Consider the following 71,204-nt stretch of genomic DNA (forward strand, 5'->3'; position numbering starts at 1 on the left):
CTCGCTCTCCCCCCTTCGCGCTCGCCCACGCGCTCGACCCATCTGGGCTGGGGCACGCGGCACACTCACTCGTCGGCTTAGGGACCCCCCGGTCTCGAAACACCGACAGTTGGCGCGCCAGGTAGGGGCCTGCTGCGTGCTGACGAACAGCTTCCCGTCAAGCTCCAGATGGGCAGTCTCCAGCAACCTCTCCGGCCCGGGACGGTGCTCCGTTTCGGGAGTCTTGAGTTCATGTCCTTCGACGGCAGCTACGACATGATACTCCTTCCACCGCCGCGCGACAACGACAATGGCGGCCGACAACCCGCCCGCCGGCGGCGGAATCGACGACATCTTCCCCGCGTGGTGGAAGAACAACATTCGAGCTCGCCCCGTCCTCTCCCCCGCCAACGGAGGAGGAGGCGGGGCAACCAAGGCCAAGCGGGAGGTCGCGCTTCGTCGGCTGTCGAGCGAATCGACGTCCCCAGCGCCCCAACGGGGGGCGCGTCGGGCGTCGACCCCGCGTTTGAGACGAAGGCGAGCGCCGTCCCCCCGCGACACACCAATCCCGAGCAAGTGGACGACGCCAGCGCGCTCGCGGAGGGCTTGCAGGACGTCGCCCTCGTACCTAAGACGGAGGTGCAATCAGTCCCCGATGCGACTATGTCGCTCCTCGTCGACCAAAAGGTACTGACTGATTCCCATCCTACGTCATTTCGACTCGGCCTCAACCCGTCTAGCGACCTCGCTTTGGCGGGCGCTCTCGTTGAGGCGAGTGCAACCCCTCTGGGGTTTCGTATGCGGTCGCCTTGGGACCGATTGACGGACGTCTCGACCTACGGGCCCTCTGGGTTCGAGGAAGATGACGATCCCAGCATCTGTTGGGATTTCTCTGGATTTGGCAACCCCAGTGCCATGCGGGACTTCATGACCGCATGTGACTACTGCCTCTCCGACTGTTCCGACGGTAGCCGCAGCCTTGACGACGAGGACTGCGGCCCAAGCCGCGAATGTTTCCACGTCGAGCTAGGGGATCCCTCCGAAGGCAACCATCTCGGCATGCCGGAGGACGGTGATCTCCCTAGGCCGGTGCCTCGCGCTGACATCCCGCGGGAGCTAGCTGTGGTCCCCGTTCCGGCGGGGGGTCATGACCCACAGCTCGAGCAAGTCCGCGGGGCGCAGGCCAGGCTCGACGAGGGAGCAGGAGCGCTTGAGTCGATCCGCCGGGACGCCGGGCAGGTATGGGCGGGCCAACCCCCGGCCAGAGAAATACGTCACCTGCCCCAGGGTTTCCAGCACCGCGTCGCCAACGACGTCAGGGTCAGGCCGCCACCCGCATCCAGTGGGGTCGGTCAGAACCTGGCAGCCGCAACGATGCTCCTCCGCGCGATGCCGGAGCCATCAACCACCGAGGGTCGGCGAATCCAGGGAGAGCTCAAGAATCTCCTGGAAGGCGCTGCGGTCCGACGGGCCGAGAGCTCTGCCTCCCGAAGGCAGGGATACCCCTCGGAACCTCATGCCGCGACTCCCCGATTCATGCGGGAAGCCTCGGTCTACACCGGGCGCACGCGCAACACCGCGCCTGCGGCCCCGGGCCACCCCGGCAACGAGCACCATCGTAGCGACCGTCGGGCCCACCTCGACGAAAGGGTGCGCCGAGGCTACCACCCCAGGCGTGGGGGACGCTACGACAGCGGGGAGGATCGAAGTCCCTCGCCCGAACCACCCGGTCCGCTGGCCTTCAGTCGGGCCATCCGACGGGCGCCGTTCCCGACCCGGTTCCGACCCCCGACTACTATCACAAAGTATTCGGGGGAAACGAGACCGGAACTGTGGCTCGCAGACTACCGCCTGGCCTGCCAACTGGGTGGAACGGACGACAACAACCTCGTCATCCGCAACCTCCCCCTGTTCCTCTCCGACACTGCTCGCGCCTGGTTGGAGCACCTGCCTCTGGGGCAGATCTCCAACTGGGATGACTTGGTCCAAGCCTTCGCCGGCAATTTCCAGGGCACGTACGTGCGCCCCGGGAATTCCTGGGACCTCCGAAGCTGCCGGCAACAGCCGGGAGAGTCTCTTCGGGACTACATCCGGCGATTCTCGAAGCAGCGCATCGAGCTGCCCAACATTACCGACTCGGATGTCATCGGCGCGTTCCTTGCCGGCACCACCTGCCGCGACCTGGTGAGTAAGTTGGGTCGCAAGACCCCCACCAGGGCGAGCGAGCTGATGGACATCGCCACCAAGTTAGCCTCTGGCCAGGAGGCGGTCGAGGCTATCTTCCGAAAGGACAAGCAGCCCCAGGGCCGCCCATCGGAAGAGGCTCCCGAGGCGTCTACTCCGCGCGGCGCCAAGAAGAAAGGCAAGAAGAAGTCGCAAGCGAAACGTGACGCCGCCGACGCGGACCTTGTCGCCGCCGCCGAGTACAAGAACCCTCGGAAGCCCCCCGGAGGTGCTAACCTCTTCGACAAGATGCTCAAGGAGCCGTGCCCCTACCATCAGGGGCCCGTCAAGCACACCCTTGAGGAGTGCGTCATGCTTCGGCGCCACTTCCACAGGGCCGGGCCACCCGCGGAGGGTGGCAGGGCCCACGACGACGACAAAAAGGAAGATCACCAAGCAGGAGAATTCCCCGAGGTCCGCGACTGCTTCATGATCTACGGTGGGCATGCGGCGAATGCCTCGGCTCGGCGTCGCAAGCAAGAGCGCCGGGAGGTCTGCTCGGTGAAGGTGGCGGCGCCAGTCTACCTAGACTGGTCTGACAAGCCCATCACCTTCGACCAAGCTGACCACCCTGACCACGTGCCGAGCCCGGGGAAATACCCGCTCGTCGTCGACCCCAATGTCGGCGACGTCAGGCTCACCAAGGTCCTGATGGACGGGGGCAGCTGCCTCAACATCATCTACGCCGAGACCCTCAGGCTCCTGCGCGTCGATCTGTCCTCCGTCCGAGCAGGCGCTGCGCCCTTCCACGGGATCATTCCTGGGAAGCGCGTCCAGCCCCTCGGACGACTCGACCTTCCCGTCTGCTTCGGAACGCCCTCCAACTTCCGAAGGGAGACTTTGACGTTCGAGGTGGTCGGGTTCCGAGGAACCTACCACGCGGTACTGGGGAGGCCATGCTACGCGAAGTTCATGGCCGTCCCCAACTACACCTACCTGAAGCTCAAGATGCCGGCCCCAACGGGGTCATCACCGTCGGCCCCACGTACAAACACGCGTTCAAATGCGACGTGGAGTGCGTGGAGTACGCCGAGGCCCTCGCCGAGTCCGAGGCCCTCATCGCCGACCTGGAGAACCTCTCCAAAGAGGTGCCAGACGTGAAGCTTCATGCCGGCAACTTCGAGCCAGCGGAGACGGTTAAGGCCGTCCCTCTCGACCCCAGTGGCGACACCTCCAAGCAGATCCGGATCGGTTCCGGGCTCGACCCCAAATAGGAAGCAGTGCTCGTCGACTTTCTCCGCGCAAATGCCGACGTCTTTGCGTGGAGTCCCTCGGACATGCCCGGCATACCGAGGGATGTCGCCGAGCACTCGCTGGATATTCAGGCCGGAGCCCGACCCGTCAGGCAGCCTCTGCGCCGATTCGACGAGGAGAAGCGCAGAGTGATAGGCGAGGAGATCCACAAGCTAACGGCAGCAGGGTTCATCAAAGAGGTATTCCATCCTGAATGGCTTGCCAACCCTGTGCTTGTGAGAAAGAAAAGGGGGGAAATGGCGGATGTGCGTAGACTACACTGGTCTCAACAAAGCATGTCCGAAGGTTCCCTACCCTCTGCCTCGCATCGATCAAATCGTGGATTCCACTGCTGGGTGCGAAACCCTGTCCTTCCTCGATGCCTACTTAGGGTATCACCAAATCCGGATGAAAGAGTCCGACCAGCTCGCGACTTCTTTCATCACGCCCTTCGGCATGTACTGCTATGTCACCATGCCGTTCGGTTTGAGGAATGCGGGCGCGACGTACCAGCGGTGCATGAACCATGTGTTTGGCGAACACATCGGTCGCACAGTCGAGGCCTACGTCGATGACATCGTAGTCAAGACAAGGAAGGCTTCCGACCTCCTCTCCGACCTTGAAGTGACATTCCGATGTCTCAAGGCGAAAGGCATCAAGCTCAATCCCGAGAAGTGTGTCTTCGGGGTGCCCCGGGGCATGCTCTTGGGGTTCATCGTCTCCGAGCGAGGCATCGAAGCCAACCGGAGAAGATCGCAGCTATCACCAGCATGGGGCCCATCAAGGACTTAAAAGGCATACAGAGAGTCATGGGATGTCTCGCGGCCCTGAGCCGCTTCATCTCACGCCTCGGCGAAAGGGGTCTGCCTCTGTACCGCCTCTTAAGGAAGGCCGAGTGTTTCGCTTGGACCCCTGAGGCCGAGGAAGCTCTCGGGAACCTGAAGGCGCTCCTTACAAAGGCGCCTATCTTGGTGCCCCCAGCTGATGGAGAAGCCCTCTTGGTCTACGTCGCCGCGACCACTCAGGTGGTTAGCGCCGCGATTGTGGTCGAGAGGCAAGAAGAGGGGCATGCATTGCCCGTTCAGAGGTCAGTTTACTTCGTCAGCGAGGTACTGTCCGAAACCAAGATCCGCTACCCACAAGTTCAGAAGCTGCTGTATGCAGTGATCCTGACGAGGCAAAAGTTGTGACATTACTTCGAGTCTCATCCGGTAACTGTGGTGTCATCCTTCCCCCTGGGGGAGATCATCCAGTGCCGAGAGGCCTCGGGCAGGATCGCAAAGTGGGCGGTGGAAATCATGGGCGAGACAATCTCGTTCGCCCCTCGGAAGGCCATCAAGTCCCAGGTATTGGCGGACTTCGTGGCCAAATGGGTCGACACCCAGCTGCCGACGGCTCCGATCCAACCGGAGCTCTGGACCATGTTTTTCAACGGGTCGCTGATGAAGACGGGAGCCGGCGCGGGCCTGCTCTTCATCTCGCCCCTCGGGAAACACCTACGCTACGTGCTACACCTCCATTTCCCGGCGTCCAACAATGTGGCTGAGTACGAGGCTCTGGTCAACGGGTTGCGGATCGCCATTGAGCTAGGGGTCAGACGCCTCGACGCCCGCGGTGACTCGCAGCTCGTCATCGACCAAGTCATGAAGAACTCCCACTGCCACGACCCGAAGATGGAGGCCTACTGCGATGAGGTTCGGCGCCTGGAAGACAAGTTCTACGGGCTCGAGCTTAACCACATCGCTCGGCGCTACAATGAGACTGCGGACGAGCTGGCAAAAATAGCCTCGGGGCGAACGACGGTTCCCCCGGACGTCTTCTCCCGGGATCTGCATCAGCCCTCCGTCAAGATCAACGACACGCCCGAGCCCGAGGCACCCTCGGTCCAGCCCGAGGTACCCTCGGCTCAGCCCGAGGCGTCCTCGGTTCAGCCCGAGGTACCCTCGGCCCCCGAGGGCGAGGCACTGCACGTCGAGGAGGAGCAGAACGGGGCCACGCCTGATCGAAATTGGCAGACCCCGTACCTGCAATATCTCCGCCAAGGAGAGCTACCCCTCGACCAAGCCGAGGCTCGGCGGGTAGCGCGATGCGCCAAGTCGTTCGTCTTGCTGGGCGATGAGGAGGAGCTCTACCACCGCAGCCCCTCGGGCATCCTCCAGCGATGCATCTCCATCGCCGAAGGTCAGGAACTCCTGCAAGAAATACACTCGGGGGCTTGCGGCCATCATGCAGCGCCTCGAGCCCTTGTCGGGAATGCTTTCCGGCAAGGCTTCTACTGGCCAACGGCGGTGGCTGACGCCACTAGAATTGTCCGCACCTGCGAAGGGTGCCAATTCTATGCGAAGCAGACCCACCTGCCCGCTCAGGCTCTACAGACGATACCCATCATCTGGCCCTTTGCTGTATGGGGTCTAGACCTCGTCGGTCCCTTGCAGAAGGCGCCCGGGGGCTACACGCACCTGCTGGTCGCCATCGACAAATTCTCCAAGTGGATCGAGGTCCGACCCCTGAACAGCATCAGATCCGAGCAGGCGGTGGCGTTCTTCACCAACATCATCCATCGCTTCGGGGTCCCAAACTCCATCATCACCGACAACGGTACCCAGTTCACCGGCAGAAAATTCTTGGATTTTTTGCGAGGATCACCACATCCGGGTGGACTGGGCCGCCGTGGCTCATCCCATGTCGAATGGGCAAGTAGAGCGTGCCAACGGCATGATTCTACAAGGGCTCAAGCCCCGGATTTACAACGACCTCAACAAGTTCGGCAAGCGATGGATGAAGGAACTCCCCTCGGTGGTCTGGAGCCTGAGGACAACGCCGAGCCGAGCCACGGGTTTCACGCCGTTCTTCCTGGTCTACGGGGCCGAGGCCATCTTGCCCACTGACCTGGAATACGGCTCCCCGAGGACGAGGGCCTACAACGATCAAAGCAACCAAGCTAGCCGAGAAGAATCGCTGGACCAGCTGGAAGAGGCTCGGGACAAGGCCTTACTACACTCGGCGCGGTACCAGCAGTCCCTGCGACGCTACCACGCCCGAGGGGTCCGGCCCCGAGACCTCCAGGTGGGCGACCTGGTGCTTCGGCTGTGGCAAGACGCCCGAGGGAGGCACAAGCTCACGCCCCCGTGGGAGGGGCCATTCGTCATCGCCAAAGTTCTGAAGCCCGGAACGTACAAGCTGGCCAACAATCAAGGCGAGATCTATGACAACGCTTGGAACATCCAACAGCTACGTCGCTTCTACCCTTAAGATGTTTTCAAGTTGTTCATATACCTCGCACCCGCGCAAAGTTTAGTCATCAAGGAAGGGTCGGCCTCGCCTCGGCAAAGCCCGACCCTCCCTCGGGGGCTAAAAGGGGGGGACCCCTCTACGTCGAAATTTTCCTCGAAAAAAGATCTCTTTTAGCAGAATATCTTTCGTGCTTTTTGACTACTTCGAAAAGCGGATCCTGAAAACGACGGAGTACACGTAAGCAGCCAAGGCTGACCGAGCCGAGGGACTCCTACGCCTCCGGGATACGGATACCTCACTCATCACCTTCTGCGATAAGTAACTCGCGTTCGGATAAAGTGATTCCGCGGACCGAACAAGTCTTTACGTTCGGAAGCTCTTCTGCCGAAGCGGTCCTTCAAGCCTTCTCGACTGAATCGGTGACAGGGCCTCATGGACGGGTGAAAGTACGCGTAAGCGGCAAGGCCGACCGAGCCGAGGGACTTCCACGCCTCCGGGATACGGATACCTCACTCATCACCTTCCGCGAGAAACAACTCTCGCTCGCACAAACATCCCTGTTACCGATAAAAAGTCCAGATGCTCGAAATAAGAGGAAAGGAGACGCAGCTTTACAACGCAGCGAGGGTGTGTTTTCTGGCCTCAGCGGCCGCAGAAGGCACACGCTACAAGACAATCTGATCCTGCAGGCTCGGGTCTTCACGCTGGAAGGGGGCTGTAGCACCCTCGGCATCGACGACACCTTCAGCGAGATCCGACCCAGCCTCGGACGGCGACGCGGTCCAGGAACTTCTCCGGGAATCCGGCCCGAGCAGGCGGCTCGGCCGGTTACCCCAGGGGCCTCGGCCAACCATCTTCCAAGGGCGCCAGCCCGGTCCGAGGCCTCGGCTGATCAACTTCGGCATCGGTCCCGCTGACGGACAACCCGGCTAGGCTCCGGCCAACCAGGTTTTCATTTTCGAGCCAACTCCGCCTCTGTTCGTGCTGATATCGCTACCCCTGGCCTCGGCTCGTCGAAGAGCGGCCAAGGGGTCTCTTTAACTAAGCTAGAGGAGCCTCAGACAACAAGGCCGATCGAGCCGAGGGACTCCTACGCCTCCGGGATATGGATACCTCACTCGTCACCTTGACACGGGGCGACTCATGCTTGGTGAAGCGGTTCAGATAATCAACAGGCGAGACTTAGTGCTCGAAAATGAGGAAAAGACACGGCTCCGTGCCAAAATTACATACATGTTCAGGCCTCGACAGCCACAATGAACAAAAACACTGGCATTCAAAGTGCCATTACAAACGGAACTCCGGTTCCCCCTCCGCAGGTACGAACTACCCCACTCCATGGGGGTGGGCCTGCGGAGCAACAGAAGACCGACGAACGGCGCGCCGTCACCTGCTTCAGCAGCGGCGACGACGACGACTTCTGCTCCGGGGGGGGCGAACAGCGGCAGCACTGACCTCAGGGCGGGCGCTGCTGCTAGGAGGCCCCCGCCCATGCCCAAACTTGTGAGGCAAGGACGGGCAGAAGGCCGTAGAGTTGGAGGTCGGTCCGTGGGCGACCCTGGCTATCTCGCCGGCGGAAGAACCTCTTCAAGCTGTCGTGGCAGACGCCGGCGTCGCGAGCGGCTCCGAAGCCACTCGCGTCCGAGAGCCAGGCACAGTGCAGCTGCCAGCGCCACGGACGACAACCGCCCTTCCCTCCGATCACTGAGTGAAGGAGCGGGTCACCGCCCACGCGGGGGCCGACCCCAACTCGGCACTCTCTCCTCCCCAGCCCTGGTGATGAAAATCCTTGAGGCTGAGGGAGGGGTAGAGGCCGCAGCCCGGCTCGCTTTCCCCCATCATCAAGCCGGAGGTCACCATCTTGGGTGACCGCCGGTGGAGGGGTGCAGCCGGGCTGCATGATGAAAATCCTTGAAGCCGAACGATGGCTGAAAGGTACCAACTCCCACGGAGTTGCGTTCCTCCAACGATGAGGCGAAAAGACGGCGGGTACCCCCCATCCGAGGGCTTGGAAGGTGGAAAGACGCGACGCATAAGGGAGCGAGAAGACATGGTCGCCTTCCGAAAGGGGTCGTCCTCCTTTTAAAGGCAACTCTCCCTGCGTGCGCCCCCAAATGTCGCGGACTGAGTCTTCTCCAACACGCTCCAAGGCCCTCCTTTGCGGCACGGGGGCTGGGTCCCGCATGTCATGCAAACCGACTCGGGGTAGAAGAAGCCAAACCGCCGCGCGTGGCGCACACAACCGCCCAGCGGTTACAAGCGACCCCCCACTTTTGCCCAGACCAACGGGCGGAAGGGGCGGACAGCCATGCAGGCGGCATGCAATCGCGCCAGGTGGACGCGCTTCTCCGACTCCCAACACGCCAGCATGGAGGCCCAGGCCCACGCGTCACGCAACCGGCGCGCCAGATGCTGCATGCAAGCAACTGCACCGCCACTTGCGCCACCACCGCGCCTCTTCGGTTGCGGAACCAATACCGCGACTCGAGGCGGCCCAGCGCGCGACCCAGCAGCGCCAGCCTGGCGCGACGGTCAATACGGCCGAAAGTGGGCCGGCAGTAATGACGGTGGCAGGCGGGCGGGAGCAGCGGTCACGTCGTCAGCCAGGCTCACGTCCCGTCCGGGGGCAGCAAGAGAACCCCCTCTCACGGCGTGAAGACAGGGCGCCCGTGATCCGTTCCTCGAACGGCTCGCGCACGCGCAACGGCCGCCCTGCCAACAACTCACCCCGTCGCATTAACTCCGCGGCGGGACAGGCGGCGCTTCTGGCAGGAGAAGCGGGCGACGCTTCGCCTTCGCCGTAATAACCGCGCCAAAAAAGGTACGCCACGTCGTTCGATTTCATATCCTTTTCCTTTTTTCCTCTTTCTCTATCTCTTGCAACAGGGACCGGGAAAGGGGGATGCCCCGAAAAGGATCCTTCCCTGTGAAGGAACCGGGCTCCGAGCCCCCCTACTGATCAGAGGTTCGAAGGCTGGCCCCCCGAGGGGTTCAACAGTCGCCTCAGATCGCATGGGCCCTACACCCACTACTGGTCAGAGGTTCGAAGGCCAGCCCCCCGAAGGGCTCCACGGCCGCCTCAGGCTACTCGGGCTCCGCGCCCATTACTGATCAGGGGTTCGAAGGCTGGCCCCCGAAGGGTTCACAGTCGCCTCAGACGCCGAGCGAGGGATGACCAGGGGTACGTTCGATACATAACCAAGGCTCGGGCTGCGCTCCCGAGGTACCCTAGGACATTTCCGAGACCAGCGGGAGCGATCTTGTAACGGAATCCCATCGGAGGGAGGCATCGAGCCCTCGGACCCCGTCGCCAGGGGACCGGGTCCGGCAGATCACCCGCAGGTACTTTTGGGCATGCCTCTGGGCCCCTAGCCGACCCCCAACGAACGGGGCATGGACGTCCACTCGGATTACCTGCTTGCAGCTCACCGGAGACACCATGTTCGGTGCCCATCGAGGGTAACATGGCGCTCTCCCCCCTCCTCCTTGTGGAAAGGCGACGTAGGGGCGTATGTAAAAAAGCCGAGTCTGTCCCTGATCGCCCTCTCGCCCTGTGCGGAGGCTCGGGGGCTGCTCTCGCAAACCCGGCTCCGGCCGAACCGTTGACAGCGTCAACATACCAGCCCGAGAACTTGGACCCCGACCGTGCACCCGGGCTACGGCCAGTTCGCATGAGGGAACAACCAGACCAGCCGAAGCATTACGCAAGGCATTAAGACCTCGGGGGAGTGAAACCACTCCTCCGAGGCCTCGGGGGCTACACCCGGCGGGTGCGCTCGCGCGCACCCACCGGAACAAAATGCAACCGAGAAAGGCTGGTCCCCTTGCAAAAAAGTGCGACGAAAGCCTCCAAGCGAGTGCTAACACTCCCTTCGAGGCTCGGGGGCTACTGTCGGGGACCATAATTAGGGGTACCCTCAAGACGCCTAATTCTCAGCTGGTAACCCCCATCAGCATAAAGCTGCAGAGGCCTGATGGGTGCGATTAAGTCAGGGATCAGTCCATACGAGCGACTCGATCACGCCTCGCCCGAGCCTAGCCTCGGGCAAGGGCAGCCGACCCCGAGGGATTTCCGTCTCGCCCGAGGCCCCCCTTTAACGGCGGACGCATCTCCGGCTCGCCCGAGGCCTTGCCTTCGCTAAGAAGCAACCCTGACTAAATCGCCGCGCCGACCGACCGAGTCGCAGGAGCATTTAACGCAAAGGTAGCCTGGCACCTTTATCCTGACGCGCGCCCCCCTGCAGAGCCGAAGTGACCGCCGTCACTTCGCCGCTCCACTGACCGGTCTGACAGAAGGACAGCGCCGCCTGCGCCACTCCGACTGCAGTGCCACTTGACAGAGTGAGACTGACAGGCAGTCAGGCCCTGCCAAAGGCGCCATAGGAAACTCCGCTCCGCCTGACCCAGGGCTCGGACTCGGGCTAAGCCCCGGAAGACGGCGAACTCCGCTCCGCCCAACCCAGGGCTCGGACTCGGGCTAAGCCCCGGAAGACGGCGAACTCCGCTCCGCCCGACCCAGGGCTCGGACTCGGGCTAAGCCCCGGAAGACGGCAAACTCCGCTCCGCCTGACCCAGGGCTCGGACTCGGGCTAAGCCCCGGAAGACGGCGAACTCCGCTCCGCCCGACCCAGGGCTCGGACTCGGGCTAAGCCCCGGAAGACGACGAACTCCGCTCCGCCCGACCCAGGGCTCGGACTCGGGCTCAGCCCCAGAAGACGACGAACTCCGCTTCGCCCGACCCCAGGGCTCGGACTCCGCCCTGGCCTCTGCCGAACAACCTCCGTCTCGCCCGACCCAGGGGCTCGGGCTCGGCCTCGGCCATGGAAGACAGACTCAACCTCGGCTTCGGAGGAGCCTCCACGTCGCCCGACCTAGGGCACAGGCCAGCCACGTCAACAGGAAGCGCCATCATCACCTTACCCCGAACCGACTCGGGCCGCAGAGAACAAGACCGGCGTCCCATCTGGCTAGCTCCGCCAGATAGGCAATGATGGCGCCCCGCTAGCCCTGTGACGACGGCGTCTCTCAGCTCCCTTACGGAAGCAGGGGGGACGTCAGCAAGGACTCGACCGCTCCGACAGCTGTCCCTCCGCCAGGCTCCGTTGCTCCTCCGACAGCCACGACATCACACCAGCAGGGTGCCAAGATCTCTCCGGCTGCCACATTGGCATGTACTTAGGGCGCTAGCTCTCCCCCCGCTAGACACGTAGCACTCTGCTACACCCCCATTGTACACCTGGATCCTCTCCTTACGCCTATAAAAGGAAGGACCAGGGCCTTCTTAGAGAAGGTTGGCCGCGCGGGGACGAGGACGGGACAGGCGCTCTCTTGGGGCCGCTCGCTTCCCTCACCCGCGTGGACGCTTGTAACCCCCTACTGCAAGCGCACCCGACCTGGGCGCGGGACGAACACGAAGGCCGCGGGATTTCCACCTCTCTCACGCCCGTCTCCGGCCACCTCGCTCTCCCCCCTTCGCGCTCGCCCACGCGCTCGACCCATCTGGGCTGGGGCACGCGGCACACTCACTCGTCGGCTTAGGGACCCCCCGGTCTCGAAACGCCGACACCGGGGTTAGCGTTAGAATGAATATTAAGTCCGAAAGAGAGAGGAAAACAAATCAACCAAGAAATAAAGCGGATGACACGGTGATTTGTTTTACCGAGGTTTGGTTCTAAACAACCTAGTCCCCGTTGAGGTGATCACAAAGACCGGGTCTCTTTCAACCCTTTCCCTCTCTCAAACGGTCACTTAGACCGAGTGAGGCTTCTTCCTTAATCTCACGGGTCACTTAAACCCCGCAAGGATCACCACACAATTGGTGTCTCTTGCCTCACTTACAAAGCACTTGAGAGTAAGAAGTGAGAAAGAAAAGAAAGCCAAGCCAAGCAAACAAGAGCAACAAGAAACACAAGTGATACTCTCACAAGTCCTAATGCACTAGGATTTAATTAGGGACTTTAATCAGATCGGTGGCTTTGATTTGTGTTTTGGAGTGTTGCACTTTGCTCTTGTATTGAATAGAGAGTGATGAATGCTTGGATGGTTGGAGTGGAGGTGGTTAGGGGGTATTTATAGCCCCCAACCACCAAAACAACCGTTGGGGGTGGCTGTTGTCGATGGGCGCACCGGACAGTCCGATGCGCCACCGGACACTGTGGGCGCACCGGACAGTCCGGTGGCGCACCAAAACAACCATCAAAATCTTATTTTTATTATTTAGGAAAATTCTCTAAAGATTTAAAATTTAAAAAATCTTTATAATAAAACTGTAAATTAAAACTACTTTCCTAAAAGTTAAATAAATGTTAAATATAATAATTTGACTAAGTGTTTGAATTATTCTCTTGAATAATTATTGTGGTAAACATCTTATATGAATTATTCCTACTAAGTTATATGTATTGTTTAAAGCATTTGCTTAAATGGATAAATTAATTAATAAAAAATGCTTTACATTCATGTTGAGTTTTTGCTTATTGCAATTTATGCTTGAAATAGAATATTTAACTTAGCTCTAAATTAGACTTGAATTTTAAATTTAAAATAGAAACCAGAAATTAGAAAAAGAAAAAGGTAGTGGTAGAGCTAGGGGTGGTAATGAATCACGATCCAAATGCCCCTTCACAAAAAGTTAGGGCTCTTAAATTATTTTAGTTCAAAAATGAATAGGAATAGGGCTCGATCCTAATCCGATTTGATCCTTAAAATTTGTAGTGTAAAATCTAGAGCCCATTACCACCCCTAGGTAGAGCATAGAAGCCCTTGCATAATCATAAATGTGTTATTATTATAAGTTTCTTGACTATGTTGTAAAATTCATATTTATTTAGTGCATAAGTTTTGACATATCCAAATAATGGATTTCTGTCTCTTGGGATCACAAGTCTTCATCTTTATATAAGTACTATCACCCAGAAGCAAGAATGGTTGGCTTTGTCACCTATAATTAAAAATAAAATATAAGCTAATTAAATATATCGATGTATGTTTGGTTGATTTGTCTTGTTTGTTTGTACATGACGTCCTTTAGATTGAGTAGATACAAATTAGGATATTGCAATAAGATATTTAAGAAAATCCTTGTTTCACCTCACGCGTAATACCCAAAAAATTAATTTAAACTTTAAATAAAAATATATTCTAAGATTTATTTAAATTGGAGGTCTAATATGATTAGGACTCTACAGTATAAATAGAACAACAATATTATTGGAATAAAAGAGATAAGTTAAAGTCCTAAACAGATACGATAGGATTCTAATAAAGAAGTAGACTTGAATTATCATAGGACTAGGCTACCAGATTAGATCTGTCATGTAACCGCCCACCTCCTTGCCTATATAAATATGTCTCTATAACACCTCAAGTCATCAACCATAAACTCATCTCCTCTATAGCTTCGCAGCAGCGCTGCCACGATCCAAGCCATAGCGGCTCGCCGCCAGCTAAGCTCGCAGCCATAAGCCGCCATGACCATCTCGTCAAGGTTCGACTCCCTCACCAACTCTAGCAACAACTCCAGTGATGAATTTCTCACCGTTTGTTCATATTTCGGGGCAACTCAGAACATCGTCGTGACCGTCTCGGTAAGAGCTTCGTCACCACGCTTCCGGTTTGTCATCTAGTTCATCGTCAATCTGCGAAAAAACAGAGATGTCCAGTAGCAGCGCAAAATCGAATGGATTGTTGAGAGGTAAGTGGGTGGTATGCTAAGGGTCTTTACCACGTGATAGCCTTGGTGCTTCCCACCTGTAGATAACCACCACAATATACCCTTTTACATGCAATATTGTCATGCATCACGAATTTAATAGTAGCTACAATCATGATAAGTTAGGAACAGTTGGTTCATGCCTTGGTAAAAAAATATTTTCACCTTTAACAAACCGATCAACCAATCAGATCGCGTCATGTCAGCTATTTTTATGTAGCCCTTCTAATTTATTAAAAATATGATATCTTCTAAGTCAAATAATTTGTTTTAATTTATTCAAATTGCGTTAGGTACATATTAATTTTGCTTACGAAGTAATAATATTGTTTAAATTATGACACATGTTTTAATTAATTAATTATTGAACCAATGATTATTAAAATGGATATTTAATTAAAACTTTTTTATAATTTTTAATCTACGCTTTTTATAAATAATTGTTAAAGTGATTAATATCAACTTAAATGTTTCGATTTAATACTTTCTTAGTTTAATCATCTATTAGATTTATTAAGCCTAAAAATATTGTTTTACCCATAACTTCTTTGTTTTAACTCTGATTTATTGGTTCTCAAACCTACAATCTTGTAGCGACGCGTAGAATATTATCACGCAATTTGTTTTCATGTTTTGGTGTAATGTTATTTTATCCATTATTTGCTTATTTATATGTATTGCTATGAGTAAAAGTGAGGTCACAGGGAACCTGAAGCCCAACTTAGGGAAGTACCTAGATTCGCAAGTAAAATGCAAGTTGTGTCTTTGATCATATTATTTGACCTAATAATATTCATGACTCTGTCAATCACCATAGCATGCTTAGGTTAAAATAATGGGACCTAATAGATTACCTAGTTTGTTCATCCTACACCTTGCATACAAATGAATTATTGGGTAGTTTTGCTATTTCTCTATCAGGTTTTAGGATTAATGCTTTATATGGTTTATGACCATGTTCTAATATAATGTATTGTTGCTGGTTTACTCTCATGCATGATAAGATAACTTTGGTTAAGTGGAATATGGAGCGACCACCCAAGAAAACATTGCTACCACAAGGGTAGAATGGGACACCCTTAGCAAATTAATTAGGGAAGCTAGTGTGAGTTAATCCTTTCCCGAACGGGGCAAGCGGGGTATGAGGAGTTGCCGGTATAGGAAGGTTCTCAGGTCGATCATATTGTGATGGCTTTTCGGACGAGTGATTCCTATATCGCCCCTACTGCCTGAAACCATAGCGGTTCTCTCATGCTAGTAAAGCTTTGTAAAGGCCTCACATTGGATCCCTAGTCATTCACCTCTAAAGTTTCCAAGGGCCTTGCAAACCCTGGCTAAATGGGAAACACATCTTGTGGTAAAGATGTGCAACCTCTGAAGAGTGTAAAACTGGTATATCAGTTATGCTCACGGTTAAGAGTGGCTCGGACCCTCATATGAGTAATTTATGGAATTAAATTTAATTTATCATGCATTGCATTGCATTGTAGGATTTATTATTCATTATGGTCAATTATTTAATTGGGATGATACCTACTTACACTTAGTAATTGCTAATAAAATGTTGACCAACAAAGTTAAAAGCTATGCTTAGTCTTAATCGTTTTCCTTGCTAAGCCTTACACTACACATGAGCCCCATCGTAAGTAAGCTCATACACACTTTTCCCTGCACTTGTTGAGCGATGACCATATGAGAGCTCATCCTTGCTGTTGGGGCGAAGGCAAAGACGTCACCCTTCGCTCGAAGCCTTCGCGGCAGCCGCTGCTCTGACAGAGACAAAACAGGCAGGGACACACTTCGCTTGATCGGCACCAGACGAAGACCGGCGACGAAGTCATCCCACAGTGCGGCCTCGTCCAGCTCAGAGGCCCACGTGCGATCCGGCCCATTGTAACGGGCCCTGCGTGGCCGCCGCGTGTTACGGGCCTAATTTGTAAAGGCATCCCTGTAATTACAGTCTGTAACCCCGCTTTATGGAAATATTCTAGGGATAACCTAGGTAGCTGAGGGCACATGCGTCCTTAGCACAAGGCGCTGGGCGCCCAGGTACCTATAAATACCCCTGTACAGTGCCCGTGGGAGGCCAGATTAACAGAGCTATTGCCTTCTTGCACGTAACCCTGTTGTCATCACTGTTCACCCTTGTTGGCCTCCTTGCGACTGAGAGCAAGTTCCAACATTTGGCGCCCACCGTTCGTGCTACGAGAAAACCACCCGCGATGGCACCCAAGAGAGCTAACCCGAAGGCTGACGAGGCTGCGAAGGCAGCACTGCTCGCCGCAAGAAAGGGCAAGGCCCTCGCCCTCACCCAATCCACCCACCAAGAGGCCACTGAAGACAATGTTCCCCGCACCTGCGAAGACGACACCCTCCGCACCTGCGGCCCTGAAGGACAATCGCAGCCGCCCCCAGGCTTCGCCCCACTGGAAGGCGCGGACCTCACCGAGGACGGTGAAGTCCTCGGCGTCTCAACGGAAGAACAGCTACAGCTGCGCGCCCTGCGCCTCAAGAACCGCAATCTCCAGAGGCAGAAAGAGATACTGGAGGCCAAGCGCCAGCGTGTGTCCGCACTAGCCAAAGTGCGGCAAATGATACGCGACGAAGAGCAGAAGGCCCAAGACCTCGAGCGCGAGATCGCGCTGATGCAGCGCGAAGGCGACCTTGGCCCGCAGCAAGGGCCACCCCTCCAGCAGCGCGCACAACTGGAAGACACGCGCGAAGGCCACCTCGGCCTGTAGCATGGGCCACCTCTGCAACACCGAGCACAACCGGAGGACCCATGTTTCCCCCAGCGCGATTACACCTTCCAGCACGCCGCGCCATTCCAAGGGGTCAACTATCTCGACGAGCGAAGTCCCCTAGCGCCACACCTGCAAGTGACACCTTGGCTAGCTAACTTCCGAGCAGGGACCTATCCCAAGTACAACGGCAGCACCGACCCGGCGTAATACATAATGAGTTATCAGGTCGCCGTTGCATCCGCCGGAGGGGACGACGCCACAATGGCGAAGTCTTTCATCATCGCCCTCGAGGGCCCAGCTCTCACCTGGTTCACCAGATTACCTCCGCTGTCCATTGATTCCTGGAGAAATCTTAGGGACAAGTTCCTGCTCAACTTCCAAGGGTACCGCCCAGACACCGACGCCTTGGCCGAGCTCTCGCTCTGCAAGCAGCTGGAAAAGGAGACTCTGCGGGAGTATTACCGCAAATTTTTAACACTCAAGTCACAGCTGCCCTCTGTTGATGATCAGATTGCTATCCACTACGCCATCAGTGGCCTTCGTGCCGGCGTCCTCTACAGCCACTGTATCAGAGATCCGCCCAAGAACCTCCAGGAGCTATATCAGCTCTTTGAAAAATATTCCAAATCCGAAGAGCTCCACCAGCGCAAGGTTGAGTCACAGCGGAAACCCAAAGATGCCCCGCAGTCCAGCCGCACGTGGACGAGGACTCCGCAGCCAGACTCCGGTCGAGACGGCCGCAGTCAGCAGCAAGTGCACAACATCGCCAACCAGCATCCCGCTGCTGACCCCCCTCGTCGCCAGGAATATCCCCCCAGGGCCGCGGAAATGGAACCCGTGGCAGGGGCCGAGGGCGTGCGCAGCCGCCGCGCCGATTCTACTGCCTTTTCCATGGCGAAGACTGCGCCCACCAAACCAAAGACTGCCCCGAAACGAAGGCCACCAGAGACAGAATGGCACGGGCGCAGCCAGCCGACAACCCCAGAATTGTCGCGCACAATTACCAGCAACCCCCTCCGCCATATATCCACGCTCCCGCCCCGCATCCACCGCACCACGCTTACCAACACCATCAGGAAGTACAAATCGTACCTCCTCCACCCCCACCACCACACCAGCAACATCAAAACATCCCCCATGCCCCAAAGCAGGAAGACTTCGCCGATCAACCATATCGTGGAGTCATTCACATGATAACTGGGGGGTCCAGCACTGACTTCGACACCAAGCGGCAGAAGCGGGACCACTACCGCAGCATCAACCATGTCGCCGTCACTGGCCCAGTCGTGCAGACAAAGTGGTCCCACATACCGCTAACCTTCGACGCACGAGACGTTGACCTGCGCAGCGCCCCCCACATCGACGCTATGGTTATCAATTGCAGCGTGGCAGGCTAGGACCTACACAAAGTCCTAGTCGACAACGGCAGTCAGGCGGACATCATCTTCCTCCACGCCTTCGACCGCATGGGTATAAGCCATAGCCTGCTCAAGCCTTCGGACAACCCGTTGTATGGCTTCGGCGGCAAGGGCACCTTTCCCGTCGGCAAAATAGAGTTGCCCCTCTCCTTCGGTGTAGCACCCAATGCCCGAAGTGAGCAGGTGACTTTTGATATCGTGGATATGGTATATCCATACAACGCCATCATGGGCCGGGGCTCCATCAATAAGTTCGAAGCCGCCATCCACGGACTGTACCTATGTATGAAGATACCAGGTCCGCTAGGCGCCATTACGGTCTACGGCAACCAGCAGACGACGCGCAACATAGAGCGGGACTTCGTGCCCGGTCAGAGGAATGTGCACTACCTCACGGCATAGCGCGAGGTCCCTACGCCCGCCAGCCCAACCGATAAACAACACGACAAGGTACAGCTGCAGAGCCAAGACGGGACCAAGACTGTCCCCCTCGATCAGGCCACGCCCAAGCAGACAGTCACTATCAGCGAAGACCTCACCTCGAATGAAGAAGAGAAACTCCTCTGCTGCCTGTCCAAGAATAAAGACGTCTTCGCCTGGTCCGCCCTCGACCTGGTCGGAGTCAGCCGATCCATAATTGAGCACAGCTTGGGAATTGACCCTTCGGTGCGACCAAAAAAGCAGAGGCTTCGCAAAATGTCCGACGAAAAGACAGAGGCTGCCAAGGCGGAGGTGCACCGCCTCCTAGAGGCTAAATTCATCGAGCCAATAGCTTACCCCACCTGGCTCTCCCATGTTGTAATGGTCCAGAAAAAAAGCGGGAAATGGCGAATGTGCATAGACTTCACCAGTCTCAATAAGGCCTGCCCAAAGGACAATTTCCCGTTGCCGCGGATCGACAAAATAGTCGATAGCGCGGCCGGATGCGAGGTCATGTCACTCCTCGACTTCTTCTCCAGTTACCACCAGATATACATGAAGGAGGAAGACAAGGCTAGCACCAGCTTTATAACACCCTTCGACACATACTGCTTCATCAGAATGCCGGAGGGACTCAAGAACGCCGGGTCCACATTCTCCAGACTCACCAAAATAGTACTCGAAGGGCAGGTTGGCAGAAATATATTTACATATGTGGACGACATCATCGTCGCCAGCAAGAACAAGGAGGACCACCTCGCCGACCTCGCTGAGACATTCGCAAACATGCGAGACGCACGACTCCGCCTAAACCCGGAAAAGTGCGTCTTCGGCGTTCGCCAGGGCAAAATATTGGGCTACCTGGTATCACGCCGCGGCATCGAGGCCAACCCAACCAAGATCCAAGCCATCGTAGACATGTCGCCTCTGCAATCCGTCAGGGACGTCCAGCGTCTGACAGGTAGATTGGCCGCTCTCAACAGATTCATCTCCAGGTCCGCCGAGCGAAGTCTCCCCTTCCTCAAAACACTCCGCGGTGCAAAGGACTTCGCCTGGGGACCAGAGCAGGCAGCAGCAGCCTTCGCCTCACTAAAACAGTACCTGTCGGAGCTGGCCATCCTCACAAGCCTCGACTCCTCGCTCCCCCTACTGCTCTATGTCGCGGCTTCGCCGCACGCTGTCAGCGCGGCACTAGTGCAGGAGCAGACGGTTGAGGGCGTGGTCAGGCAGTGCCCTGTTTACTATGTCTCCGAGGTACTGACACCGTCCAAGTGCAACATGACAGAGCTGGAGAAGATTGCTTACGCAGTCGTTATGTCTTCGCGCAAACTGCGCCATTACTTCGAAGCATTCAAGGTCCGAGTCACCTCAGACAGGGGACTCGGCGAATTATTCAGAAACCCGGAGGCATCAGTGAGGATCGCCAAGTGGGCAGCCGAACTCTCCGGCTACCACATCAGCTTCGAGCCCAGGACAGCCATCAAGTCACAAGTCCTGGCAGACTTCGTCGTCGACTGGACTGGGCCAATAACACAACCAGACCAGTCCGCAGAGAAGGTTTGGACGATCCACTGCGACGGCGCATGGTGCCATGCGGGGGCAGGCGCCGCCGCAGTCATCACCTCACCAGCCGGGGTCAAGCACAGATATGCAGCATGCCTCAGCTTCGCTCTGGAATCCGACAGATGCACAAATAATATAGCAGAATATGAAGCAGTCATCCTCGGCCTCCGCAAGCTAAGGGCCCTCGGAGTCACCACTTGCATCATCAAGACAGACTCCAAGGTAGTTGCCGGCCAGGTCGAGAAAGACTACGCAGCAAAGGACCCCGCACTCATGCAATACCTCGCGGCCATCCGAAGTCTCGAGAGGCAATTCAAGGGATTTACCTTGCAGCATGTGGATAGGGCCAAGAATGAGGAGGCCGACGCATTGGCCAAGGCCGCTGCTAGGGGCGAGTCCTTGCCCTCCGACGTGTTCTTTCATATCATCGGCACGCCAGCCGTCCGGAGCCCCGAAGGGCTCCAAATAACTAATGACAGCGAAGGCCACCGCATAGTCAATCTAATCATGACCGAAGACTGGCGGGCACCAATAACCCTGTTCCTGCAGGGGTACTATCATCCAACCGACGTCAGCGAGGCCAAGCGCCTCAGACATCGAAGCCGGGACTTCACACTGATTGAAGGCCAACTCTACAAGAAAGGGGTCAGTCAGCCAATGCTTAAGTGCGTCACCGAAACCGAAGGCATGCAGATCCTACGTGAAGTCCACAGTGGCACGTGCGGCTCGCACGCAGGGCCAAGGGCCCTAGCTGCCAAAGTGATCCGCCAGGGTTTTTACTGGCCCGCAATAATCTGCGCCGCAAATCGGGTCTCAAGGTCCTGCGAAGCCTGCCAGAAATTTTCCCCTCGGTCAGGCAGCCCCTCGCAGTATACAAAGCTGATCGCCCATACATGGCCTCTCCAGCGCTGGGGCCTGGACATTGTCGGGCCCCTGCCCACCGCTCAGGGGAACCTTAAGTTCGTCTTCGTCGTCGTCGAATACTTCACCAAATGGATCGAGGCGAGGGCTGTTTCTACAATAACGTCAAAGACTGCCCAAAAATTCTTCTGGCAAAACATTGTTTGTCGTTTCGGAGTGCCGTCCAAGCTAACAGTTGACAACGGCAAGCAGTTTGACAACCAAGACTTCAAGGATTTTTGTTTCTCCATCGGCACCAAGCTTGCCTTCGCTTCTGTTTATCATCCGCAGTCCAACGGGGTCGTGGAACGCGCCAATGGGAAAATCTTCACAGCTGTCAAGAAGATGCTCCTTGATGAAAAAAGGGCAAATGGACCGATTTGTTACCTGAGGCAGTCTGGGCACTAAACACAACTGAGTGCAGAGCGACTGGGTTTACTCCCTTCCGCCTTCTATACGGATCGGAGGCCATGACCTCGCAAGAAATAAAGCATGGGTCCCCGCGAACAGTTCCGTCAGCCGTCCCCGACGTGGACGAGCCAACTTCAAAGGACCTCATTGACGGAGACCGAGTCTTCGCCCTATAGGCCCTAAACAAATACCAAGCCCAGACCAAAGCATGGCGCGACCACACAGTCATCCCGAGAGAGTTCAGCGAAGGGGACCTCGTACTTGTCCGAACAGCTCGGACGGAGTCCAAGGGCAAGCTGGAGCCCAAGTGGGAGGGCCCCTTTATAGTCAGGGCAAAAGCTTCCCCCAGTGCTTACAGGCTCACAACGCCAAACGACGAGGACCTGGAGCACTCCTGGAACATCGACAACCTCCGCAAATTTTTTGTTTGACTCATCAGGGCTGATTCCGCCCTTGTAATTCACCAAAAACAATCTTGTACCGGACCACACTCTTTTCCTCCCGGGGGGTGAGGTTTTTAACGAGGCGGAGCCATGTAATATATGTGTGAAAAATCCCCCGCAAAAACATGTGTCGAAAAAAGACCGCGACGACGGTCTTCGACATTCGACCAATTCGAGGTCACCGCGAGGCTAAGCGCTAGCCACCCTCGCGTGCGACAAATCCGCGCAGAAGTCGCCTAAGGGTGCAGCCGGACCAGCACAACAAGTGCGAAAAAACCGAAGTCCACCGCGAGGACTATCCGCGCAGAAGTCGCCCAAGGGTGCAGCCGGACCAGCACAACAAGTGCGAAAAAACCGAAGTCCACCGCGAGGACTATCCGCGCAGAAGTCGCCTAAGGGTGCAGCCGGACTAGCACAACAAGTGCGAAAAAAACCGAAGTCCACCGCGAGGACTATCCGCGCAGAAGTCGCCTAAGGGTGCAGCCGGACTAGCACAACAAGTGCGAAAAAACCGAAGTCCACCGCGTGGACTATCCGCGCAGAAGTCGCCTAAGGGTGCAGCCGGATTAAGCACAACAAATGCGGAAAAGCCGAAGTCTACCGCGAAGACTGTCGCACCAGCACAGCATAACAAAACACACCAGACAAAGTACACAACGCCTTCGCAGGCACAGACAAGCGAGGGCACACAACTTCATCACACAAGCCTTTACATATATACAAGCGAGGGCGCCACACTCTACATCGGCTCAACCTTAGGAATAATTCCCATCTCCCTATAATTAAATAACATTATCCTAAGCTCCTCACCCGCAAAAAGACTTCGCAGTTCCCCTTCACTTGTACTCGCGACGGCCGGCAAAGACAACAGTTCCCGCCGACCAGCCCTACTCACACGAAGCCGAGCCCCCTCCTCCCCACTAACCCTACGCTTCGCAACCGCCCTTCGAAGTCGGCGTCCGGTGCTAGGACCCGGCACATCTTGTGCGTCCGCAGCGTGTGGCGAAGCCTCCGCCGCAGCCACATCCAAGGCCGCAAAGTAGTCCAAGTCCTCTTCCGACGACTCCTCAGTCCACTCAACCGAGCTCCCAGAATCAGCAAAATCAAAAAACTCAGATGCAGATCCACCACATTCATTACCACCTTCCGCAGTCGAAGCCGCCAAAAATTTAGTAGTCGCGGTTGCGTGCGCAGGCCCAAAATCTTGAACCTGCGCAGCAACCAAAATTCAGCAACTTATCCAAAATTCCCCAACCCTCTACACCCTCTACGCCACCTGCGAAGGCCCTGACGTTGCGGGAGCCTCCGCCGTTGGCTCCGCCGTCGCCTCCGCTGTTGTTTCCGCCACCACCGCCGTGGGATCTTCAGCACTCGGCGCAGCAGCTGCGGGGGCATCAGGCGCGCCTTCGGCCACCTTTGGGCGCGGGTCCTCGCCGGCCGCAGCGGATGCAGGGGCATCCGGTGCGTCTTCCGCAGTCTCCGGGGTTGGCTCCAGGGCGACCCCAGACACGGCCTCCGCCGGGGTCGGCTCCGGGTCAGGCAGTGCGCTGTTCAACGCCCCGAAGTCGTCCACCCGCTCTCCACGCGCCGCCTAAGACAAAACACACAAAATTCAACAAACACACGCACAGCCCACATCCAACAAACGCCAAACAAGCGAAAACGTTACCTGAGCCCTCGCCGTCTCGGCCCGCTCTCTGACCACCTGGCGACCGTGCGGACCCCACATCCGGTCGTAGATGGCCCCGGCGGAGTCCTTCACTACGGGGTCTTCAACCTTATAGATATCTCGTTCAAAATCTTCATCGGCCTAGTCGAAGACCTCGAAGTGCCGGCACCCTTCGCGGGAGAGCGCGTTCATCGCCCCCTCGCAGGTGACCAGGGAGGCGTACGACATAAACCCCTCCACGACAGTGGGGAGTGCCTACAGCTCCTCCTGCACCCATTCCAGACAGCGAAGTCCGGGCTCTCGGTCCGGCACTTCGAAGTCACCGGTCTGCGCACCCAGCTCACGATATGTATCCATAAGCTGAGTGCGCGTCCGTTCGGCTTCCGCGCGCGCCGCGGCCTCGGCCCGCTCCACGCGGCTCTCTAGGGCGATGAGCCGCTCCTGCAGCTGCTCGGCGCGCTCCCTGGCAAGATTGCCCTCCGCCCGTGCTAGGTTGGCCTCCGCCTGCGCAGCCTGCGCCTTGGCGAGGGCCTCATTGGTCTCCCTCCTCTCCCCCACCAATTGGCGCCGGAGGTCAGCCTTCTCTCCCTCCAGCGCGGCCACCTTGTCCGCCAGCTTGCGGCACTTGCTGTCGGCGGCCGATTTCTCTCGGACGGCGTCAGCATGTTGTGTCCGAAGTCTCTCGACTTCGGCAGACACAACTGCCGTGAGGGCCCCCGACGCCGTGTGGTTGGCGAAGTCAGCCACCTGCACAACATACATAAGACCGCGGGCAAAAAAAAGTGAAGTAGATATAAAAAAGGCATCCTTCAGCGGACCTGACTTAGCGACTCCACCACCTCCTTCAGCCGGCGGGACGCAGCGCCCGCCTCATCCCTGACGGCCGCGAGGGCCGCCACCTCACCTCCGGCGCTAAGAGCCCCGCCCCTCGCCTTCGGCGCGACGGCAGCCGTCGTTGTCGCCGCGACAGGCGCAACTATAGCAAGTTGGCCTTCGTCCGACCCTGCGACGTATCGACGAATAAATAATCATAATAATAAAAAAAAGAAAAGAGGAGCCAACGACTTACCACCAAGATAGTCCTCCACACTAATATCGGTGGCGAAGTCGGCGATACGCTTGCTTGTCGACGGCAGCGCTCGGGCCGCCTTCGCGACCTCCGGCACTGCCTTCGTCGATTTTAAGACCCCGACGCCTGCCGTCGCCTCCGGCGCTTTGCTAGACGTAGGGGCGCCCGACTTCACCGCCAGCGGCGGCTTGCCTCCACCGGGGGCCGCAGCCTTCGCAGACCCCCGCTGTCTCTTCGGCCTAGCTTCAACGAGCCTGACAACCGCCTGGCGCTTTTGTGCTGCTCCCTGGCGGTCCTTGTCCATCACTGCCGACACAACAACAGCAATATTCCGCCCGTAAGGAAAAACTCTTCATTCACGAACCATGCGAGATGTAAAAAGGTCCTCGCCAGCCGCGCGGGGGATAGGAACATTCCTAGGCCAGCAACCCCCGGTAACCCTCAGCATCCGAGCCGAAGACTCCTGGAGCTCGGGCGAAGACATCCTTCCCCCCGGGGCCGCGCACGTCCTCATCAACTCTCTAGCAAAACTATCAGAAACCCCAAGTCCTCCCATAGCAGTACCTAATTTTCTCTTTTTAGAGGATGGGGCGGCCGCCGGCGCAGGGTCGTCTCCAGCCTCCACCACCGGTTTCTTCCCACGGCGGTCCACGTCGTCTTGACCAGGATAGCCGTCATACGGCAATTGATTTAATTCAAAAACCCTGTTCAAACGGTCATTCGACCCGCGGATATCAAAGCTGCGCTGGCCCTCTGTCCTCGGCACGTAACGTCCAACGAGCCGCACCGCCCCATCCTCCGCCTCACGCACAAAGGCAGCCGGGTCGCGGTTTCGCAGATTCAGTGCGAAGGCAGGATTTCGCACCACCCTTCCACCGTGAAAAGGCATCTGGCGAGGGCATACTTCGCCCAACGCCCAGCCATGCGCCAAGGGCTATACCCCGTACGCGACAAACTCTTCAACCAAATCACGCCCACTGCTCAGGCTGGCAGCGCACCGAAGGGCCCCTTCGTCCACGTCCTCCTCTGCCACTTCAAAGGGCGGGTACGCTGAGTAATAATGAGAACACATCTCGGACACGGGGAGTCCCTCATGGCCTTCGACGGTACCCTCAGCAACGTAAAACCAAAATTCATTCCAGTTGCCCCACTTGTTGCGGGCGCAAGGAACCAACTCGACTACCTGCATCGTGGTCTTGCCGGTCTTCGGCGTGAATGTGCAGGACCCAAACTGAGCGACTTCGTCCCCAATCATCCTCTTCTGCCAGTGCAAACAATAATACTTCGCAAAAACTTCAACCGATGGCTGTCCGCCGTACGAAGTCGTCGCCCAGACATACTTCGACAGAGCCACCACGGCATTTGGTGTCAGCTGATGTATTTGAACGTTGAACCTGCGCAGGACTTCGCCAACAAACCGGTGCGCAGGCAAGCGGAGACCGGCGGCAAAGAACGCCTCGAAAACAACCAACTCACCCTCCGGCTCGGGGACTTCCTCCGTCCCCGGGGCACGAGCGACTCCGCCGCCGAAGTAACCCAACCGCTGCATATCTTGCACGCGGACCGACGACATCCGCGACACGCCAAAATCAACAGAATCGCCGGCGCGCAACTCCTCCGCCATCAAACTACTCAGCGTCTCCTCCGACGAGGCGGCGGCCGGCGGCCGGCGGCGAGGAATCGGCCGACGGCGTAGCGGCAGCGGAAGAAGAAGAGGACGGCATCGCTACGTACCGTCGGCGGCGGCGGGCGGTCTGCTTCACTCGAGCCAGATCTCCGGCGAACGAGAGCACAGCGGGCAGACGAGCAGCAAGGCGGCGGGCGGCTAGGGTTTTCACGGAGCGCGGAAAGTGAAGTTCAAAAAGCAACGACCCCCGCCCCATTTTATAGGCAGGGCGCGCCGCTTCGGGAAACCCGCAATCCAACAGTACGCCGTCAATCAACGGTCACATCAAAAACCCCCGCGGAACCACTTCGAGCGAGGGCAGCGTCTCCGCCATCTAGCGACGTCTTCGGTACCAGGTGACTTTGTCGAACTGGTCCCTCGGAGGGCAAATGTTGGGGCAAAGGCAAAGACGTCACCCTTCGCTCGAAGCCTTCGCGGCAGCTGCTGCTCTGACAGAGACAAAACAGGCAGGGACACACTTCGCTTGATCGGCACCAGACGAAGACCGGCGACGAAGTCATCCCACAGTGCGGCCTCGTCCAGCTCAGAGGCCCACGTGCGATCCGGCCCATTGTAACGGGCCCTGCGTGGCCGCCGCGTGTTACGGGCCTAATTTGTAAAGGCATCCCTGTAATTACAGTCTGTAACCCCGCTTTATGGGAATATTTGGGGATAACCTAGGTAGCTGAGGGCACATGCGTCCTTAACACAAGGCGCTGGGCGCCCAGGTACCTATAAATACCCCTGTACAGTGCCCGTGGGAGGCCAGATTAACAGAGCTATTGCCTTCTTGCACGTAACCCTGTTGTCATCACTGTTCACCCTTGTTGGCCTCCTTGCGACTGAGAGCAAGTTCCAACACTTGCTATAATCACACCAGGTCAAGAACAGGTACCATTGAAGGAGCATGAAGGATGCTACGATGAGTTTAGAGAGGTCTAGTGTAACACCTCAAATCTCCATTTTGGGATTTAAGACAATTCTCCAAAAGTATTGAATTAAAGAGATCCTGAATAAGAAATTTTTCATCTACTCTTGGAGTTGATTCCCCCAAAATGAATATGTTTCTAAATAAAAGTGTTTTCTAATAAAAGATACTTGTATAAAATCACCCTTTGTTAAACTAATAGTTTGTATATAATCTATAAAATAATTAGTTAAGCTACCTTTTAGAAAAAATTAAGAAAAATAAATTAATTATGTAATAGGAATTATTTCCTTAACACATATATTTTGGGTATATGAATTACATATTAGGAAGCATTTGTGCAATGAACAAAATAAAATGATAATTAAATAAACAAAATAATGATTTCGTTTTGCATCATGTTGGGTCTTTCTTGATTGTGCATTCTAAATGAATTGAAATTCAAAACCTCATTTGAATTTGAAAATTGAAAATTATAATAGAAAAAGAATAAGGAAACGAGAAAAACACAACCCAACCCAGTTTTCTTTTCTTTCCCCTCGGCCCAGCCGGCCTAATAACTCCTCTGCAGCTTAGCTCAGTCATGTGTGCGCCGACACCTGGGCCCCGCTATGCAGCTACACACTCACGCCTCCGTGAATGACTGGTGGGGTCGCCTCGTCAGCATCTACCTCACACCAAAACAAACTCATCCCTGAATCCCGCAAACACCATAGCAGATCTCCGTGTTGCTCGCGTCCATTGGATGCGCTCGGGTTGCTGGGGTTCGACCTCCCTATAAAGCAAGGCACCGTGATTTCCCCTAGCATCCCACCTAGCCGGGACCTGAGAACGAAGAGAGAGCGAGGAGGATCCGCCGCGAGCTCCTCTGCATCTCACCGGTAATCAGCCAATCATTGAGGCCAAGAAGGGGGGTTCGCTAGGGAGTGCACGGACACTGGATCAAGGAAGACAAACAGAAGATTCAATAATTTCTAGCCGAACTTGGGTTTCGTCACCGGTCCGTCCCGCGGCATGGCGAAATCGCCGCCGCGGCCATCTCATGTGCACACCGCTGCGCCACCCATGGAGAGCTACTAGGGATCTTTGCCATTGGTTCTGGGTCCTGCGGCTACCTTTCTGGGGTCGAATGGGACCTCGAGTGGTGGATGATTGCTCGCCGGAATCCTAGGGGTATCACCGGCCGCACCACGCCGTTGCCAGGCTTCCCCACGTCTACGCCACAGGTGAGTTTTCCGTCAAGCAATTTGCCTCAGTTCTTAGGACCTGTAGCATAGTTCGGATTGTCGTTTGGGGCTTGGGGCATCTAGACGCGTAAGTCCGGTGAGGTGCGCCACCGTAGAGGTCGGCGACGCCGCCTCAGGCCATCGGGGTCGAGGGGGATGGCTCCTGGTCGTCGACCCATAAATGGAGGGCTCGGATTAGAGCATCGCATACCCTTTCATTTAATTTAGTCGGAGCCATTGAGATCGGAATGAATGTATACGATTTGGTTAAGGCGTGAGCAACTACCAGACGTGGATCGCGGATCAGTCGGCTAGTAGTGTGCACTGGTTCAATAGATAGGCTTTTAATCTCGGTCGCAGATCATGATCCAACAACTGAGATAAATCCGTACCCCTTTACGTGGCAAACTTCATAAAAAAGCTCTTGGAAAATTCCTATATAATGGAGCGTGACGCAAAGCGGCATGACCAGGTGATCCACGTCACCTGAATTTCTATCGCCCGTCCGATTTGAAACACACGACCACATATCCTCCGTACGCAGCCACACTCCAGCCAAAACGATGGGAACTTTCCAGAAACAGATCGAAGTACTACAAGCCTGTTTGGTTTCCTACCTAAGGCGCCACAATCTGTCTAACCTTAGTCGCTCGAATTGAAGAACTAAGGTTAGGCAGAAAAGGTTAGGCATGCTGTGGCGTCTTAGGTAGCAAACCAAACAACCCCTACATCTTCCTCTTCATTTGTTGGCATCTCACTTCACGTGCACTTCCCCGCCTCCCCTACGCCATCTTCGCACCATGCCTCCTGCCTCTCGCGCCCGCACAACGAGCCTCGAGGTCTCTCCGTCGCCATCCCCGTCCTAGGCCCCACTTTCTCGGCGGCGTTGCGATTCCACCAGACGTTAGGGCGAGGTGGCGCGGTTCGTGTGACAACGGGGCTCACCGCTTGCGGCCTCGTGGGTGCTCGGCGATGCGCCAATGTGCCATGACGACCGGTCGGCTGGAGCACGGGGCCGTGGGACGCTGGGCGGCTGCCGTATGAGTGCTAGGGTGTCGGCTGGGTCTAGGAGCTGGCCGGTGGGCGGCTGCGGCTCAGCCATTGAGGTGAAGATATTGTCTTCCATATTAAATTCAAATCCGATTTCGCAAGCAACCATCCCTATACCTCATCATGTTAAACTTCGATTCCACATCAGATTCAATTATCCCTACGGCCTACATGGGGCTATATCCATTCAGAATGTCTGTCGCAACCGTCCCTACACCTCTTTATTATTTACTTTAGGGATGAGTTTGCTAGCCGCATAGACTTTCCATATTGAATATGCCTATTTTTCTTTTGCTTCTTATTAGTTCGGAGACTACAGTCCTGTTGATCCTCTTGCTAAAAAAAATAGCTCATCTTAGGCTATGCGTAATAAGGATTAATGGGTTATAACGACTAATTAACCGCTATTAGCTCTTAGAGCAGCTCCAACAGACAGGTTAAAAATCATTCGCTCGGCAAAAAAAACATAAATCCCGTGGAAACCGAATCCAACAGCTCTTCTTCAACCTCGCTTTCGCCATCTCGCTCGGCATCGCCCTCCGTCGCTAGCCAATATTGCCGAGCTGCTGTGTCTCGCCAAATCGCAATATCCCGCCCCCGCGCTCTCCCAGCGATTCCGTTCCCGCGCCCTCTCGCACGATCTCCCGCCCTCCCGCCCTCTCTGTACCGCCCCCGCGCTCTCCCAGACTGGCCAGCCATCCCGTTCTCGCGCCCTCCCGCCCTCCCTGTACCGCCGCCGCGCTTTCCCGCCCATGCGCACTGCAGCTGTCCGCGACCTGTAGCTCCCCCGCGCTTTGCCGCCCATGCGCGCTGCACCCATCCGCGATAGTGCAGGTCGCGCCGCCGCTATCTTCAATTGACCAGTCGATGCCATGTTCCGGCCACCGCGGCCTCGTGCAATGGAGACAACACAAACTGGGATGTGCACCGGATCTGTAGACAACGTCCATGTTTCCCAGTTTCTCCAACAAAGGCTGGAACAAGAGACAAGTCACCTAGAGGGAGAATTTGATGAATCCACTGTCGGATCGTTGCATCATCGGGTGGTTCCTGTAACAATTGAGGATCAGCTGGCAGAGGATGTGCCAAATGGTACTCAATTTGATGGTACGAGGCCTTCACTGCTATGTTGGTCCAACTAATCAATTTTATCTTGTGTGTTCATTTTGCAGAAACATATGTATTAGATGAAGTTGAGATACCTCCATTTGCGTTATGTTGACATGGTACTTAATCCAATTATGTATGCTGAAACTGACATTTTAAGAATTGTGATAGCTTCATATGGTAACTACAATGAATTAAATAACATTAGTACATGCTTGCAACTTATTTCAGAACTTGTTCTCTTGAGTCCCCTGCTGTAAACAATGGTATTATTGAGATTGTCATGAACTCGGATGAATGCTTGCGACATTAATTGTTCAGTCATGAGTACCAGTATTGCTTTATTTACAGTAAATTGATAATAAGTCACTTATGCCTTATGAGTGAAAGGAAGTAGCGTATAAACAGCAAAGCACTTCGTATCTTTACTTATGTTTAGTATATACAAAAATATAGGTCATTGTTCTTGTGTTCATTAGCCTTGAAGTGTATGGTATATAATGTTGTCCCTTTAGAAGCGTCACATATAATTATGTTTTGCACAGGTACCATGGATTCTGGGTATTACACAAATCTCCTAGTTAATGGTATTGAAGAATCTCAAGCAACTCGTGGTGATGTAAGAATACAGCATGGTCGTGCAACAGCCAAGAGTTCTCAGGGTAGAAGCAAAAATTTTAGAGATGAGGAGGACATTCTTCTTGTGTCAGCTTGGCTGAATGTGGGCATGGATCCTATTCAAGGAGTTGATCAAACACATGGCACACTATGGAGAAGGATACATGAATATTTCAATGCAAACAAGAAGTTTGACTCAAATCGTTCTGAAGTATCTTTAATGAATCGTTGGTCCGGTATACAACATGATGTGAATCTGTTTTGTGGATGTCTGTCTAGGGTTGAGGCTAGGAATCATAGTGGTTGGTCAATTGATGACAAGGTTTTTATTTCATTGTCAGCAAACTAATTTTGTGTTAGGTATGATTATTTGAGAAAACTCTATTTCATGTTTTTTTGGTTTGACATGTGCAGATCGCAAATGCATGTGTAATGTTCAAGGCCGAAGACCCCAAGGATAAGAAGTTTTCATACCTGCATTGCTGGAAAATCTTGAAGGACAAGCCCAAGTGGATGGATAGGCGGAAGGAAATTGGAAGTGCAAAAAAATCAGCCACTAAGAAACAGAAGACAACGACAAATTCTTCTCCAGCATCAATTGCAAATGCAATTGTCGTAGATGCCCCTCTTGGGGGTGCTGATCATGATGAACCATCATGCAGACCCGACGGTAAGAAGAAGGAGAAACAAAAGCTACGACAACGTACGTCCATGGAAGTTGTAGACTATCTAATTGCAAAGAAGAAAGATTCTGACCTTGAAAAGGACTTGAAGAAAGAGGAGAGGTGCAATAAAGCCTTTGCTCTACAAGAAGAAAGGATGAAATTGGACAAAGAAAAGTTTGCGTTCCAAAGACAGCTCGAAGAAGACAGAATAATTGGTTTGGACCTTAGCACCATGAACTATAAACAACGGCAGTATTATGAAGATCGTCAGAACGAGATTCTTGCAAGACGTTTCAATATCTAGAATTTTCTAGTTTTAGTTAAGTATGCTTTGTCAACAAACTTGTTTTAGTTCAACATTTCATCTAAGTACCATCTTGTTCAAGTTTCAGTTTGTAATGGTTTAAAGGTCATGAATCAACTTCCATAAGCATGTAATAAATTAATGGCTTCATAGTCCAAGATGATTTTTGCTGCTAGATTTTTCTATTCGCAGAATTTCCTTTCCCTTTTGCTTGACAGGGGACATCGCATGGTACTCAAAAAGGGACTGAATTTTTTCAAGTTTCGTGTAGTGGACTGAATAAAAGTTTGGCTAAATCTGCTCCATGTCCTAGAATGTTGCAAGAGCAGCATGAGTTAATTGATCAGAATGACAGTGGCCCAATTTCCATGTGTACTCTTATCTCAGTTTTCAAAAACTGGTTTATAAAAAAAAATTGGAGTGGCTGTTTGGAAGCCAGTTTCCTTTCCCTTTTGCTTGACAGGGGACATCGCATGGTACTCAAAAAGGGACTGAATTTTTTCAAGTTTCGTGTAGTGGACTGAATAAAAGTTTGGCTAAATCTGCTCCATGTCCTAGAATGTTGCAAGAGCAGCATGAGTTAATCGATCAGAATGACAGTGGCCCAATTTCCATGTGTACTCTTATCTCAGTTTTCAAAAACCGGTTTATAAAAAAAATTGGAGTGGCTGTTTGGAAGCGAGTTTCTAGAAACTGGTTTGTAACTTCTTAAAATTGAAAATGACAAGCTCATGTGTGACGATTCAGATCAGATGCAAATGCTTGTCTGAATTCTGAAAAAGGCTCTGCATTACTATTGAAAAGTCATTCTTAAGAACATTGCCAGTCATGAATATATTCCTATGAGTGTGGTGATCTATTTGTCTTGATTCTGAAAAAAAGGCTCTCCAAACAGGTGAACTCACTGCCATCACTATGATTATCCTGGTAAGAGCTGTAATCATCAATATCACTGTCATCATCTAGTCCACTGAAGTGGTAGTCGATGTGCTGCTTCTCAGCAGCAGCTGCTTTGACACAAGGCTCTCCACACAGGTGAACTCACTGCCATCACTATGATTATCCTGGTAAGATAGTTGTAGTCGGTACCAATTTTATATCACTCAGAATGGTTCATCTAGTCAAACAATGCTTTGACATAAAGTAGATAAAAATAAATAAAGAGCACATTAAACTCAACTGAAACTCCAAACAATGCTTCATCTAGTCAAACAATGCTTTGACATAAAGTAGATAAAAATAAATAAAGAGCACATTAATCAATTTTATATAACTCAGAATGGTTTTGCCACAAGTGCTCGATCAGGTCTGCCTTAAGCTGATAGTGGGTTTCCTTGTTCTTGATATTTTTGTATTTTTGAATGAATGCATCGAGTTCAGGTGAAGAATTGTGCGACACTGTCACCCTTTGTCCCATGTCGTCGTAGTTGCAAAGATATTGTCCCATATCGTCGAAGTTGTAAACTTGTTCTCCTCCATACTCATCACGTTCGTCTTCAACAATCATATTATGCAGTATGATGCAAGCCATCATAATATCATGGAGTGTGTCTTCATCCCACAAACGAGCCGGCCCACGAACTATAGCAAAGCGAGATTGTAGAACCCCAAATGCCCTTTCAACATCCTTTCGACAGGCTTCTTGTGCCTTTGCAAAATATTTTTTCTTATTACCTTGTGGCTCTGGAATGGTCTTAACAAAAGTTGCCCACGATGGATATATGCCATCTGCTAGATAATATCCCATTGAATAATCATGCCCATTGATGTTGTACTTAACTTGTGGACCTTCCCCCTCAGCAAGCCTTGCAAATATAGGAGACCTATGAAGCACATTAATATCATTGTGTGAACCAGGCATGCCAAAGAATGCATGCCATATCCATAGATCTTTAGATGCAACTGCTTCGAGTATAATTGTGGGCTCCTTTTTATGTCCCCTGTACATCCCGTGCCATGCGGTAGGACAATTTTTCCAGCTCCAATGCATACAATCTATGGATCCGAGCATACCTGGAAATCCTCTGCTTGCTCCAATTGCAAGCAACCTAGCTGTATCCTGTTCGTTAGGCAATCTCATGTACTCTGGTCCGAATACCTCAACAACAGCTACTACAAACTTTCGCAAAGCTTCCAGAGCGGTACTCTCACCAATACGAATGTATTCGTCCAAAGCGTCAGCCGGAACTCCATAAGCTAACATACGGAAAGCCGCAACAACCTTTTGAAGAGAAGATAGACCTAGCACACCAGCAGCATTCCTCTTCTGCACAAAATAGTTGTCATGTTCCTCAACAGCATTCATTATGCGAAGAAATACAGGTCGCCTCATCCGAAACCTATATCACGATGCAGTTAAAAATTAGCAATACTAAAATGATGTAAAAAGAAATAGGAAAAAATATAAATCATTGCGAACCTCCGTCTAAAAGTCTTTGAATTGAACGTAGGATTATCTGAGAAATAGTCTTTGTAAAGAAGAGCATGGTGTAACAGTCTGTCACGATGCACTACCGCGTGCCCCTCAACAGAACCAATTCGTCCCGGATGATTAACTAAACCATCAACGATCACGTGGGCGGCATCAAAAAACATATCATTCTCATCATCCGAAGATGACGGATCAATCAGGTCGTTCATTACAAACTGATTGAATTCATCATCTGACTCCATACCGTCGAAGTGGTCCCGTACAAGACGTCGAAGTCGCGGCAGCAGCTTTCAGCTTCTAGACATCCGATTATCGACAGCACCGTACACCACCTGGCTGTCGCAGTAGTGTGACAATCTTCAGGTTGCGGGCGTTGACTCCTACCCACTATTCACCGTTGATGTTGAGTTCAGTTGGCAGGCGTCGAGCGCTCTCCAATGTTCACCGCAGGTGTCTATTTAAGGTTGTAGGTTGCCGCATCTAAATCTGAAGGTTTCCGGCGTCCGATTCTTCAGGTTGGAGAAGTCAAATACTTCATCGCACACTAAGTCCTGGCCCGTGGATTGGCACACCAGAACGTCATGCAGATCAGATTGCACATGCAGAACTATTCAAATCGGATCCAAAAGCCGAGCGTTGAGAGCGGTCTGCAGGTTGGCGACGTCCGATTCTTCAGAGCGTTCTGCAGGTCTGCAGGTTGGAAAAATTCAAACATGCAAAAAAGCCAAGAAAAAGTCAAACATGCAAAAAAAGCCAAGTTTACCGTTTCCTTTAGATAGTTTGTTGGAACCTATGCTTTGTAGATAGCTTCCTTTAGCGAAGTGTGCTCTGTAAACTTGAGATTTAGCTAGGATTTTTATATAAGCTCTTGGAGATGCTCTTACTAAACTAAAATTAACTTATATTTAGAGCATCTCCAAGAGACTAGCTAAATGGCTCGTCAAGCCAAATTATAGCTATTCAACAACAAAATAACTCTCCAACAGACTAGCTATCTGACTCGCCAAGCTATCCGACTCTCCAAATTGGCTCCCTCACTAGCTAAATTTAGCTAGTCACCTGAGTAGCCAAACTTAGCTAGTCACCTGAGTAGCCAAACTAGATAGATAATCTGTTGGGATGTAGATGCTACATATAGAGTATAATTATTATGAAAAGTTAAATAGAGAGTCAAATAGCGAGGCAAAAATGAAATGTCTCTTGGAGATACTCTTAGTCCTTTTATTCATACAACCTCTAAAATCGAACAACCCCAATGATTACCTTCTTTTTTTTCTAGAGAAAGTATGGATACAAAACATCAGGCCCACACAGGAACTATACATATAAAATTAGAAGTATGGACATCTTATACTGCACGTGCCGCCTTGAGAGCTAGATTGGAATGGTAAATACTGAGATTTTTTAATGAGTAAAGAGACCTCTTTACTGCCTAGAAATAGGTGGAGCCCAATTTGTTTGGAATGAAGTCGAGTATGCGCTACCTAAAGCGGCTACTTCTTGCTACCCTACATCAATGAGCTGCCTCTCCATTAGTAGTTATGCCTTTTTTTGCTTTAGCAAACATAAAACCAAGGGTCTCTTTGGTTTATTTAGACCAGGGACTAAAGTTTAGTCACTACCCTGTTTTGATTGCGGTAACTAAAAGTATACAGAACACATTAAATGACTCATAAGAAGACTAAAATGTCCCTTAACATTATTCTACCATTAGTGCAACTGAAATATATGAGAGACAAAAGGTGAAATTAATATAGTTTAGTCCCTTTTAGTCACCTATTGAGGGACTAGAGACTAAAGCATTTTAGTCCCTGTTTTAGTCTCATCGTTTGGTTATTTAGGGAATAAATGAGACTAAAATAGAAGGACTAATCTTTAGTCCCTCAAACCAAACATGGCCAAGTAAAGGAGTGACCAGTTGGCCACACCCTAGCACAGTCCGATTCCGGTGTGTTAGAGAAATGCCACTAATAACAACTAACTCAGTAGATTTCTCTTTATATGCACCAAATCAAGTTCAACTCGAATTCTGCAAGCTACCATCAGGTTTAATTACCACGTCTACCCTATCCCTATTTTATTTGCATTTCATTGATTCATATGTACAACAGTTCATTTCCTTGATACATTTCAACACATACATTTTCCTTTGCAGAATTATTTACAGACATTGCTGACCGCTTACTAACCTATTTTCCAATGGACTTTGTAGGTTGGCCCCTCGCGTGGAAATACTTAAATACAAAGCTCATGAGACAGGTCGTCTAGCTAATTAATTCATGAGTAAAATATATATAATAGCTCACTGTTTTTCATAACTGACCAATAGGTTCAAGGAAGAACCCTTGCACATCCAAGAAGAACCTACCCAGAAATATTCCCAAAACTGAATGTCGACTTCTAACATCAACACTCTTTGAAGTTTTGGGTGTTTATTTTGTAAGCTCTGTGTAATTATGTATGGTGTATGGATGCATCAACCTTTTTGTCGGGGACCATAATTAGGGGTACCCTCAAGGCTCCTAAATCTCAGCTGGTAACCCCCATCAGCACGAAGCTGCAAAGGCCTGATGGGTGCGATTAAGTCAAGGATCGGTCCATTCAAGGGGCGAGATCGCGCCTCGCCCGAGCCCAGCCTCGGGCAAGGGCAGCCGACCCCGAAGGGTTTACGTCTCGCCCGAGGACCCCCTACGGCGACGAACGCACCTTCGGCTCACCCGAGGCCCAGTCTTCACCAAGAAGCAACCTTGGCCAAATCGCCACGCCAACCGACCAAATCGTAGGAGCATTTAATGCAAAGGTGGCCTGACACCTTTATCCTGACGCGCGTTCTCCAGTTGACAGAGCCGAAGTGACCGTAGTCACTTCGCCGCTCCACTGACCAGTCTGACAAGAGGACAGCGCCGCCTGCGCCGCTCCGACTACTGTGCCACACGACAGAGTGAGGCTGACGGCAGCCAAGCCCGGCCCCAGGCGCTATGGGAAACTCCGCTTCGCCCGACCCCAAGGCTCGGACTCGGGCTCAGCCCCGGAAGACGACGAACTCCGCTTCGCCCAACCCAGGGCTCGGACTCGGGCTCAGCCCCGGAAGACGGCGAACTCCGCTTCGCCCGACCCCAGGGCTCGGACTCGGGCTCAGCCCCGGAAGACGATGAACTCCGCTTCGCCCGACCCCAGGGCTCGGACTCGGGCTCAGCCCCGGGAGACGACGAACTCCGCTTCGCCCGACCCCAGGGCTCGGACTCGGGCTCAGCCCCGGAAGACGACGAACTCCGCTTCGCCCGACCCCAAGGCTCGGACTCGGGCTCAGCCCCGGAAGACGACGAACTCCGCTTCGCCCGACCCCAGGGCTCGCACTCGGGCTCAGCCCCGAAGGACGACGAACTCCTCTTCGCCCGACCCCAGGGCTCGGACTCAGCCCTGGCATCAGCCGACGGTCTCCGCCTCGCCCAACCCAGGGGCTCGGACTCGACCTCGGCCTTGGAAGACAGACTCGACCTCGACCTCGACCTCGAAGGAGCCTCCACCTCGCTCAACCCAGGGCACGGACCGACCACGTCAACAGGAGGCACCATCATTACCCTGCCCCAAGCTGAGTCAGGCTACGGAACAAGACCGGCGTCCCATCTGGCTCGCTCCACTATACGAGTAATGATGGCGCCCCGCACACTCTATGACGACGGCGGCTCTCAGCCCCCTTACGGCAGCAAGAGGACGTCAGCAAGGACTCGACAGCCCCGACAGCTGTCCTTCCGCCAGGCTCCGGCGCTCCTCCGACGGCCACGACATCACACGAACCGGGTGCCAAAACCTCTCCGGCTGCCACGATGGCATGTACTTAGGGCGCTAGCTCTCCTCCGCTAGACACGTTAGCACACTGCTACACCCCCATTGTACACTTGGATCCTTTCCTTACGCCTATAAAAGGAAGATCCAGGGCCCTCTTACGAGGGTTGGCCGCGTGGAGAAGGACGGGACGATGTTCACGTGAGGCCGCTCGCTCCCTCCCGCGTGGACGCTTGTAACCCCCTACTGCAAGCGCACCCGACCTGGGCGCGGGACAAACACGAAGGCCGCGGGATTTCACCTCTCACGCTCGTCTCCCTCCGGCTTCTTCCCCCCTTCGCGCTCCGTCTCGCGCCGACCCATCTAGGCTGGGGCACGCGGCGATAATTTACTCGTCGGTCCAGGGACCCCCGGGTTCGAAACGCCGACAGTTGGCGCGCCAGGTAGGGGCCTGCTGCGTGTTGATGAACAGCTTCCCGTCAAGCTCCAGATGGGCAGCCTCCAGCAACCTTTCCAGCCCGGGACGGTGCTCCGTTTCGGGAGTCTTGAGTTCATGTCGCTCGACGGCAGCTATGACATGATACTCCTTCCCCCGCCGCGCGACAGCGACAATGGCGGCCGACAGCCCGCCCGCCGGCGGCGGAATCGACGATGTCTTCCCCGTGTGGTGGAAGAACAACATTCGAGCTCGCCCCGTCCCCTCCCCCGCCGACGGAGGAGGAGGCGGGGCAACCAAGGCCAAGCGGGAGGCGGCACCTCGTCGGCTGTCGAGCGAGTTGACGGCGCCGGTGCCCCAGCGGGGGGCACGTCGGGCATCGACCTCACGTCTGAGACGAAGACGAGCGTCGTCTCCCCGCAACACGCCAACCCCAAGCAAACGGACGACGCCAGCACGCTCGCGAAGGACTTGCTGGGCGTCACCCTCGTACCTGAGACGACGGTGCAGTCAGCTCCTGACATGACTTCGTCACCGCCTGTCGACCAAGAGGTACCAACCGATTCCCATTTCACGCCTTTTGGATTCAGCCTCGACCCACCAAGCGACTTCGCTTTGGTGGACGCTCTCGTAGAGGTGAGTCCAAACCCTCTGAGGTATCGTATGCGGTCACCCTGGGACCGGCTGACGGCCGCCTCGACCTACGGGCCCTCGGGGTCCGAGGAAGAAGACGAGCCCGACTTCTGTTGGGATTTCTCCAGACTTGGTAACCCCAGTGCCATGCGGGACTTTATGACCGCATGCGACTACTGCCTTTCCGACTGTTCCGACGGTAGCCGCAGCCTCGGCGACGAGGACTGCGGCCCAAGTCGTGAATGTTTCCACGTCGATCTAGGGGGTCCCAACGAAGGCAACCATCTTGGTATGCCGGAGAACGGAGATCTCCCTAGGCCTGTGCCTCGCGTTGACATCCTTCGGGAGCTAGCTGTGGTCCCCGTCCCGGCGGGGGGTCATGACCCACAGCTCGAGCAAATCCGCGAGATGCAGGCCAGGCTCGACGAGGGAGCAGGAACACTTGAGACAATCCGCCGGGACATCGGGCAGGAATGGGCGGGCCAACCTCCAGCCGGAGAAGTGCGTCATCTACCCTAGGGTATCCAGCACCGCATCGCCGACGATGTCAGGGTAAGGCCGCCACCGGTTTCCAGTGGGGTCGGCCAGAACCTGGCTGCAGCGGCAATGCTTCTCCGCGCGATGCCGAAGCCATCAACCACCGAGGGGCGGCGAATCCAGGGAGAGCTCAAGAATCTCCTGGAGGACGCCGCGGTCCGACGGGCCGAAAGCTCCGCCTCCCGAAGGCAGGGGTACCCCTCGGAACATCGCGCTGCGACTTCTCGATTCATGCGGGAAGCCTCGGTCCACACCGGGCGCACGCGCAACACAGCGCCTGCGGCCCCGAGTCGCCTCGGCAACAAGCACCATCGCCGCAACCGTCGGGCCCACCTCGTCGAGAGGGTGCGCCGAGGCTACCACCCCAGACGTGGGGGACGCTATGACAGCGGGGAGGATCGGAGCCCCTCGCCCGAACCACCCGGTTCGCAGGCTTTCAACCGTGCCATACGACGGGCGCCGTTCCCGACCCGGTTCCGAACTCCGACTACTATCACAAAGTATTCGGGGGAGACGAGACCGGAACTGTGGATCGCGGACTACCGGCTGGCCTGCCAACTGGGTGGAACGGACGATGACAACCTCATCATCCATAACCTCCCCCTGTTCCTCTCCGATACCGCTCGGGCTTGGTTGGAGCACCTGCCTCTGGGGCAGATCTCCAACTGGGACGACCTGGTCCAAGCTTTCGCCGGCAATTTCTAGGGCACGTATGTGCGCCCCGGAAACTCCTGGGATCTCCGAAGCTGCCGCTAGCAGCCGGGAGAGTCTCTCCGGGACTACATCCGACGATTCTCGAAGCAGCGCACCGAGCTGCCCAACATCACCGATTCGGATGTCATCGGCGCGTTCCTCGCCGGCACCACCTGCCGCGACCTGGTGAGCAAGCTAGGTCGCAAGACCCCCACTAGGGCGAGCGAGCTGATGGACATCGCCACCAAGTTCGCCTCTGGCCAGGAGGCGGTTGAGGCTATCTTTCGGAAGGACAAGCAGCCCCAGGGCCGCCCACCGGAAGATGCCCCCGAGGCGTCAACTCAGCGCGGCGCCAAGAAGAAAGGCAAGAAGAAGTCGCAAGCGAAACGCGACGCTGCTGACGCGGACCTTGTCGCCGCCGCCGAGTACAAGAACCCTCGGAAACCTCCCGGAGGTGCCAACCTCTTCGACAAGATGCTCAAGGAGCCGTGCCCCTATCATCAGGGGCCCGTCAAGCACACCCTTGAGGAGTGCGCCATGCTTCGGCGCCACTTTCACAAGGCCGGGCCGCCCGCGGAGGGTGGCAGGGCTCACGACGACGATAAGAAGGAAGATCACCAGGCAGGAGAGTTCCCCGAGGTCCGCGACTGCTTCATGATCTACGGCGGGCAAGTGGCGAACGCCTCGGCTCGGCACCGCAAGCAAGAGCGTTGGGAGGCCTGTTCGGTAAAGGTGGCGGCGCCAGTCTACCTAGACTGGTCCAACAAGCCCATCACCTTCGACCAAGTCGACCACCCCGACCACGTGCCGAGCCCGGGAAAATACCCGCTCGTTGTCGACCTCGTCATCGGCGACGTCAGGCTCACCAAGGTCCTCATGGACGGAGGCAGCAGCCTCAACATCATTTACGCCGAGACCCTCGGGCTCCTGCGTGTTGATCTGTCCTCGGTCCGGGCAGGCGCTGCGCCTTTCCACGGGATCATTCCCGGGAAGCGCGTCCAGCCCCTCGGACAACTCGATCTTCCCATCTGCTTTGGGACGCCCTCCAACTTCTGAAGGGAGACCCTCACGTTCGAGGTGGTCGGGTTCCGAGGAACCTACCACGCAGTACTGGGGAGGCCATGCTACGCAAAGTTCATGGCCGTCCCCAACTACACCTACCTCAAGCTCAAGATGTCGGGCCCCAACGGGGTCATCACCGTCGGCCCCACGTACCGACACGCGTACGAATGCGACGTGGAGTGTGTGGAGTACGCCGAGGCCCTCGTCGAATCCGAGGCCCTCATCGCCGACCTGGAGAGCCTCTCTAAGGAGGCGCCAGACGTGAAGCGCCACGCCGGCAACTTCGAGCCAGCAGAGACGGTTAAATCCGTCCCTCTCGACCCCAGCAACGACGCCTCCAAGCAAATCCGGATCGGCTCCGAGCTCGATCCCAAATAGGAAGCAGTGCTCGTCGACTTTCTCCGCGCGAACGCCGATATTTTCGCGTGGAGTCCCTCGGACATGCCCGGCATACCGAGGGATGTCGCCGAGCACTCGTTGGATATCCGAGCTGGAGCCCGACCCGTGAAGCAGCCTCTGCGCCGATTCGACGAAGAAAAGCGCAGAGCCATAGGCGAGGAGATCCACAAGCTGCGGCAGGGTTCATCAAAGAGGTATTCCATCCCGAATGGCTTGCCAACCCTGTGCTTGTGAGAAAGAAAGGAGGGAAATGGCGGATGTGTGTAGACTACACTGGTCAAAACAAAGCATGTCCGAAAGTTCCCTACCCTCTGCCTCGCATCGATCAAATCGTGGATTCCACTGCTGGGTGCGAAACCCTGTCTTTCCTCGATGCCTACTCAGGGTATCACCAAATTAGGATGAAAGAGTCCGACCAGCTCGCGACTTCTTTCATCACACCCTTCGGCATGTACTGCTGTGTCACCATGCCGTTTGGTTTGAGGAATGCGGGTGCGACGTACCAACAGTGCATGAACCATGTGTTCGGCGAACACATTGGCCGAACGGTCGAGGCCTACGTCGATGGCATCGTAGTCAAGACGAGGAAAGCCTCCGACCTCCTTTTCCGACCTTGAAGTGACATTCCGATGTCTCAAGGCAAAAGGCGTGAAGCTCAATCCCGAGAAGTGTGTCTTCGGGGTTCCCTGAGGCATGCTCTTGGGGTTCATCGTCTCCGAGCGGGGCATCGAGGCCAACCCTGAGAAGATCGCGGCCATCACCAGCATGGGGCCCATCAAGGACTTGAAAGGCATACAGAGAGTCACGGGATGCCTGGCGGCTTTGAGCCGTTTCATCTCGCGCCTCGGCGAAAGAGGCCTGCCTCTGTACCGCCTCTTAAGGAAGGCCGAGTGCTTCACTTGGACCCCTGAGGCCGAGGAAGCCCTCGGGAACCTGAAGGCGCTCCTCACAAACGCGCCCATCTTGGTGCCCCCCGCTGCTGGAGAAGCCCTCTTGATCTACGTCGCCGCGACCACTCAGGTGGTTAGCGCTGCGATTGTGGTCGAGAGACGAGAAAAGGGGCATGCATTGCCCGTCCAAAGGCCAGTCTACTTCATCAGTGAGGTACTGTCCGAGACCAAGATCCGCTACCCACAAATTCAGAAGCTGTTGTACGCGGTGATCCTAACGCGGCGAAAGTTGCGACACTACTTCGAGTCTCATCCGGTAACTGTGGTGTCATCCTTCCCCCTGGGGGAGATCATCCAGTGCCGAGAGGCCTCGGGTAGAATTGCAAAGTGGGCGGTGGAAATCATGGGCGAAACGATCTCGTTCGCCCCTCGGAAGGCCATCAAGTCCCAGGTCTTGGCGGACTTCGTGGCTGAATGGGTCAACACTCAGCTCCCAACAGCTCCGATCCAACCGGAACTCTGGACCATGTTCTTCGACGGGTCGCTGATGAAGACAGGAGCAGGCGCAGGCCTGCTCTTCATCTCACCCCTCGGGAAGCACCTACGCTACATGCTGCGCCTCCACTTCCCGGCGTCCAACAATGTGGCTCAGTACGAGGCTCTGGTCAACGGGTTGCGCATCGCCATCGAGCTGGGGGTTCGACGCCTCGACGCTCGCGGTGACTCGCAGCTCGTCATCGACTAAGTCATGAAGAACTCCCACTGCCGCGACCCAAAGATGGAAGCCTACTGCGATGAGGTTCGGCGCCTGGAAGACAAGTTCTACGGGCTCGAGCTCAACCACATCGCCCGACACTACAACGAGACTGCGGATGAGCTGGCTAAAATAGCCTCGGGGCGAACAACGGTTCCCCGGACGTCTTCTCCCGAGACCTGCACCAACCCTCCGTCAAGACCGACGACACGCCCGAGCCCGAGAAGGCCTCGACCCAGCCCAAGGCACCCTCGGCTCGGCCCGAGGCACCCTCGGCTCGGCCCGAAGCACCCTCGGCTCAACCCGAGGCACCCTCGGCTCGGCCCAAGGTACCCTCGGCCCCCGAAGGTGAGGCACTGCGCGTCGAGGAGGAGCGTAGCGGGGTCACGCCTAATCGAAACTGGCAGACCTCGTACCTGCAATATCTCCACCGAGGAGAGCTACCCCTTGACCAAGCCAAAGCTCGGCGGTTGGCGCGGCGCGCCAAGTCATTCGTCTTGCTGGGAGATGGGAAGGAGCTCTACCACCGCAGCCCCTCGGGCATCCTCCAGCGATGCATTTCCATCACCGAAGGCCAGGAGCTCCTACAAGAGATACACTCGGGGGCTTGCGGCCATCACGCAGCACCTCGAGCCCTTGTTGGAAACGCCTTCCGACAAGGTTTCTACTGGCCGACGGCGGTGGCCGACGCCACTAGAATTGTCCGCACCTGCGAAGGGTGTCAGTTCTACGCAAGGCAGACCCACCTGCCTGCTCAGGCCCTGCAGACCATACCCATCACCTGGTCGTTTGCTGTGTGGGGTCTGGACCTAGTCGGCCCCTTGCAGAAAGCACTCGGGGGCTACACGCACCTGTTGGTCGCCATCGACAAATTCTCCAAGTGGATCGAGGTCCGACCCCTAAACAGCATCAGGTCCGAACAGGCGGTGGCGTTCTTCACCAACATCATCCATCGCTTTGGGGTCCCGAACTCCATCATCACCGACAACGGCACCCAGTTCACCAGCAGAAAGTTCCTGGACTTCTGCGAGGATCACCACATCCGGGTGGACTGGGCCGCCGTGGCCCACCCCATGACGAATGGGCAGGTAGAATGTGCCAACGACATGATTCTACAAGGACTCAAGCCTCGGATCTACAACGACCTCAACAAATTCGGCAAGCGGTGGATGAAGGAACTCCCCTCGGTGGTCTGGAGTCTGAGGACAACGCCGAGCCGAGCCACGGGGTTCACGCCGTTCTTTCTAGTCTATGGGGCCGAGGCCATCTTGCCCACAGACTTAGAATACGGTTCCCCGAGGACGAGGGCCTACACCGACCAAAGCAATCAAGCTAATCGAGAAGACTCACTAGACCAGCTGGAAGAGGCTCGGGACATGGCCTTACTACACTCGGCGCGGTACCAGCAGTCCCTGCGACGCTACCACGCCCGAGGGGTTCGGTCCCGAGACCTCCAGGTGGGCGACCTGGTGCTTCGGTTGCGACAAGACGCCCGAGGGCGGCACAAGCTCACGCCTCCCTAGGAAGGGCCGTTCGTCGTCGCCAAGGTTCTGAAGCCCGAAACGTACAAGCTGGCCAACAGTCAGGGCGAGGTCTACAGCAACGCTTGGAACATCCAACAACTACGTCGCTTCTACCCTTAAGATGCTTTCAAGTTGTTCGTATATCTCGTTCCCACGCAATGTTTAGTCATCAAGGAAGGGTCAGCCTTGCCTCGGCAAAGCCCGACCCTCCCTCGGGGGCTAAAAGGGGGGAACCCCCTCTGCGTCAAAATTTTCAATCAATAAAGCTTCTGCGTTCCCCGGCTATGTCGGTAGCAGGACCCCAAAGAAGCGAACGCGGGCACATGTAAGTGGCAAGGCTGACTGAGCCGAGGGACTCCTACACCTCTAGGTTACGGATACCTCACTCGTCACCTACCACGAAAAATGACTCCTACTTGGGCAAGCCACCCTGCTACTGACGAACGGGGCCAGACACGCAAAATGAAAGGAAAAGGAGCACGACTTTATACTACGATAATAAAGTGTTCGGGCCTCAGCGGCCGCAAAAGACACACGTGCATTCAAAGGAAACCGCTCCGGCAGAGTTAGGCGTCGCCCGGAGAAGGAGCCGCGCCCTCGGCTTTGTCCCCGCCTTCGACAAAGTTCACCCCGGCCTCGAACGACGGCGCAGGCGGGAGGATCTCTGCCTCGAAGGTGGTTGCCAGCACTGCGCTCGGGCCCGCGGCGGCCGCGTCGAGCCTCTGGACTTCAGCCAGGGTGGCTTCATCTTCGTCAGGGAGGCAATACCCCTCGCTGACCCGCTCCAGATCCACGACGTAGTGGGAAGCAAGCACGGCGAAGGCCCGCCTGACGCCGTGGTGTAGCGCCTCGCGAAGTCTGCTGCGCACGTGGTCACCCAAGGCCTGCAGGCGACTTTGAGGGGAGCTTCCTGAGGGGACGTCGCCGAAGCCAAAGACCTGGCAGAAGTCCGAGATGGCCTCGGACATGGCCGCGTGGTCGGCCTCCCTCTGCTCGACCGCCTGGGCAAGCGCCCTGGTGGACTCATCAAGGGCAGACTCGAGCTCTGCGAACAGCCAGAGCGCAAGGCCTCAAACACAAGTGGAGGAAACGAGCTGAAACGAAAACCGAAAACAGCCAGGACATACCTCCGGCTCGGACACGCTACTCCGAGGCTGCGGCTTGGGCTACGGCTAGGTCCGCTGCAAGGGCTCCAGCCCGGCTTTCGGCCTCGGCGGCCCGACCCCGAGATTGATCCCGCTCATCGGCGACCTGGTCGAACTTCGACTGCCGTCGCTGCACCTCTGCGCGTGCCGCTGCCGCCTCTGCTCTCAGATCGGCGCAGAGCAACCGAAGGTCCGCCACCTCGGCGCCCTGCTGGGAGAGGTGCGCGGTAGCCCTGGCAAGCGAGGTCCTCAAGGATCGCAGCGAGCCCAGACACCGACCTCGCGGCGGATGAACGACGACTTGGCAGCGCTCAGGTCCGTCAGATCCTGAGGGAAGGAAGCGGGGCGTCACAAAGGACGCCTTGATCACAAAAAAGAGAGGTATGCCTGAAATCATTACCTGGAGGATCTTGGGGACGTCCCTGCAAAAGACCTCCAAGGATGACCGGAGCGACCCCACCGTTGCCTCGGTGCACTCGCGGAGCTCGTCTCAAGACTGCTCCTCCCGCTCATCGTCAAGAACGAAGAAGGGATCCGAAGCCTCACGGGTCCGGAACCGGAGCAACTGGCGCCGCCCCTCAGAGCTCCACCGCGCAGGGACAAGGCTGCCGCTCGGCGGGACGGGTCGCGTTTCCACGCCCCCCTCCTCCGAGGCACCGAGAAGCGACGCCTTGGCCATCTCAGCGTCGGCGGCGACAGGTCGCTCCACGACCAGGACGGCAGCAGCTTCGGCAGCGGCTGGCGCTAGCGCCGGCGGCATGTCTAGTGGGCCCGAGGCCACGTCCGCGCCAGCCGCCTCCCCCAGCGCGATGGCCACCTCGACAGAAGGGCCAGCCTCGGGAACTCGCTCCACGGCAACTTGAGCCGCCTGAGCCCCCCCGCTGTGGGGCATCTTGCGAGAAGGTCAGCTGAACGGCGAGGCCCGGCGCGGCACCGGCTGCGGAAGCCGACGCCGTCTTGAGGACTTTCCGGGGAGCCAGATCGGTCAGGCCATGGCTCCGCTTGCTGAGAAGGAAAGGAAAGTTGCGGTCGGGACATACAAATGAGGAGCCGGGACGAAGATGTTCTAAGGTACTTACCCGCTCCGGGCCATGATCAATCGTGCATGTGGGGAGGTCTCTCGGATCTCGACCCCCGAAGGTACCGCCGAGGTCCGCCTCGCCGCCAGCTTCGGTACCATCCTCGCCTTGGGCACCTTGGGCGCCCGGGAGACGGACTGCCTAGGCGCTGCCACGGCGACCTGAGGGTCGCTCTCCTGCGCTGCCGGCATGGGCGACGGTTTTCGGGGAACAGACACCTCAGCCTGACTCCCCGGAGTCACCTCAACTTCCCCACCTCCTCCGCGAAGAAGGCTCGGGCCCGTGAGCGGACGAGGGCCTGGGCTACGCTCCCGAGGTACCCTAGGATATTTCCGAGACCAGCGAGAACGATCTTGTAATGGAATCCCATCAGAGGGAGGCATCGAGCCCTCGGACCCCGTCAAAAGGGGACCGAGTCCGGTAGATCACCCGTAGGTACTTTTGGAGCGCGCCTCCGGGCCCCTAGCCGACCCCTAACAAATGGGGCACGGGCGTCCACTCGGATTACCCGTCAGCAGCCCGCTGGAGACACCATGTTCGGCGCCCTCCAAGGGCAACATGGCGCTTCCCCCCTCCTCCTTGCGGAAAGGCGACGCAGGGGCGTATGTAAAAAAGTCGAGTCTGTCCTTGACCGACCTCTCGCCCTGTGCAGAGGCTCGGGGGCTGCTCTCGCAAACCCGGCTCCGGCCAAACCGTTGACAGCGTCAACATACCAGCCCGAGAACTTGGGACCCGACCGTGCACCCGGGCTACGGCCAGCTCGCATGAGGGAACAACCAGACCAGCCGAAGTGTTGCGAAACGCACTAAGACCTCGAAGGAGTCAAACCACTCCTCCGAGGCCTCAGGGGCTACACCCGGCGGGTGCGCTCGCGCGCACCCACCGAAACAAAACGCAACCAGGAAAGGCTGGTCCCCTTGCAAAAAAGTGCGACAAAAGCCTCCAAGCGAGTATTAACACTCCCTTCGAGGCTCAGGGGCTACTGTCGGGGACCATAATTAGGGGTACCCTCAAGGCTCCTAAATCTCAGCTGGTAACCCCCATCAGCACGAAGCTGCAAAGGCCTGATGGGTGCGATTAAGTCAAGGATCGGTCCATTCAAGGGACGAGATCGCGCCTCGCCCGAGCCCAGCCTCGGGCAAGGGCAGCCGACCCTGAAGGGTTTACGTCTCGCCCGAGGACCCCCTACGGCGACGAATGCACCTTCGGCTCACCCGAGGCCCAGTCTTCACCAAGAAGCAACCTTGGCCAAATCGCCACGCCAACCGACCAAATTGTAGGAGCATTTAATGCAAAGGTGGCCTGACACCTTTATCCTGACGCGCGTCCTCCAGTTGACAGAGCCGAAGTGACCGTAGTCACTTCGCCGCTCCACTGACCAGTCTGACAAGAGGACAGCGCCGCCTGCGCCGCTCCGACTGCTGTGCCGCACGACAGAGTGAGGCTATCGACAGCCAAGCCCGGCCCCAGGTGCTATGGGAAACTCCGCTTCGCCCGACCCCAGGGCTCGGACTCGGGCTCAGCCCCGGAAGACGACGAACTCCGCTTCGCCCAACCCAGGGCTCGGACTCGGGCTCAGCCCCGGAAGACGGCGAACTCCGCTTCGCCCGACCCCAGGGCTCGGACTCGGGCTCAGCCCCGGAAGACGACGAACTCCGCTTCGCCCGACCCCAGGGCTCGGACTCGGGCTCAGCCCCGAAAGACGACGAACTCCGCTTCGCCCGACCCCAGGGCTCGGACTCGGGCTCAGCCCCAGAAGACGGCGAACTCCGCTTCACCCGACCCCAGGGCTCGGACTCAGGCTCAGCCCCCGAAGACGACGAACTCCGCTTCGCCCGACCCTAGGGCTCGGACTCGGGCTCAGACCCGGAAGACGACGAACTCCGCTTCGCCCGACCCTAGGGCTCGGACTCGGGCTCAGCCCCGAAGGACGACGAACTCCGCTTCGCCCGACCCCAGGGCTTGGACTCAGCCCTGGCATCAGCCGACGGTCTCCGCCTCGCCCGACCCAGGGGCTCGGACTCGACCTCGGCCTTGGAAGACAGACTCGACCTCGACCTCGTAGGAGCCTCCACCTCGCTAAACCTAGGGCACGGACCGACCACGTCAATAGGAGGCGCCATCATTACCCTGCCCCAAGCTGACTCAGGCTACGGAACAAGACCGGCGTCCCATCTGGCTCGCTCCACTATACGAGTAATGATGGCGCCCCGCACACTCTATGACGACGACGGCTCTCAGCCCCCTTACGGAAGCAAGAGGACGTCAGCAAGGACTCGACAGCCCCGACAGCTGTCCTTCCGCCAGGCTCCGACGCTCCTCCGACGACCACGACATCACACGAACCGGGTGCCAAAACCTCTCCGGCTGCCACGATGGCATGTACTTAGGGCGCTAGCTCTCCTCCGCTAGACACGTTAGCACACTGCTACACCCCCATTGTACACCTGGATCCTTTCCTTACGCCTATAAAAGGAAGATCCAGGGCCCTCTTACGAGGGTTGGCCGCGCGGAGAAGGACGGGACGGCGCTCGCGTGAGGCCGCTCGCTCCCTCCCGCGTGGACGCTTGTAACCCCCTACTGCAAGCGCACCCGACCTGGGCGCGGGACAAACACGAAGGCCGCGGGATTTCACCTCTCACGCCCGTCTCCCTCCGGCTTCTTCCCCCCTTCGCGCTCCGTCTCGCGCCGACCCATCTGGGCTGGGCACGAGGCGATAATTTACTCGTCGGTCCAGGGACCCCCCGGGTTCGAAACGTCGACACTTTTGAAGATAATTTATATAAATATAACAACTTGATTTCAGATGTTAACATAGTCGGAACTAGCCTTTGTTCTAGCTTTTGTAATATATGTGAATAGTTTAATTAATGTGCATCTTACAAGCATTAGAGCACCATGTTATCACTTATATTGCGATTTTTTCTACTTATATTGCAAAAAAACACGCGCGGGGCGCGTGCGAGTTACTAGTATAGAATTCAACCCGCGGTCCACTGCTATACAAAAGAACACTACAAATAGGTCCTGATTTTTACCATTTAAACCCTGAGCCCTTGAGTAAGTGAACCTAGAATCCATAAATTCCAGAAAAATCATGAAATAAATATATAACATATTTTTAAATGCTGAAACACTTTCCCAAACTTCGAAAAGTCATATCTTCTACACTTTAACCCCGATTTGATTCATTCAAGTTACGTTAGCTTCGTAATAATGTTGCCTATGCTTCCGTAACATTATTTTATCAAATAACATGTTTCAAAAATAAATATTCATTTAACCTATGCTTAGTAGATTATCCTTCTAATCAAAGTTAATATATCCATAACTATAGTTTGACTAAAATATAACCTCTAGTCAAGTTATAATCAAGATTAAAGATAAATTAGTTATTTGTCATAACCTTTCTGACTTATATTAATCAATAAAGAATATAGTTTTACTGTTTAATCACCTAAAACTTTAGAATACTATATCTTTTTAACTGTAACTCCGATTTTAGTGATTCCTGAACCTAAAATCTCGTAGCAGCGAGCAGAATATTCTTATGTTGTTTGTTCTCATGTTTGGTGTACTGTTATTTTTATGTACTTCTTGTCTATTTATATGTATTGCTACGAGTAGCAGCGAGGTTACGAGTCACCTGAAGAACAATTTGATGGAAGTACCTAGGATCTCAAGTCACATGCAAGTTGTGCCCTTGATCACTCTTCTCTACCTAATAATGTTCCTGTTAATCACTGTGACATGCTCAGATTAATTTGATGGGGCCTGTTGGTCACTTGTTCTCAAATGCTGATGGCTCCAGTGATAGTGAAAGTTTTGATGCGGAGAGTGGGAATGAGGATGCCGAAGACCGGCCCTGGGGACCGTAACACCCCTGGTGTTACGATAACTAAAACCTTGTCATGCCATCTGAAAGTCGCCTAGAGGGGGGGGGGTGAATAGGGCGAAACTAAAATTCTCAAAATTAATCACAACCACAAGCCGGGTTAGCGTTAGAAATATAATCAAGTCCGCGAGAGAGGGTGTAAAACAAATCGCAAGCGAATAAAGAAGTGAGACACAAGGATTTGTTTTACCGAGGTTCGGTTCTCGCAAACCTACTCCCCGTTGAGGAGGCCACGAAGGTCGGGTCTTTTTCAACCCCTTCCCTCTCTCAAACGGTCCCTCGGACCGAGTGAGCTTTATCTTCTCAAATCAACCGGGAACAAAACTTCCCCGCAAGGACCACCACACAATTGGTGTCTCTTGCCTTGGTTACAAGTGAGTATTGATCACAAGAAAGAATGAGAAAGAAGAAAGTGATCCAAGCGCAAGAGCTCAAAAGAACACGACAAATCACTCTCACTAGTCACTAATGCTTTTGTGGAATTGGGAGAGGATTTGATCACTTGAGTGTGTCTTGTATTGAATGCCTAGCTCTTGTAAGTGGTTGGAAGGTTGAAAACTTGGATGACTTGAATGTGGGGTGGATGGGGGTATTTATAACCCCAACCACCAAACTAGCCGTTTGGTGGAGGCTGCTGTCGCATGGCGCACCGGACAGTCCGGTGCGCCACCGGACATTGTCCGGTGCGCCAGCCACATCACCAGGCCGTTGGGTTCTGACCGTTGGAGCTCTGACGTGTGGGCCCGCCTGGCTGTCCGGTGGTGCACCGGACAAGTTCTCTAGACTGTCCGGTGTGCCACCCGCGCGTGCTCTGCTCCTCTGCGCGCTGGCGCGCATTTAATACGTTGCAGTCGACCGTTGGTGCGAAGTAGCCGTTGCTCTGCTGGCTCACCGGACAGTCTGGTGTGCACCGGACATGTCCGGTGAATTATAGCCGAGCGGAAATCCGAAGCTGGCGAGTTCAGAGTCGCTCTCCTCTGGAGCACCGGACACTGTCCGGTGTGCACCGGACATGTCCGGTGAATTATAGCGAAGCGCCTCTGAAAATTCCCGAAGGTGCAAAGTTTGGCTTGGAGTCCCCTGGTGCACCGGACACTGTCCGGTGGCACACCGGACAGTCCGGTGCGCCAGACCAGGGCAGCCTTCGGTTGTCCCTTGCTCTTTTGGATGAACCCATTTCTTGGTCTTTTTATTGGCTAAGTGTGAACCTTTGGCACCTGTATAACTTATACACTAGAGCAAACTAGTTAGTCCAATTATTTGTGTTGGACAATTCAACCACCAAAATCATTTAGGAACTAGGTGTAAGCCTAATTCCCTTTCAATCTCCCCCTTTTTGGTGATTGATGCCAACACAAACCAAAGCAAATATAGAAGTGCATAATTGAACTAGTTTGCATAATGTAAGTGCAAAGGTTGCTTTGAATTGAGCCAATATAACTACTCATAAGATATGCATGGATTGTTTCTTTTATTTTTAACATTTTGGACCACGATTGCACCACTTGTTTTGTTTTTGCAAATTCTTTTATAAATCTTTTTCAAAGTCTTTTTGCAAATAGCCAAAGGTAAATGAATAAGATTTTGCGAAGCATTTTCAAGATTTGAAATTTTCTCCCCCTGTTTCAAATGCTTTTCCTTTGACTAAAACAAAACTCCCCCTCAATGAAATCTCCTCTTAGTGTTCAAGAGAGTTTTAAGATATTGATTTTGAAAATACTACTCTCTCCCCCTTTTGAACATAATGAGATACCAATTTGAAAATCATACCAATTGAAAAGCTTTTTCTAAAATTGGTACCAATTGAAAAACCAAAAATTTTAAATTGGTGGTGGTGCGGTCCTTTTGCTTTGGGCTCATGCTCTCTCCCCCTTTGGCATAAATCGCCAAAAATGGAATCATTAGAGCCCTTTCAATCTACTTTCTCTCCTTTGGCAAAATAAAACATGAGTGAAGATTATACCAAAGATGGAGTCCTTTTGCACTTAGGCTCTCTCCCGCAAAGATGGAGAGTTGCACGGAGCGACGACGAAGGATGAGTTACGGAGTGGAAGCCTTTGTCTTCGCCGAAGACTCCAATTCCCTTTTAATACACCTATGACTTGGTTTGAAATATACTTGAAAACACGTTAGTCATAGCATATGAAAGAGACATGATCAAAGGTATATGAATGAGCTATGTGTGCAAATCAACAAAAGAAGTTCCTAGAATCAAGAATATTTAGCTCATGCCTAAGTTTGTTAAAAGTTTGTTCATCAAGAGGCTTGGTAAAGATATCGGCTAATTGATCTTTAGTATTAATGTATGCAATCTCGATATCTCCCTTTTGTTGGTGATCCTTTAAAAAGTGATACCGAATGGCTATGTGTTTAGTGCGGCTATGCTCAACGGGATTGTCCGCCATGCGGATTGCACTCTCATTATCACATAGAAGAGGACCTTTGGTTAATTTGTAACCATAGTCCCTAAGGGTTTGCCTCATCCAAAGTAGTTGCGCGCAACAATGTCCTGCGGCAATGTACTCGGCTTCGGCGGTAGAAAGAGCTACGGAATTTTGCTTCTTTGAAGCCCAAGACACCAAGGATCTTCCCAAGAACTGGCAAGTCCCCGATGTGCTCTTTCTATTAATTTTACACCCCGCCCAATCGGCATCCGAATAACCAATTAAATCAAATGTGGATCCCCTAGGATACCAAAGCCCAAACTTAGGAGTATAAACTAAATATCTCAAGATTCGTTTTACGACCGTAAGGTGAGCTTCCTTAGGGCCGGCTTGGAATCTTGCACACATGCATACGGAAAGCATAATATCCGGTCGAGATGCACATAAATAGAGTAGAGAGCCTATCATCGACCGGTATACCTTTTGATCCACGGACTTACCTTCCGTGTCGAAGTCGAGATGCCCATTGGTTCCCATGGGTGTCTTGATGGGTTTGGCATCCTTCATCCCAAACTTGCTTAGAATATCTTGAGTATACTTTGTTTGGCTTAGGAAGGTGCCCTCTTGGAGTTGCTTCACTTGAAATCCCAAGAAGTACTTCAACTCCCCCATCATAGACATCTCGAATTTTTGTGTCATGATCCTACTAAATTCTTCACATGTAGACTCGTTAGTAGACCCAAATATAATATCATCAACATAAATTTGGCATACAAACAAGTCATTTTCAAGAGTTTTAGTGAAGAGTGTAGGATTGGCCTTTCCGACTTTGAATCCATTAGTGATAAGGAAATCTCTAAGGCATTCATACCATGCTCTTGGGGCTTGCTTGAGCCCATAAAGCGCCTTAGAGAGTTTATAGACGTGGTTAGGGTAATCACTATCTTCAAAGCCGGGAGGTTGCTCAACATAGACCTCTTCCTTGATTGGTCCATTGAGGAAGGCACTCTTCACGTCCATTTGGTAAAGCTTGAAGCCATGGTAAGTACCATAGGCCAATAATATACGAATTGACTCAAGCCTAGCTACGAGTGCATAGGTTTCACCGAAATCCAAACCTTCGACTTGTGAATATCCCTTGGCCACAAGTCGGGCTTTGTTCCTTGTCACCACACCATGCTCATCTTGCTTGTTGCGGAAGACCCATTTGGTTCCTACAACATTTTGATTAGGACGTGGAACTAAATGCCATACCTCATTCCTAGTGAAGTTGTTGAGCTCCTCTTGCATCGCCACCACCCAATCCGAATCTTGTAGTGCTTCCTCTACCCTGTGTGGCTCAATAGAGGAAACAAAAGAGTAATGCTCACAAAAATGTGCAACACGAGATCTAGTGGTTACCCCCTTATGGATGTCGTCGAGGATGGTGTCGACGGGGTGATCTCGTTGGATTGCTTGGTGGACTCTTGGGTGTGGCGGCCTTGGTTCTTCATCCTCCTTGTCTTGATCATTTGCATCTCCCCATTGATCATTGTCGTCATCTTGAGGTGGCTCATTTGCTTGATCTTCTCTTTCATCAACTTGAGCCTCATCCTCATTTTGAGTAGGTGGAGATGCTTGCGTGGAGGAGGATGGTTGATCTTGTGCATTTGGAGGCTCTTCGGATTCCTTAGGACACACATCCCCAATGGACATGTTCCTTAGCGCGATGCAAGGAGCCTCTTCATCACCTATCTCATCAAGATCAACTTGCTCTACTTGAGAGCCGTTAGTCTCATCAAACACAATGTCACAAGAAACTTCAACTTGTCCGGAGGACTTGTTAAAGACTCTATATGCCCTTGTGTTCGAATCATATCCTAGTAAAAAGCCTTCTACAGTCTTAGGAGCAAATTTAGATTTTCTACCTCTTTTGACAAGTATAAAGCATTTGCTACCAAAGACTCTAAAATATTAAATATTGGGCTTTTTACCTGTTAGGAGTTCGTATGATGTCTTCTTGAGGATTCGGTGTAGATATAATCGGTTGATGGCGTAGCAAGCGGTGTTGACCGCCTCGGCCCAAAACCGATCCGAAGTCTTGTACTCATCAAGCATGGTTCTTGCCATGTCCAATAGAGTTCGATTCTTCCTCTCCACTACACCATTTTGTTGTGGCGTGTAGGGAGAAGAAAACTCATGCTTGATGCCCTCCTCCTCAAGGAAGCCTTCTATTTGTGAGTTCTTGAACTCCGTCCCGTTGTCGCTTCTAATTTTCTTGATCCTTAAGCCGAACTCATTTTGAGCCCGTCTCAAGAATCCTTTTAAGGTCTCTTGGGTATGAGATTTTTCCTGCAAAAAGAATACCCAAATGAAGCGAGAATAGTCATCCACAATAACTAGACAGTACTTACTCCCGCCGATGCTTATGTAAGCTATCGGGCCGAATAGGTCCATGTGTAGGAGTTCCAATGGCCTGTCAGTCGTCATGATGTTCTTATGTGGATGGTGAGCACCAACTTGCTTCCCTGCTTGGCATGCGCTACAAATCCTGTCTTTCTCAAAATGAACATTTGTTAATCCTAGAATGTGCTCTCCCTTTAGAAGCTTATGAAGATTCTTCATCCCAACATGGGCTAGTCGGTGGTGCCATAGCCAACCCATGTTAGTCTTAGCAATTAAGCAAGTGTCGAGTTCAGCTCTATCAAAATCTACCAAGTATAGCTGACCCTCTAACACTCCCTTAAATGCTATTGAATCATTACTTCTTCTAAAGACAGTGACACCTACATCAGTAAAAAGACAGTTGTAGCCCATTTGACATAATTGAGAGACGGAAAGCAAATTGTAGTCTAAAGAATCTACAAGAAAAACATTGGAAATGGAATGGTCAGGTGATATAGCAATTTTACCCAAACCTTTGACCAAACCTTGATTTCCATCCCCGAATGTGATAGCTCGTTGGGGATCTTGGTTTTTCTCGTAGGAGAAGAACATTTTCTTCTCCCCTGTCATGTGGTTTGTGCACCCGCTGTCGATTATCCAACTTGAGCCCCCGGATGCATAATCCTACAAAACAAGTTTAGTTCTTCACTTTAGGTACCCAAATGGTTTTGGGTCCTTTGGCATTAGATACAAGAACTTTGGGTACCCAAACACAAGTCTTTGACCCCTTGTGCTTGCCCCCGACATACTTGGCAACTACCTTGCCGGATTTGTTAGTTAAAACAAATGATGCATCAAAAGTTTTAAATGAAGTGTCATGATCATTTGATGCACTAGGAGTTCTCTTCTTAGGCAACTTAGCACGGGTTGGTTGCCTAGAACTAGATGTCTCACCCTTATACAAAAATGCATGGTTAGGGCCAGAGTGAGACTTCCTAGAATGAATTCTCCTAATTTTGCTCTTGGGATAACCGACAGGGTATAAAATGTAACCCTCGTTATCCTGAGGCATGGGAGCCTTGCCCTTAACAAAGTTGGACAATTTCTTAGGAGGGGCATTAAGTTTGACATTGTTCCCCTTTTGGAAGCCAATACCATCCTTAATGCCAGGGCGTCTCCCACTATAAAGCATACTACGAGCAAATTTAAATTTTTCATTTTCAAGTTCATGCTCAGCAATTTTAGCATCTAATTTTGCTATATGATCATTTTGTTGTTTAATTAAAGTCATGTGATCATGAATAGCATTAATATCAACATCTCTACATCTAGTACAAATAGAAGTGTGTTCAACGGTAGATGTAGAGGGTTTGCAAGATTTTAATTCTACAACCTTAGCATGTAATATATCATTTATACTTCTAAGGTCGGAAATAGTAGCATTGCAAACATCAAAATCTTTAGCCTTAGCAAGCAATTTTTCATTTTCATCTCTAAGGCTAGCAAGAGAAATGTTCAATTCTTCAATCTTAGCAAGCAAATCATCATTATCATTTCTAGGATTGGGAATTGAAACATTACAAACATTTGAATCAACCTTAGCTAACAAATTAGCATTTTCATTCCTAAGGTTGTCAATAGTCTCATGGCAAGTGCTTAGCTCACTAGATAATTTTTCGCACTTTTCTACTTCTAGAGCATAAGCATTTTTAACTTTAACATGCTTCTTGTTTTCTTTAATAAGGAAGTCCTCTTGGGAGTCCAAGAGATCATCCTTTTCATGGATAGCGCTAATCAATTCATTTAATTTCTCTTTTTGTTGCATGTTTAAGTTGGCAAAAGGGTACGTAAATTATCTTCCTCATCACTAGCATTATCATCGCTAGAGGACTCATATCTAGTGGAGGATTTGGATTTAACCTTCTTCTTTTTGCCGTCCTTTGCCATGAGGCACTTGTGGCCGACGTTGGGGAATAGGAGTCCCTTGGTGACGGCGTACTCGTCATCGGAGGAGTCGCTAGAGCTTTCGTCGGAGTCCCACTCGCGACAAACATGGGCATCGCCGCCCTTCTTCTTGTAGTACCTCTTCTTCTCCTTTCTTCTCCCCTTCTTGTCGTCGCCCCTATCACTGTCACTAGATATAGGACATTTTGCAATAAAATGACCGGGCTTACCACCTTTGTAGCACACTTTCTTGGAGCGGGGCTTGTAATCTTTCCCCCTTCTTTGCTTGAGCGTCGATGGGTGTTCTACTCGGTGTAGACTCCTCCTTCTTTTCCTCCATCGCCTTAAATGCGACCGGTTGTGCTTTGGACGTGGAAGGACCGTCAAGCTCGTTGATCTTCCGTGAGCCCTTGATCATAAACTCAAAGCTCACAAAATTCCCGATTACTTCCTCGGGAGTCATCAATGTATATCTAGGATTACCACGAATTAATTGTACTTGAGTAGGGTTAAGGAAAATGAGTGATCTTAGAATAACCTTAACCACCTCGTGGTCATCCCATTTCTTGCTCCCGAGGTTGCACACTTGATTCACCAAGGTTTTGAGCCGGTTGTACATATCTTGAGGCTCCTCCCCTTGGTGAAGACGGAAGCGACCGAGCTCCCCCTCGATCGTTTCCCGCTTGGTGATCTTGGTTAGTTCATCACCCTCGTGCGTGGTCTTGAGCACGTCCCAAACTTCCTTGGCGTTTTTTAATCCTTGCACCTTGTTGTACTCCTCCCTACTTAGAGAGGCGAGGAGTATGGTTGTAGCTTGGGAGTTGAAGTGCTCGATTTGGGCCACTTCATCCACATCATAGTCTTCATCCCCTACGGATGGTACCTGTACACCAAACTCAACAACATCCCATATACTTTTGTGGAGTGAGGTTAGATGAAATCGCATTAAATCACTCCACCTAGCATAATCTTCACCATCAAAAGTTGGTGGTTTGCCTAATGGGACGGAAAGTAAAGGTGTATGTTTAGGAATGCGAGGGTAGCGTAGGGGGATCTTACTAAACTTCTTGCGCTCATGGCGCTTAGAAGTTACGGAGGGCGCGTTGGAGCCAGAGGTGGAAGGTGATGAAGTGTCGGTCTCGTAGTAGACCACCTTCCTCATCTTCTTTATCTTGTCGCCGCTCCGATGTGACTTGTGGGAAGAAGCTTTCTTCTCCTTCCCCTTTCCCTTCTTGCGGGACTCTTCCGATGAAGCCTTTCCGTGGCTTGTAGTGGGCTTTTCGCCGGTCTCCATCTCCTTCTTGGCGTGTTCTCCTGACATCACTTCGAGTGGTTAGGCTCTAATGAAGCACCGGGCTCTGATACCAATTGAAAGTCACCTAGAGGGGGGTGAATAGGGCGAAACTGAAATTCTCAAAATTAATCACAACTACAAGTCGGGTTAGCGTTAGAAATATAATCAAGTCCGCGAGAGAGGGTGTAAAACAAATCGCAAGCAAATAAAGAAGTGAGACACAAGGATTTGTTTTACCGAGGTTCGGTTCTCGCAAACCTACTCCCCGTTGAGGAGGCCACGAAGGCCGGGTCTTTTTCAACCCCTTCCCTCTCTCAAACGGTCCCTTGGACCGAGTGAGCTTTATCTTCTCAAATCAACCGGGAACAAAACTTCCCCGCAAGGACCACCACACAATTGGTGTCTCTTGCCTTGGTTACAAGTGAGTATTGATCACAAGAAAGAATGAGAAAGAAGAAAGCGATCCAAGCGCAAGAGCTCAAAAGAACACGACAAATCACTCTCACTAGTCACTAATGCTTTTGTGGAATTGGGAGAGGATTTGATCACTTGGGTGTGTCTTGTATTGAATGCCTAGCTCTTGTAAGTGGTTGGAAGGTTGAAAACTTGGATGACTTGAATGTGGGGTGGTTGGGGGTATTTATAACCCAACCACCAAACTAGCCGTTTGGTGGAGGCTGCTGTCGCATGGCGCACCGGACAGTCCGGTGCGCCACCGGACACTGTCCAGTGCGCCAGCCACGTCACCAGGCCATTGGGTTCCGACCGTTGGAGCTCTGACATGTGGGCCCGCCTGGCTGTCCGGTGGTGCACCAGACAAGTCCTGCAGACTGTCCGGTGTGCCACCCACGCGTGCTCTGCTCCTCTGCGTGCGCTGGCGCGCATTTAATGCGTTGCAGTCGACCGTTGGCGCGAAGTAGCCATTGCTCCGCTGGCTCACCGGACAGTCTGGTGTGCACCGGACATGTCCGGTGAATTATAGCCGAGCGGAAATCCGAAGCTGGCGAGTTCAGAGTCGCTCTCCTCTGGAGCACCGGACACTGTCCGGTGTGCACCGGACATGTCCGGTGAATTATAGCGAAGCGCCTCTGAAAATTCCCGAAGGTGCAAAGTTTGGCTTGGAGTCCCCTGGTGCACCGGACACTGTCCGGTGGCACACCGGACAGTCCGGTGCGCCAGACCAGGGCAGCCTTCGGTTGTCCCTTGCTCTTTTGGTTGAACCCATTTCTTGGTCTTTTTATTGGCTAAGTGTGAACCTTTGGCACCTGTATAACTTATACACTAGAGCAAACTAGTTAGTCCAATTATTTGTGTTGGACAATTCAACCACCAAAATCATTTAGGAACTAGGTGTAAGCCTAATTCCCTTTCACCATCATCTACACTTGCATTAACTGCTTGATACACCTAGAATGCATTCACTAGGTCAAAAATTTTTAATGAATGTGGTGTTGTGTATAAGAGTATAAGGATCAGATTAAGAACTTTGCTTAAGAGATGGGAAGTGAAGTCATCTCTTGAGCAAGTAATAAGTTGGCTTGGAATTTAAAGTATTAAGGGTAATACTTAGGACCTAGAGCAACTTTGCTTTCAAAGGTGGGTTAAGTGGAAGAACTAATTCAGGAACTGGATTAACCTTAAAAACCTTAAGTGAGATTTGAAAACCTTGCTTGGAATTGAGTGTAAGCAAACAACTGCTAAACCAAGGATACTTTGGACCTAAGTTCCATAAGCCAAAGTTGGATTTGAGATTAAGGAGTAACTTTGCTTTAAAAGGATGGAGAAGTTTGCTTTTGATATGTGGATTAGAAGTGGTGAAGCAGTTAGGGTGGTTGAGTATCTATAATCCCTAAACTATCCCAAAAGTGGAATTTAAAATCTAGAAAGGACTGGTTAAAAGTTCATATACCAAAGTTGTAGAGATTGGAAAAGTGGATATGTTTCTTATTTGGAAATTCCCAAGTTGTGTGGAAGAATTTGGAGTTAAGTACAAAAATTCAGTTTTGGGTTCATTTTGGAATTGCTGAAAATAATATAAACTAGACAACTTGTGGCAGAACCGCCCGAATTATTCCAGCTTAAATGCCCAAGTCATGCCTTAGAGGCAGCGACACACTTAAATCAGAATAACCCGTCAGTCCCTCAGATCTAGTATGATGAAGCCACTTCCCCGGGATCAATTACCACTAGCTCACTCGAAGGTGAGTCACAGAGGAAAATACAATAAAGCATGAACCACAAATTAAGTACTGGAGTTATTACAGAAATCAGAGTTTTAGATGAAAGGGAACAAGTTCATAAATGAAGTGCAGCGGATAATCGATAATGTCGAATGTTGAGGAATAGGGCAAGGCCTGGCCCACTACTCCTCATGTTCCTCTCCTGCCGGAGCAGCATCCCACTCGACCGTCCAACCCGGTGGCAGGATGGAAGGCCAAGTCACACCATCAACCATGTCCTATAGCGTACCTGCAAAAATTGTGCCACAAGCAAGGATGAGTATACTAATACTCAGCTAGACTTACCCGGTGTGAGGAGTCTACTCCTCTACATCTAGACCATGCAGCTGTTTGGCTGAGGGGTTTGGTTTGCCAAAAGCACTAGCTGAGTCTAAAATCAAATTTTAGCTTTTTCCAATTCTAGCATTATTAATTTAGCTAGGTTTGCTTCTTCTAAGCATACATGGTAGCAATCATTTAGCTCAGTCACCATGTTATCTCAAGTAAACCTCATTCCACTTTTTACTCAATGCAGTACAAGGGGTCAAGCAGTCTCATTAGCTGCGAGAAGCAGATGATTCAAATCGAGTTTTATCCTTGCAAGGTAAACCTAAACACACGACATGTAGGGGCACTCCATCCCCACACACGTCAACCGTCCCTATCGATTCCCCGTTCGCGTCCAAGACTCACCGCCTTGGCATACAATGTTCCACTGACCCCGGCTGCCGCCGTGCAGTGACCGCACTTGTAACCACCATAGCTAGCATGGGAGACCCAGTCTCAGGACGAGTGAGGGGTACAGTCCACACCCGGCTTCACTCAGGTACTAGGTTTACCAGTTACCATATTTCCCGACATGTGTTTAGTACTTTCAAACGCTTGACTCAGGTATCCACACATTAATCCTTAATTCCATTTCCGTCTCATGGACAAGGCATCCACCCTGGATCCAAGTCCATAGCCCATCATAGATCCCGTTATCAAGATGAATACAATTAATTCCTGACCTCGCGCGAGTGCTGGAAAAATCACTCAACTTCTACCGAGATCCTAATTAGCAAAGCAACTACTCGACCTAGCATACTAGTATCCATCTCAAAAAGGAATCCTGAGTTCATGCAACTAAGGGTTTCAAGCAACTCATATACTTAAGTGCACATTACAAGCCTACAAACATTAAGTGTAGTAAAGTAGCATATATAAATTGGTTATGCATAAAACCGGTGCTTGCTTTCAAACGCTGGGGCTGCGGGGAGATCCTTTGTGGCAGGCTCGGGAGCTGGCTCCTGGTCTTCCTCGTGGACAACTCCTTGCTCGGGAATGAGCACATACTCTCTGTCAGCGAGGTTGCAATCTAATGAATGCAATGAGTGAGATATATGCATGCCATGATATGCAATGTGGTAGTAATAAAAATGATTAAAATGATAAGGTAAAGTTTAATTTTACTGCGAGACTTCTAGTGGTATATTTAGCCATTTCAAGGTTAAGTATGGTTAAGTTTCAAGGGATCAGGTTATTGGGGTATCCTACTGGTTTTATTTTAGTGTCTTAGTGAAAGTTTATTATGATCCCTGCTTAATTCATTGGGAGTGATATTCATTATTCTCACTAATCCTCTCTTTTCCCTTTTCCTATTATGCTTTTTAAAGTGGGTTTGAACTACAACATAGCCTTATAAATTTTCAAGAATTCTGTAAAAATTACAGTAGTTTCTCACTGGTGTATAACTCTCAGTCTCAAAAATTGAGGCTTAAAAGGTTAAGGGTTCACTCTGTGCAAAAATATGAAGTTTTAGGGCAGAGGGGTGCTTTGAACTACAACTCTCTTCTAACAGTGGATTATTCACTAAGACTTATTTTTGCTGGTATTTAGGTGCTATAATATGACTTTGTACCAAGTTTTAGCCATTGATACCTATTGGTTATTTTCCTGTGATGTTCTAAAGTTCTTGGCCATAGGGGTGCTTTATACTACCACTATACTTGAAAAATATCAAACAACAGATTTCTAATTTTTCCTATCTTCTTCTTTGTGCAAGAGCAATTATTCTAAAAATTGGAAACTTTTTGCTTAGGGGAAAGGGTGGTAGAAATTCTTGGAATATATGGCCTTTTTCATGGGGTAGGGGTAATGTTTGTTACCTTGCATTTTTTACTTGAATTTTATATTTTTCTCTGGTGGTTTACCTCATAAGTAATTGGGTAAAAATTTGTTTGCCCACTGTTGTACAATTTTAGGCTTTCTCATGATTTAATTAAAACATAGGTCAAATCCAAGTTTTAATTGTTCCACTCACTTATTGTGATGGGTTGGGGTGTTTATTATTTTTGGAGTGGTGTTCTAGCAATTAGGAGTCTACTAAAATTTTCTTACCATTTTTGAAATGGTCCTTTTATTTTTAATTATGGCTTTTCTAGATTTCTTAGTGCATAATAAAATATTTAACCATGGATTAGCTCTGGACTAGGGTTCTCTGCATTTTTCCTATGCTCTTTATCACTTAGGTGTTCTAAGAAAAATATGTTCATCCTCTGGTTATTATTTTTCACCACCTTTCTTATTTTTTCTAAGATTTGGGCAGTAATAGTTTTTAATGGACATTATTGGGTTATTCTTGTATACTGGGGTGTTTAGTATTTTTAAACAGTGTGTACATTGGGTATGTATCTCTACAAATTTTCTTCAGCCTAGTATAGAAGTATTTCTAGTTTTCTCTGTATTAATAAGGTTTGGACAGTTTCCTTATTTAATTCAAAACTCTAAAAATTAGTACAGAAAACATGGGGTACAATATTTTTGTCTCATAGTTCATAATGTCTGGAATCCAGCAAAATTGGTTTGACTAATTTTGGATGAGTATTTCTCAAGTTATGCGTTTAGCTGATTTATTGCTGATTTAAAGAATTTGAAATTCGAATTGAAAAGGAAATCCACTTTGCTCTGGGGTCCCTGACATTTTGTTCCTGGTTTCCCTTACAAACAGGCCCTTGGGTTCCTATTACACTGAGTCTCTGACACCGCAGAAAACCCCCTGGGGTAACCCTAAATCTAACCCACGGTCCTTCCTTTAACTAAACAGTGCCCGCGGTGGAGGAAAGGGCGAAGGGGCTTACCGGCGGCGAGATAGTTGTTGGGGCGAAGGCGAAGACGCCACCCTTCGCTCGATGCCTTCGCCAACCTCGCTGCACCAACGGAGACAAGACGACTGGCAGACTTATCCTTCGTCCCACGCGTCGCCGGACGAAGACCTGTGACGAGGTCGTCTCATCTCGCGGCCTCGTCCAAGATGGAGGACCACGTGTGATCTGGCCCATTGTAACAGGCCCTGCGTGGCCGCTACGCATTACGGGTCTAATTTGTAAAGGTCTCCCTGTAATTACAGTCTATAACCCTGCTTTATGGGAATATTCCAGGGATAACCTAGGCGTCTGAGGGCACATGCGTCCTTAACTCAGGACGTTGGGCACTCAGATACCTATAAATACCCCCGCACAGTGCCCGTGAGAGGCAAGATTAACAGAGCTTTTGCCATCTCGAATTGAAACCTTGTTTACGTTGCCCCCACTCCCCTGTTGGATCAACTTGCTCGAGAGAGCAAGTTCCAACATTTGGCGCCCACCGTTCGTGCTACGAAAAAACCACCCGCGATGGCACCCAAGAGAGCTACCTCGAAGGCTGACGAGGCTGCGAAGGCAGCACTGCTGGTCGAGAAAAAGGGCAAGGCCCTTGTCGACACCACCCACCAAGAGGCCTGCGAAGACGACGCACTTAGCCAGAGGCAGCACAACGAGCAACCCACTCCTGAAGACAGTCTCTGCACCTGCAGCTCTGGAGGACAACCACAACTTCCCCCAGGCTTCGCTCCACCAGAGGGCGCGGACGCCACCGAGGACGGCGAAGTCATCGGCGTTTCGGCAGAAGAACAGCTACAACTGCGCGCCTTGCGCATCAAGAACCGCAACCTCTAGAAGCAAAAAGAGATCCTCGAGGCCAAGCGCCAACGCGTGTCCGCACAAGCCAAGGTGCGACAGATGATACGCGACGAAGAGTAGAAGGCTCAGGAGCTTGAACAAGAGATCGCCCTCATGCAGAGCGAAGGCCAAATCGGCCTACAACACGGCCCACCCCTCCAACTGCGCGCACAAATCGAAGACATGTTCATCCCTCAGCGCGGATACGCCGTCCCGCACGCCGTGGCATTCCAAGGCGTCAACTATCTTGACGAGCGAAGTCCCCTGGCGCCTCATCTGCAGGTGTCACCATGGCCCGCCAACTTCAGGGCAGGGACCTATCCCAAGTACAACGGCAGCACTGACCCAGCATAGTACATCATGAGTTATCAGGTCGCCGTTGCATCATCCGGAGGGGACGATGCCACGATGGCCAAGTCATTCATCATTGCCCTCGAAGGCCCAGCCCTCACCTGGTACACCAGGTTGCCGCCATTGTCCATCGACTCCTGGAGAAGTCTCCGGGACAAATTCTTGCTCAACTTCCAAGGGTACCGCCCGGACACCGATGCATTGGCCGAACTTTCACTCTGCAAGCAGCTGGAAAAAGAGACTCTACGTGAGTACTACCGCAAGTTTCTAACCCTCAAGTCACAACTGCCTTCAGTCGATGACCAAATCGCCATCCACTACGCCATCAGTGGCCTTCGGGCCGGCGTCCTTTACAACCACTGCATCAGGGATCCGCCCAAGAATCTCTAGGAGTTGTATCAGCTATTTGAAAAATATGCCAGATCCGAAGAGCTCCACCAGCGCAAAGTCGAGTCTCAGAGGAAACCCAAAGATACTCCACAGTCCAGCCGCACGTGGACGAGGCCTTCGCAGCCAGACTCAGGTCGGGACGGCCGCAATCAGTAGCAGGTGCACAACATCGCCAACCAGCACCCTGCTGGCGAGGCCCCTTGCCGCCAGGAGTATCCCCCCAGGGCCGCGGGAATGGAACTCGTGGTCAGGGCCGAGGACGCGCGCAGCAGCCGCGCAGATTTTACTGCCTGTTCCACGGCGAAGACTGCGCCCACCCTACCAGAGACTACCCAGAGACGAAGGCCACCAGAGACAGGATGGCACGGGCGCAACCAGCCGACAACCCTAGAGTTGTCGCGCACACATATCAGCAACCCCCTCCGCCATACATCCACGGCCCCGCTCTGCATCCACCGCACCACGCATACCAGCACCACCAGGAGGTACAAATCGTACCTCCCCCACCCCCACCTCCACACCAGCAACAACAAAACATCCACCACCCCCACGCCCCAAAGCAAGAGGACTTCGCTGATCAGCCGTATCGCGGAGTCATTCATATGATCACTAGGGGGGTCCAACGCTGACTTCGACACAAAGCGACAGAAGAGGGACCATTACTGCAGCGTCAACCACGTCGCCGTCATAGGCCCAGTCGTCCAGACAAAGTGGTCCCATGTACCATTAACCTTCGACGCCCGCGACGTCGACCTACGCAGTGCACCACACATCGACGCCATGGTTATCACCTACAGCGTGGCAGGATGGGATCTGCACAAAGTCTTAGTCGACAATGGCAGCCAGGCAGATATCATCTTCCTCCATGCCTTCGATCGCATGGGCATAAGCCACAGTCTGCTCAAGCCTTCGGACAACCCGCTATACGGCTTCGGCGGCAAGGGCACCTTTCCGGTCGGCAAAATAGAGTTACCTCTCTCCTTCGGTGTAGCACCCAATGCCCGAAGTGAGCAAGTCACATTCGACATCGTCGACATGGTGTACCCGTACAACGCCATAATGGGCCGGGGCTCCATCAACAAGTTTGAGGCAACCATTCACGGACTTTACCTGTGCATGAAGATACCAGGTCCGCAAGGCGCCATCACGGTCTACGGCAACCAGCAGGCTACGCGTAACATAGAACGAGACTTCGTCCCCGGACAAAGAAACATGCACTGCCTCACGGCCCAGCGCGAGGTCCCCGCGTCTGCCAGCCCAACTGACAAAGAACACGACAAAGCACAGCTGCAGAGCAACGACGGGACCAAGACCGTTCCCCTCGACCAGGCCACGCCCAAGCAGACAGTCACCATCATCGAAGACCTCACTTCGTACGATGAGGAGAGACTCCTCTGCTGCCTGTCCAAGAATAAAGACGTCTTCGCCTGGTCCGCCCTCGACCTAGTCAGAGTCAGTCGCTCCATCATCGAGCACAGTCTAGGAATCGACCCTTCCGTGAGGCCGAAGAAGCAGCGACTGCGTAAGATGTCTGACGAGAAGACAGAAGCCGCCAAGGCCGAGGTACATCGCCTGCTTGAGGCCAAATTTATCGAGCCAGTCGCCTACCCCACATGGCTCGCCAACGTAGTAATGGTGCAGAAGAAGAGCGGCAAGTGGCAGATGTGCATCGATTTCATCAGTCTTAACAAGGCCTGCCCCAAGGACAACTTCCCGCTGCCTCGGATCGACAAAATTGTCGATAGTGCGGCTGGGTGCGAGGTCATGTCACTCCTCGATTGCTTCTCCGGCTACCATCAAATATATATGAAGGAGGAGGACAAGGCAAGCACCAGCTTCATAACACCCTTCGGCACGTATTGCTTCATCAGAATGCCGGAGGGACTCAAGAACGTCGGGTCCACTTTCTCTCGGCTCACCAAAACGGTGCTCGAGGGACAAGTCGGCAGAAAAATATTCACGTATGTGGATGACATCGTCGTCGCCAGCAGAAGCAAGGAGGACCATCTTGCTGACCTCGCCGAAACGTTTGCGAACATGCGGGCCGCACGACTTCGCCTAAACCCTGAAAAGTGCGTCTTCGGTGTTCGCCAGGGGAAAATATTGGGCTACCTGGTGTCACACCGCGGAATCAAGGCTAACCCAACCAAAATTCAGGCCATCATCAACATGACGCCCCCGCAGTCAGCCAGAGACGTCCAACGCCTGACAGGCAGATTGGCCGCCCTCAACAGATTCATCTCCAAATCCACAGAGCGAAGTCTCCCTTTCCTCAAAACTCTCCGCGGCGCAAAAGACTTCGCTTGGGGACCAGAGCTGGCGCGACCTTCGCCTCATTGAAGCAGTACCTGTCGGAGTTGGCGATTCTTGCAAGCCCCGACTCCTCGCTACCCCTGTTGCTCTATGTTGCGGCTTCGCCACATGTGGTTAGCGCAGCACTGGTTCAAGAGCAGAACACAGAGGGCATGATCAGGCAATGTCCAGTTTATTACGTCTCCGAAGTGCTCACACCATCAAAATGTAATATGACGGAACTGGAAAAGATTGCTTATGCAGTTGTTATGGCTTTGCGCAAATTGCGCCACTATTTCGAGGCATTCAAGGTTTGGGTCACCTCAGATAGGGGACTCGGTGAATTGTTTAGAAACCCGGAGGCATCAGTCCGGATTGCCAAATGGGCAGCCGAACTTTCCGGCTACCACATCACATTTGAACCCAGGACAGCCATCAAGTCACAAGTCCTGGCTGACTTCATCGTCGACTGGACTGGGCCAACAAGACAGCCAGACCCATCTACAGAAAAAGTATGGACAATCCATTGCGACGGCGCTTGGTGCCATGCGGGGGCAGGCGCCGCTGCAGTCATTACTTCACCCACAGGGGTCAAGCACAGATACGCAGCACGCCTCAGCTTTGCCTTGGAGTCTGACACATGCAATAACAACATAGCAGAATATGAAGCTGTCATCCTCGGCCTTCGCAAGCTAAGGGCCCTTGGTGTCACCACCTGCATCATCAGAACGGACTCCAAGGTAGTCGCCGGCCAAGTCGAGAAAGACTACGCAGCGAAGGACCCCGCACTCATGCAGTACCTCGCAGCTATCCGTAGTCTCGAGAGGCAACAAAGGTTTCACCTTGTGTGGGGGATGGATATCCCCCGGGTCCACTAAAGAAGTAAAAGACCTCACGAAAGGCCCAAGGGCCCAATAAATCGTAAGGTCATTCTTTCGTGGGCCTGGGGAAAGACAATCAACAAAGCAGAGAAGACGTAAGACCGGATTGGAGCAAACCCGGACGGCCCACAACGTCGAACGAGTTAATCGCAACAGAGACCCGACTTTCCCGCGCTGAAGCCCCCATGCAATGGAGCCATGCGAGGATAAGTCGGCGAGGGTTACGTAGGGATAAACTCAAGAGGTTCACTACCTTTCAGCTACTTGTTGTTATCATATCCACGTGTACTGCCCCACGGTCGAGTATATAAGGCCTAGGGGGCACCCCTTCAGATCGATCGACCCTACATTACTTAGCCACCCACATCAACTCTCTGAGTCTTCAAACCAGAGAGCCCTCTTGTAAACACGCACACATACTCACCAGGACGTAGGGTGTTACGCATCTCTAAGCGGCCCGAACCTGAAAATCTTGTCCGCTGTCCCTCGTGCGATCGGCACGAACCATTTTGCTACAGTCGCCGACACCGTCCTACTCCTAGAAAACACCTTGAGCGGCAACCCCAGGTGTGCGGTCGGACCCAAAACACCGACAGCTGGCGCGCCAGGTAGGGGGTGTGTCGACGATCCAAGCTAGCTCAATGGCCATCACCTTCTACAGCAAGATCGCCATGCGTCCTGGATCCATATTCTGCTTCAGGACGATCTCATCTGTAGCAGATGAAGAGGGAATTCTACACCGTATCGCGGATCCGCCGGAAAAGAAGTCTCCTCCAACGAACTCCAGAAATGCTGGAGAGACGCAACCTCTGGCTCTTCGGAAAAAGATCGTCTCCGGAAAGGCTGGAGCTGGGAGCTCGCTGACCCGGAAAACTCCGCTGTCTACTTCCCCGACAAAAGAATGGACGCGGATCACGAGAAAGAAGGAGACCAGGGAAAGGCAAGTCGTTCTTTCTGTTCCTCCGGCCTCAAAGGAGAACGGAAAGAAAGTCGCCACGACAGCAGCACCGTTCTACCCCGACGTCCTCTTCATCAGGAGAGTGGAGTCGCCCGCCGTCTCTGACGACGAACCGACCGCACCTGGAGAAGAACCACCTCAACGAGAATCCCGCCGACGGAGGAACCGACGCAGGAACGTTCGATGACATCACGCGGCCGGAGAACGAGATCCGGAGCAGCCTGTCTCGCGAGACGAGGTCTCGGAGATAGGAGAAACTCCGGAAGAACGCGTCTTCAGAGAACGAAGGAACTCCCGACGACGTGA

The 71,204-nt window shown here is 53.1% G+C and overlaps 2 protein-coding genes across 4 annotated transcripts; one reads left to right on the top strand and one right to left on the bottom strand.

The window, feature by feature from the left end:
• Positions 1 to 28,185: 28,185 nt before the first annotated feature.
• LOC100193237 (uncharacterized) lies at positions 28,186 to 32,741 on the top strand. 3 transcript variants are annotated; one of them, XM_035962043.1, is made up of 4 exons: positions 28,275 to 28,837; positions 31,060 to 31,113; positions 31,540 to 31,934; positions 32,027 to 32,741. In XM_035962043.1, exons 3-4 carry the CDS (start codon positions 31,545 to 31,547, stop codon positions 32,579 to 32,581), a joined length of 945 nt encoding a protein of 314 aa, XP_035817936.1. In that variant the 5' UTR covers positions 28,275 to 28,837; positions 31,060 to 31,113; positions 31,540 to 31,544; the 3' UTR covers positions 32,582 to 32,741. The 3 variants fall into 3 exon arrangements, with proteins under 3 accessions (XP_020399064.1, NP_001131859.2, XP_035817936.1); XM_020543475.3 differs by lacking the exon at positions 31,060 to 31,113 and having other exon boundaries at positions 28,186 to 30,994; NM_001138387.2 differs by lacking the exon at positions 31,060 to 31,113 and having other exon boundaries at positions 28,267 to 28,837; positions 32,027 to 32,732.
• A 1,095-nt stretch (positions 32,742 to 33,836) lies between these two features.
• LOC103639956 (uncharacterized) lies at positions 33,837 to 35,285 on the bottom strand. The gene is made up of 3 exons (XM_020544592.1): positions 35,001 to 35,285; positions 34,591 to 34,920; positions 33,837 to 34,386 (listed from the first exon to the last, which is right to left on the bottom strand). The coding sequence occupies exons 1-3, from the start codon at positions 35,252 to 35,254 to the stop codon at positions 33,837 to 33,839; spliced, it is 1,134 nt and encodes a 377-aa protein (XP_020400181.1). The 5' UTR covers positions 35,255 to 35,285.
• Positions 35,286 to 71,204: the final 35,919 nt, after the last annotated feature.

Source organism: Zea mays, chromosome 9 (genome assembly GCF_902167145.1).
Source record: "Zea mays cultivar B73 chromosome 9, Zm-B73-REFERENCE-NAM-5.0, whole genome shotgun sequence".
In the NCBI taxonomy this organism is placed as follows: domain Eukaryota; kingdom Viridiplantae; phylum Streptophyta; class Magnoliopsida; order Poales; family Poaceae; genus Zea; species Zea mays.

Bases quoted from the DNA above. Each gene is read 5' to 3' on its own strand.
- LOC100193237 (XM_020543475.3), top strand. From the start codon at position 30,760: ATGTTCCGGCCACCGCGGCCTCGTGCAATGGAGACAACACAAACTGGG. The intron at 30,995-31,539 runs GTACGAGGCCTT...TGTTTTGCACAG, and splicing joins AAATGGTACTCAATTTGATG to GTACCATGGATTCTGGGTAT. The intron at 31,935-32,026 runs GTTTTTATTTCA...TGACATGTGCAG, and splicing joins GTTGGTCAATTGATGACAAG to ATCGCAAATGCATGTGTAAT.
- LOC103639956 (XM_020544592.1), bottom strand. From the start codon at position 35,254: ATGGAGTCAGATGATGAATTCAATCAGTTTGTAATGAACGACCTGATT. The intron at 34,921-35,000 runs GTTCGCAATGAT...ATCGTGATATAG, and splicing joins TCAAAGACTTTTAGACGGAG to GTTTCGGATGAGGCGACCTG. The intron at 34,387-34,590 runs GCTCGGATCCAT...TATATTTGCAAG, and splicing joins AGCAGAGGATTTCCAGGTAT to GCTTGCTGAGGGGGAAGGTC.